This window comes from Chrysemys picta, chromosome 14, assembly GCF_011386835.1.
Source record: "Chrysemys picta bellii isolate R12L10 chromosome 14, ASM1138683v2, whole genome shotgun sequence".
In the NCBI taxonomy this organism is placed as follows: domain Eukaryota; kingdom Metazoa; phylum Chordata; order Testudines; family Emydidae; genus Chrysemys; species Chrysemys picta.
In genome coordinates this window covers 36,651,998-36,724,086 of record NC_088804.1, presented here as the reverse complement: position 1 = coordinate 36,724,086, position 72,089 = coordinate 36,651,998, and the positions used below count along the sequence as shown (strand labels likewise).

Genomic DNA, 72,089 nt, shown 5'->3' with positions numbered 1-72,089 from the left:
CAGGGGTTCCCTCTAAAAAGGATACCTCTTTCTTCCTTCTGTTATCCAGGAAAGATACAATGAGGCAGATGTTTTCAGACCTGGTGTGCAACTGACTTCACTGTAAGGGTCTAGGGTGAAGTCCTGGCTCAGTGGCAAAACTCTCATTGACTTCAGTGGGGCCAGGATTTCACTCCTGTGTATTGCTTTGCAAGCGTGTCCTATACCACTTGTCCTATAGACTGTTTGACAGAAAGGTACTATAACTGTTATACAGGATGCAAAATATGGGCCATAAAAGCATGATCCTTCTAAACAAGGAGACAAGAAATTTGGCCATCAGGGTAAAATAGATTGAGTTTATCTGGGTAGGAACTTTTTCTCCTAGTTACATAACAGTCCAGCAAACATTTTGCCCCGTAATGTTTCTAAACTACTTATTTGTCACACTGCCTGTCGGTCTGAGTCTTTTGTCTTATACTTTGATTGTAAGCTCATTGGAACATGGAGCATCTCTTTGTTACTCGTCTGCACAGTGCCAAGCACAAAGGGGTCTTGGTGAATGATCAAGGCTCCTAGGTACAACCTACATGTAATATATATTAATAACACTGCAAAGTGATGTGGGGCATGGGGAGAAAAGCACACTGAAGAACAGTCATTGTAAATAAGTGTCCACTATACTGGGGGAAAAAACCCAGCCATCATCAAACTCAGAGCAAGGATGTGGGTAGTGACACATTGGGCCCAATACAATGTCCTGAGCTTCACCCGTTCTCCCGAGAGTCAAAATGGTTGTACAGCAGCTGTTTAGTACCGGACAGGATCAGACCTATCGTTCCTTAAAGAAGCTAAATGAAAATGTTCCCCTCTGGCAACATTTGATATACATGCTCGAAAGCACTCTCCTCCCCAAACCCAGCTCACGTGCTGTTGCACAGTGGTGCAGTTTGGCTGCTCGCTTTCCACAATGAACCAGGATGGCCTTAGGCAGACTGAAGCCTTAAGCAAACTTCAGAATATGTCTCCCCTACTCCCTCCATTACAGTCAATCTAATTTTTAATGACCTTTTAATTGGGTTATTTTTCATAATGCTATAGCATTACGTTTTCTGCTAGGCAATAACCAATATCTGAACTGGTTTTGTCTCCCTTGCACTGGTCCTTCAGCCTCTTTGTCCTCTCCGATTTCTTACCCACTGCAAACACGATGCTGCAAAGCAGTGCCGGGGGTAGCCGTTTTGCCCAGTATATTCATATGGCAGATGTTTAATTTACCAGAAAAATGTGCCATCAAAGATCAAGGGAGAGCCGTGATAAGTGCGGATGCTGGTTGCTTGCGGTGCCTGTGTATGCTGCCTCAATAATATTTGTGTAGTGAAGCTGCAGACAACAGGGAAAGTGTTATTCATGTTTTAGTAAGAAAGACGCTATATAGAAATAGGGCAGGGCCGAATTTTGACACTCTGACATTAGGCTCACATGGATTGGCACCTTACACTGAGAGAAGTCTCACTAAAATACATAGGACCTACTCACAAAGCAAGGCACTCTTCACTGTGAGTAAACGGGGCAGGATGAGTGCCATACATTCTACTGTGCGCATTGGGTATGGTTCTGAATCCGCTTCCTTTTTCCTTCATGTAGACCTGTTTTCCTTCTCCCTCGCTACAAGAGGCTTCCATAGACTCACCACTGATGTATGTTATTATTATTTAATACATAACACCTCTCTATCGCTTCTCATCCTCAAGGCACTTTCCAAATATGAATTAATTAATCCTTGCAGCCCACTGGTGCTACGATTCTCATTGACCAGATGAAGAACCTGAGGAAAAGTGACAGTGAGTGAATGGCAGGGCCAGACTGAGACTTCTAGGTTCCATAGGCAGCCCACTAGATGATGCTGATTTCTCTACACCTGCACCATACTCTTGGCCCAGCGAGGGAGCTGCTTTGTGTTGCTCGTCTTATAGGCTTTCTCCCATTGATTTACCCCCAGTAAAATTGGGACATGTGAGAGGGGAATCAGGCCCATAGATTTGTGCATAGACAATGAGTTATTTGAACCGGGTTGCATTCTGTGCTTGGTTACACTGGTGTATATCCAGAGCAACTGCCTTGACTTTGATGGAGTAGCTATAGCTTTACACCAGTGTAAATAAGAGCAGAATTTGGCCCCCAGCTTTTACATTTTCTCTTGCTTGAAATATCAGAACCAGACTGCCTTGGGTGTAGGCTACACAACAAAACCCCTATCCTGGATTGATATTGCTTTGAACAGAAAGCTAACGTAATATTTATTACTCTATTAAAGGAGATGGAAGATTCCAGCGAATACTGTAGGACATGTACATCACACACCTGATATCAGCATTGTCTTTTTCCTCTTCGTTGACTCCATCTCATTTTTTATTGATGGCCACCCATTCCATATGTTACTGAAATTAGAGTGGCTGAATCTAATACCCCTTACCACAGGCATTGTGTATGTTGAGCAAATGGCTATTCCTATAGCCTTACATGCACATCTACCTTAAGTGCATGGTGGAAACTGCAATGGAGAGAAAGCTATTGGGATCTTTATCAGGTATCTGATATTTTGCTGGAAGAAGGTCAGGCTATTTCTGGCTGCCATGTGTGTTGCATTTCATCACCTGATATAGGGAGGAAATTGTGAAAAAGAAATTGAAACGGTCACGATCCAGCAGACCAGGGAAGGATGAAAGCCACCAGCTTCGATGGGTCAGGCGAAAGCTGCATGTTTTGACATATAATAGTTAAGGACATTTCTTTCAGACTTTGGCAGGGAGTAGACTGGGTACATTTTGTTCAGAGCTAGATTGTATAATTTGCTACGGCAAGAGGAGTTGATGTTATAAAATTTGCAACCAATTAGCAAACAGGAAAAAAATACAAGAAACTCCAAGCGCGTCTGATGAAATAACACATGCCAGACAAGGAATCCTTTGGCAGGGTTTTAGTGCATTGGTGCATATAGTCAAATGCAGGCTTAGAGCGAAATTCTGCCCTGACTTTCACTCCATGCCACCAACTGAAATAAAAAGAGAGAAAGACTAGAGGATCGATTCGGTCTTGACTTAGCTTGTCCCCTTCTGCATAGCCAACAGTTTTGAACTGGACAGTTTTGGGGTTTCTGCTCAGAGGCACCTTGCAACTAGGGTTAAATCAGTATATTCTATGACTTCTTAAGCGTCTCTCTATCTTCACAGGTAATGATACTGTACCTCTCCCATACTGCCCAGGACCATTGCTGGAAGCAAGGGCACTTTCACACACGAGACAGGGGTAATGTCCACACATGAGGCATTGCATTGCATATAGAGCTATAAGGACCAGCTAAGCTTGCTGCTGCATTGTTTGTGTCTTCTTGTGTATGCTGGGGGCGGGGAGGGGGTAGGAGATTGTAATCTGCACTGGTTCTGGGAGACCTGAGCTAATGACCCCACCCCAACTTTTAACCAATAACTTCAGGGTGTAGGAGAGTGGACATACATTCTTCTGACCTGTTTTCTCCTACCACCTGGCCTTTTTAGACTGAACTTACACCTATTATTATATAGCTCAATAATAGATTGAGTTTCTCCAGCAGATGGTTTTGTATTCTAAATGTTATCCTTTCATTAATATGTACCGTTGGAGGGACCTGATCATTCCAATGAGAGAATTATTTTCTTTACAATCCTCCACATACATGCTTTCATGGAGTCTATCTCATTTCTTGTTGTGTTGAGAGGTTTAATATAGTATAGTACTGTGACACAGTAATATTAGAAAGCAACAAAGAGTCCTGTGGCATCTTATAGACTAACAGATGTATTGGAACATAGGCTTTCATGGATGACTACCCACTTCGTCAGACATAATAATAGAGTGCAATAATATCATCATTTCTATCAGGTACATTGTCCAGAATCTTTTTAATTCACCCCAAAGAACTATAACATGTGTTCCTAAGTGCTTTGATGTACATCTGCACAAATTATTACTCATATTAAACCACAATTTATCATTCCTACAGGCTTCTACTGTCGTTAATTCATAATGACCTTAATTGTGTACATTTTGAACTAGAATCTTTAGCTACATTATAGTTAGAAGTTACAAATCATTGTATTTCACTTCCAAGCAGGTGGAATCTAAATCTTGCTCTGATGCTCATTTTAAATTATGTTGAATTTTAGTGTTTAAATCCAGAAATCAGCTTTAAATGATTCATGCCTTATGTTGTCTTCCATATAAAATATTTGGCATAAACTGTCAGTTGGTGTCTGTAAGGCATGGCAGATGAAACGCAAGTGTTGTTTTGTAAACATTTCCAGAAATATTTGTGGCATACATTCTCAATAGGACCTAAATCAGTAATTTTATAAAGAGCTGAGAATAATTAGCCATTGGAACAATTCACCAAGGGACCTGGTGGATTCTCCCTCACTGACAATTTTTAAATCAAGATTGGATGTTTTTCCAAAAGACCTGTTCTAGGAATTATTTTGGGGAAGTTCTATGACCTGTGCTATACCGGTGAGACTAGATGATCATGGTAGTCCCTTCTGGTCTTAGAATCGATGAATCATTCACAATCCAGCATATTGTTGTTTATCACTGTTTGTTACAGAGTTATTGTAGTTATGTCTAGCCTTAATAGCCTTAGACTATAATACAACCTAGTCCACATAGTACATGCTCAGCACATTATTGGGTTGTTAGAACTGTCATAAAGAAACAAAACAAAAAACAGATATAGTTCTCCCCTGGGCCTCAATACTGTTCCAAATCAGTGGCAAAACTTCCATTACTTCAGTCATGCAGAATCAGGCCCTAGTTGATTATTATTATTATTTGCATTATTGTAATGCTTAGAAGCCTCAGCCAAGCTTGTTGTGTTAGGTGCTGTACAAACACAGGATAAGAGACAGTTCCTGTGCCAAAGAGTTTACAATATGAGATGCCCTGGTAACCTTTAAAATAATAATAAAAAATGTAACTGCGGTGCTGTAAATAGTATTATTACGCACTACTATTGAATGCTTTCCATATTCCCTTTAGGCATAGAGGATTCTGGGAGTGAGCTTTCCCCTCTGGATAAAAAGCAACCCTATTCCCCTAAGCACAATCTTGTCAGACAGTGGGGGATATATAGGTTCTACTAAATTAGTCGTATCTGCACCAATGTAGAAATTGATTTAATATGCTGCATGACTTTTTTTTTATTTTATTTTTTTACATAGCGGTCGTCACTAGGGTAGATTGTTAGGAATCCAGAGGCCTTTGGGACATCCTATGAAAAACGCATAGTTATTAGACTTATTTGCTACTTATTCCTTTGTGCAACCCTTCCTGATATCAATAACCTAAGACCTAAAACTAGCAGGCTTTACTGCAATGAAAACCAACGTGTGCATGCACAGCTTGTGAATTGGATAAAAGGCTCCTGAACAGTAATCACATTTCCTCTTGTTCTGCGCTTTTGAGATATCCCGGTTATGGTATAGGAGGGATAGCTTTCATGCAGGTATTTTATTCTGCTCTATTACATCCCAGTTATTTTACCAAGAGAATCTAAGAAAGAGGAAAATAGAAAAGTAAAGAGCTAATATTTTAACATGGAAACATATCACAGTATAATACAGTGTACACTTAGCATCTGTCATCATTTTACAGTGATCTATCAGTTCTTTTTGGGGGTCTTGCAGAGTTTAACTATTTTTTCTGAATTTATTAAAAGAAAATACATGGATAAACATAATGAGAATGAATGGCAATTTTTTAACAGCAAGGTTAAGTAACCACTGGTTCCCACTATCAAGGGAAGTGGTGGATTCTCCATCACTTGAAGCCTTGAAATCAAGAGTAGATGCCTTTCTGGAAGATTTGCTGTAGCCAAGCACAAGTTATTGGGTTCAATACAAGAAAAACTGTCTGAAATTCTATGGCTTGTGTTATGCAGGAGTGTGCAGTGTTGTTGTAGCTGTGCTGGTCCCAGGTGAGAGACAAAGTAGGTGAGGTAATACCTTTATCAGACCAACTTCTGTTGGTGGAAGGTACAAACTTTTGAGCTGCACAGAGCTCTTCTTCAAGTCTGGGGAAGGAAATCACAGAGTCTGCAGACTAGATGGGCTAATGGCCTTATATGTGTGTACACACACACACACACACACACACACACACTTTACCATTGACTTCTATGGAAGCAAGATTAGATTTCAGATGTAATTCTTAAAAATATAAGGAGTTGTTTAAGAATCAAGCAGCACAAACATTCTCTACAGTATTTTGCCATGCTCAATGCTGGTAAATTTTCACATGCCATGTATTTACAAATATTTCAATTCTAGTAAGTCCAAGTATTTTGTAACAAGGAGATGTTAACAGGGCCGGCTCCAGGGTTTTTGCCGCCCCAAGTGGCGAAGAAAAAAAAAAGCCACTTTGGCGGCAGCTCCACCATCCCTGCTTTTTTCTTCGGCGGCAATTCGGCGGCTGGTCCTTCCCTCTGAGAGGGACCGAGGGACCCACTGCCGAATTGCCGCTGAAGAGCCCGACGTGCCGCCCCTTCCCCTTGGCCGCCCCAAGCACCTGCTTGCTGAGCTGGTGCCTGGAGCCGGGCCTGGATGTTAGCTGAACCATGCTCTACAGAAGCTTGTTAAGAGGCAATCAGGTGAATGGCATAATACTGTATCAAATTTAGATGTAATCAGTACCTAATCCATGTGATCTCTTCATCTCAGAAACTTTGGTAACAGTTTCCTGTAGCTATATTGAATTGCAAATGAATGCATGAGTATCCGTTGTTCTTTTTGGCCATTGTAAGAAATGCTCTTGTATTTAATTATGGCAGAGACCTGACAGCTGGATGTGTCAGACACAGAGCCAGTATTGGCTTCCTCTGCTTAATGAAAACACCATGTCCCTGGTGTCAGGTGTACAGAAAATGAATCAAGAAAGGGGCACCTCCAAAGTACAATAAGAGTTACCAGAAATTAACAAAAAGTAACCTGAAGACAGCTTGCTTTCAGGTAAAGATAGGCCTGAACCAAGTGCTTTTTAATATCTATTGGTCATCATAGACTGTGTGGAGCTCCCTTAAGTACCTAAAGACTGCCAGAAGTTCTGTATTCCTTTTCTCTTTTATTATTTTTTTTCTTTTAAAAAGCTAGGGTAACAAAATGCAAAAAACTGGCATTACAGCACCATTAAGGTTGAGAAATGAAGTACACAAAGTCAAGTCATTCAAAAGCCGAAGGCTTCTAATTATTATTTATTATTATCTGTACTGTCGTAATGCCTAGAGGCCCCAATTAGAAAGGATTCGCATTGTGCCCCACCTACAAAATATGGGTGATGGAGTTATCCATATGATAAAATGCAGAGAAATTTGATAAACTGCATTTATCAGTTAGCCTTGACCATTTCACCAACACTTTCCCCACTATTGGGTTGTTGCTGGAACAGCGTCTAACATTCTAAATCTCTGAGCACATCAGAGAGAAGGAATTTACTACTACCTTGTTTCTTTCTTCCCAGATCATGGAATCCCAGCTAAAGTAACTATAACCTTTGGTGTAGCATGGAGAATATTGAGGCCTGGAACAATGAGCTGTCTCAAGTCTCTCATATTTCAACCCTGCATGGCTAGAATTGAAGCTTTATACAATTTAGAAAGGGAGATTAGCAAGTTTTTCAGTGGCATGCACAACAGCAGATTTGCTTTTAGCACTGGAGGGTGCTGAGATATCGGATTATACAACTGAATTTTTAAACAGAGGCTATTTTAGGCAAGCATTTTTAGGTTTTAAAACTTTGTTTTATTTTTTCTTTCCTTCAATGGTTTGGATAGTTTGCTTTCTGTCTTTACAGATGGATGGATGCAACAAAAAATATTACTAATACATTTTTTAAAAACTTTCTAAGCATTTGCAAAATATTATTGTCTGTTAAAAAGTTGTATATGCAGTAGATGATGATGTCATACAGTACAGACGTGCTACTGGCACTCATTTGCGGGGACCTGCACAATTTCTTTTTGTTTTTACTTTATGCAAACTCACACCCATAAAATAACACAACTGTAGGGTGACCAGATGTCCTGATTTTATAGGGACAGTCCCGATTTTTGGGTCTTTTTCTTATATAGGCTCCTATTAACCCCCACCCCCATCCTGATTTTTCACATTTGCTGTCTGGTCACCCTACACGACTGCCATGTTCTTGATCCAAAACGCAGTGAAATCAATGGGAGTCTTTTTATTGATTTTTAATGGGCTTTTCATCAGGCCATAGATATTTTTTTTTTAAATTGTATTTGTTTATACATACCTATATCTATCTCCCCAATACATACTGTGCATAGCTGGATAGATAGATAGAGAGAGCTAGAGCTAGAGAGATACAGATATAGATATAGCTATTATAAAAATAGTTGCAGACATTAACTCAGACCTGGGTAATGGAGATCGCCCCAAATTAAACAGTGTCATCTCGTTATATAGTTATTAAAATTTTGTGGCCATCTTGCTAAACAAATCTGCAAATGCTGAAGCCAGTCTTCTACAGCCTAAGAAATATTTCTTAGAAAGAAATTTATTTTTGTCCGTCTCCGATTCAAACATAATCCTTAAGGACTTGTAGGTGTCCTACCCCTGTTGTTTTGGATTCTTCTGTGCTCTATAAGAAGGAAAGAATTACAACATGTGTGAAAAACTAAACAAGCAGATGCATGCTCAGTCTGTTTTACTGGAGCAGGTGAGATTGTAATGCTACTCAAATGGTTATTACACCTGTCACACTTCAGAGCAACCGTACCTGTATTCCCTCTCCGTGGTCTCTCAAGGGCACCCACTCTAGGCTCCTGGATCGTCACCCATCACCTCTTTTGGGCAAAGACCTGTCTCTCTTCCTTCTCACGGGTTTTTTTTCAGGCTGCACAGTTCCCCCCCCAACACTTGATATTCCCAGCAGGCTAAATTGACTCATGAGGTCAGCATCTGTGCTTTGCTTTCTCTCCAGAGGCTATGAACAGCGTAATTGCCAGCAGCTAGAAGTTACCACACAGCTGGGCAACAAAATGGCAGATGAAATTCAATGTTGATAAATGCAAAGTAATGCACATTGGAAAACATAATCCCAACTATATATACAAAATGATGGGGTCTACATGAGCTGTTACCACTCAAAAGGAGATCTTGGAGTCATTGTGGGTAGTTCTCTGACAGCATCTGTGAAATGTGCAGCGGCAGTCAAGGAAGCTAACTGAATGTTAGGAATCATTAGGGAAGGGATAGATAAGACGATAATAAATATCATAATGCCACTATATAAATCCATGGTACACTCACACCTTGAATACTGTGTGCAGTTCTGGTCATTCCATCTAAAAAAGAGATATTAGAATTGGAAAATGTACAGAGAAGCATAACAAAAATGATTAGGGGTCTGGTACAGCTTGCATATGAGGAGAGATGAAAAAGTCTGAGACTGTTCAGCTTGGAAAAGAGACGACTAAAGGGAGGATACGATAGAAGTCTATAAAATCAAGAATGGTGTGGAGAAAGTGAATAAGGAAGTGTTATTTACCTCTTCATATAACACAAGAATCAAGGGTCTCCCAATGAAATTAATAGTCAGCAGGTTTAAAACCAACAAAAGGAAGTATTTCTTCATACAACACATAGTCATTCTGTAGAATTCATTGCCAGGAGATGTTGTGAAGGCCAAAAGTATAACTGGATTAAAAAAAGACTTAGATAAATTCATGGAGGCTACATCAATGGCTATTAACCAAGATGGTCAAAGACACAACTCGATACTCTAGGTGTCTCTAAGTTCTAATGAATATTCAAGAGTTGTGAATTGTTAAATGCATGGCAGACGTTAGCACAATATGCATATGTAGGCAGGAGGTAGGTGATATTCAACTTGTACTAAAGGGCAGTCTTTCCAAAAGGGATAAAAGAGCAATTCCTTAATATGAGATACTATCAGATGACTTTCCCCTGTCCTTTAACATGTGTCCTATCCACGGGAAAGGGGGAGGGAAGAAGGGAATTTCATTCTAATATTTCACAGGGGAAAATTCAAATGTTAAAATTTCCCCTGTCAAGTAATTGAAAGTTCCAAAACAAGCCTGAGTTTTGGTGAATGAAACATATTCTTCCTTGTAGTTATCTTAAAATATTCCCCCTGGATGTAGGAATATGAGTGGAGGGATGGGGGAGGAATGAGAGGAATGTTTCTTCATCCCCCCCCCCCCAAATGCAAGTGTAATTGTGTATTTTAATGTCAGTTTAATATAGGAAGTACAGGGTCACATTATACAGTGACACATTTTCTTTACAAACCCAACCAAACATGTTTGTCTCCTTCCCATTCAAGTTTAAACTGTAAAAGAAAAAAAAAAGTTTCACTTCACTGTCTACTTGGGGATTTTGCTTATAATTTAATTCCTTCCCCTTTCTGTTTCTCATGCTATTTTTCTCTACCCCCACCTCATTTTACACTTTCATTCTGCAAAAAGTCAGCAGCATGAGAAAGAAACCCCCACTCATGACTTTGGGGATCAAATAAATAAATAAAGCAAAGGGTGTCAGATAGGCTCTAGTTTCTAAGCTCAGTCTAAATCCAGAAAAGGAAAAAGATGCTACAGCATTCGGGTCTCTTATATTTCCTCCTGATTAAGTCATTCACTCCAGCTGAGCTCAGCCTCCTTTCACCCCAGGGTTGTTTGCTTGGCCGTCTTTTCAAAGAAGGCCTACACCTGTGACAGACCGTTCTGTTCAGGGAGAGAGCATTAACCCTTTCTTTGACAGCCACTAGAGCCTACCACTAACCAATAATTTTTCCTCTTATCATCTATTTCCCTTTATTCTGTCCTTTTCATTCATTTTGTTTTATTTTCCTTTGCTTCTTTCCTTCTGATCTTTTTTTTATCCTCTTTCGCATTTGTCTCCCAACTGCTGCTTTCCCTTCATCCCCTCCCCACAATCATCTCTTCTCCTGTACCCGTTTCCAGCTCACTTATCTTTCAATCAAATTCAGTTTCCATTTTCTCTCTGCTTGGCTGCCTCATGCCTTTCCTTGCTGTGTCATCTTCTCCATCTCTCATCTACTTATCTCCCCTCACCACACATGCTGTCAGACACACATGGGGGCTGTCTCTGAAGCTTGATAATGACAAGCCTGTGAACGGCTTCTTTTCTGAGCATGAGAACTCAGAAACCTGTCATTTTCAAACTACTTTAGACTCTATGTTTTTTTTTTTCTTTTTCAGCTGTGGTACATAGTGGTACATGGACACAGACAGTCTGTCCTCCTGTCCTGGTTAAACCACTGTTGCCGCCACGGACAGAGGGGTTCTGTTGCATTCTGGCTCTTTGTCCTTGTCAAACCCAACTGCTCTAAACGTGATATTTCAGACATAAACACCCCAATTCTGGCCTTCACCTTGCTCCCCTATGCTCCCTTCACCTTGCTCTCCTGTAGTAACGGAGCCACAAAAACTTTGAAACCCTTGAATATCCCTGGCTTTAGGGGGGCTCCCAGCTGGTGTTGAACTAGCACTAGACTGCTCCCCAGCTTGCATTCTCTGGAAAAAGGGGTGTGACAAGAGTGCATTGGGGGCTGGAGCATGGATGGTTCCAGGTTTACAGTGGGGCAATCCAATGAATTATGAAATGTGTGTTCCAAGGAATGCCCACACACAGCTGGCAGTTGTGTAGATTCCAAAAGCTTCAGTGGAGCAATAAGATCACGAGTGATGGACACACACTGAATATACAGCCAGACCATCTTAAGGACCTAGCTACAGACTGATCCAAGTGGTGCTCAGTCTTCAAAGAGGCCTACGTCCCTTTGGGATTTGCCATGATGATGCACAAAATTAAACTGAGTTTAGCCGTTCACAGCTCAGAGTCAGGGCCAAAAAGTTTGTAACCTAACGTCAGGTGCTACAAATGATTTCTACAATATTCATAATTGATTACCGGTACCTTCATCCTTCAAGTACTTCAGTTTAGTTGGAAGTAGAACCAAAAGCAGTCTGTCACTCACCACTTTCACCCTGTTCTGCAAAGATGTCTTATCAATAGTTAACCACAGTATTTAACTATTTGAAGATCTTTCTTTGGAAGGCTTGATTTGTCCAGAAATAAAACTATGGAGTCAGATCCCCAGTAGATGTAGTCCATGAAGTCAATGGACTATGCTGATTTACAACAGTTGAGAGTCTGGCCCATGATATCTAAACTGACTTCTATTTGGTATTACCAAGTCACAAAAGAGCCACAAGAAACCATTCTGTTTAGGACACTGGCTCACATAGTGACTGATATATTTGATGGCTACCTGATTTTCTGAATTACATACTAAACCAAAATATCCCCACCACATCTCTTCAAAAATGGTTTACGATTCTGTAGCCAGAATAGACATGTTTGTGCTACAGTAAAACCTTCTAGAAAGCAGAAAACTCAGGTTCCATAATCTACAAGGATCTGGAGCCAATCAGCCATAACACGTATGCAAAAGGCTGGAGCTCATTAAATCAGTTCAAGGAAAGTCAGTATAATTTAATATTAAAAATGTTAAAGCGACTGCTTGGTTCATGTTTTATTTTACAAAGGGCAGTTTGGTTATTAGGATCTATTATGGTCTGCTCTTTGGATACTTATTTGTTATGCCATACAGATATGATCTAACATTTGCTTTCTGATAATCTCCATTTATGCTACATACTATCTGGAGATGTGAGTGTGAATAACCCTCAACTGCCTGAAAACAATTTAAAACAGCAACGCAATGAATACGAAAACCAAAACATAACCCCCGCCATCTAGATATATCACTGCTCTACAGCCAAAATGCTTCTGAAATAAATGTAGTCAAACTTTACTAATTCTGGGTCACTGAGAACGAAAATGATGCTTAAAATTGTTGATTTGTTCTAGTTTTCAAGATATGCTATTGGGTCAGTATATACGACCCTTGACTTGGGAATGGCGGAGGATAAGTGAGTTATAAAGGGAAGGGATCTCAATTTAAACCAGAAATGACTAAAATACCTCTTTGACTGGATCTATGAATAAATCTATGACTGGGTTTGGACAGTACTTGCTTTTTAGGCAAAACAATGAATGATGCAATCTGAAGCTGGTATTGCGTCATACATGACATGAATTATTCCTAGAAGTCATGGATGATGCAATCATAACGAAGCTTATATCACTCTGCTGAACAAATTGCCCTATATCAGCTCTAGAAATCATACAGTGTCGTGCTCTCTTATTTGTCAGTGTTTGATTTTGCAAAGGGACACATTTCTGTTTAGCCAAAGTGAGCAGAGATACCTCATACTTGTGTGAACAGTGCAGATAACTTCTGCTATGTTTGTGGTGAAGTGACTTTTGCATCACAAAAGCGCAGTATAACCACTATGGTTAAGAAAGCCTATCACCTTTATTTTGGCTGCAAAATTGGAGATCAGGACAAGAGGTGGGCCCCACACATATGCTGCAACACTTATGCAACAAATCTTTGCCAGTGGTTGAACAGGAAAAGGAAATCTATGCCTTTTGCAGTGCCAATGATTTGGAGAGAGCCAACAGATCATACCAGCAATTGTTACTTCTGCATGGTGCCTCCAGTTGGGAAAGGTGTGTCAAAGAAGAAAAAGTGGACTGTGCATTATCCAAACATTCCATCAGCTATACGCCCAGTACCACACGGAGAAGGACTGCCCATTCCTGATGCACCAGAATCATTCTCACTTAAGTCAGACGAGGAAGAGGAAGAGGATGAAACTTCTGGTCCTGAACCATCAATGTTACAGGACCCACATTTTCTCCCATCCTCCTCCTCTGAACCACACCTCATAACACAAGGTGAACTGAATGACCTTGTCAGGGATTTGGAACTACCCAAGAGTAAGGCAGAGCTGTAGGTCTCCAGACTACAGCAGTGGAATCTCCTGGCAGGTGATGTTAGGGTTTCCATGTTCCGTGACCGTCAAAAGGATCTTGTCCCATTCTTCTTCATGGAAGATGATCTTGTAGCCTGCAACAACATCGATGGTGTGATAGCAGCCCTCAACATCGTTCACAATCCAGATGAGTGGAGACTGTTCATTGATTCATCGAAGACGAGTCTTAAAGCAGTTTTACTGCATAATGGCAATGTTTTGCCATCAATTCCAGTTGGTCATGCAGTCCATATGAAGGAAACCTATGACAACATGAAACAACTTTTGAGGTGCATAAACTATGACCAACATCAGTGGCAGCTTTGTGGCGATTTGAAGGTTGTTGCTCTCTTGCTTGGTCTGCAGACTGGATACACAAAGTACTGCTGTTTTCTCTGCGAATGGGATAGTTGTGCAAGAGATTCCCACTACATCAAGAAAGATTGGCCATTCCGACAGTCATTGGAGCCTGGGAGGAAAAGTGTTCAGCATCCACCACTTGTTGAATCAAGGAAGATTTTCTTACCACCCTTACACATCGAGCTGGGTCTGATGAAGAACTTTGTCAAGGCCATTGACAAAACACAAGCAGCTTTCAAGTACCTCCGTGGAAAATTTCCAAGGTTAAGTGAAGCTAAGATAAAGGAAGGTGTCTTTGCTGGTCCTCAGATTCGTGAACTTCTTCAAAATGATGCATTTGATCATGCACTGCGTGGCAAGGAAAAGACGGCATGGAAAGCCTTCCAGTTAGTGGCAATAAATTTTCTCGGAAACAACAAGGCAGACAACTACAGGTTGTTGGTGGAAAACCTTCTCAAGGCATACAAAAGCCTTGGTTGCAACATGTCACTAAAGATACATTTTTTGCACGCTCATCTAGATTTTTTTCCACTGAACTGCGGAGCAGTGAGCGACGAGCACGGCGAGCGATTTCACCAGGACATTGCAACAATGGAGAAACGCTATCAGGGCAAATGGAGCCCATCAATGCTTGCAGACTATTGCTGGACAGTGACAAGAGATGCTCCATTTAATGAATACAAGAGACAAGCCAAGAAGTGCCGAGTAGAGACTGAATAGGACTAAACTATGTACATAATAGTTTTTTGCCTTTTGTTTCATAATAAATTTTATTTATATAACCCTTTTGCTGATTTTTAAAGTGTTACATAAACAGGACAGGTGAAATATTATCATGTAAAGCAACCATAAACACATGAAAAGACCTAGGTTTACAATTTATGATTAAAATCTACTATCTACACAATATACATAGACATAAAATGTAAAAACTTAAATATCGTAGAAACAGTAGCCAATCAGTTGTTTTAATTGTCATATTTGAATTCAGCACATCAAAATACATAATAAATAGCACATTTTATCTCTGAAGCAGACGACTTCTCAAAAATTGTAGACCAGTGTTATTAAAAGCAGAGCAACAAAAGTTTTCATAGTCAATCTGAAAGATATAGATACACAAGCCAACAAAATAAGGATGTAGTTTAACCTTGTTGGTATTACTTTCAAATACAAAATCTTTACAGTGAAAAAAGAATAGTTCATTCCTTCCATTTCCAGTCATGTGGACAATGCTGATTTAACATATAGGTCATACTTGAAAGGGCGTACTCTAACTTTGGGCCTTTGAAAATGGTTTTCTGTGCTTAATTTATTCCCTCGCTTCAGTTCGGTATAATCCTGGTATATATACTATACCTTTCATCTGATGTCTTTTTATGTCCCAAAACATTTGTAATCTCTACTCTGGCTCATCTTATTATAATAGCAATGTCTTCTATTGTTACTTGGTACACTACATGAATAACAACAATAATGCAGGGTTCATGATAAAGCATTAACACTAGGGTGAGATTTTCAAAAGTTCCTCTGTGGTTTAGGACTACAAATCCTGGGATTTGAACTCATTGGGGAAAAAAATTGAAAAATTTTGAAACTTCAAAGTTGTTTCCATTTTGCAGTGGTCAAAATTGACCCTATTTACAGTGTTTTGCATATTTGACAAAACTTTGTAATCCAGCTTTTTATCAATTGTTTTTATTGTCAGTGCTTTTGAAACCACTGTCAAATTAGTTATGGACATTTTTCATGTGTTGAAAAATGGGGTTTCAAGTAACGAAAAACTTAATCATTAAAAATGTTTCAATTTTTTTTTTTGCAAAAAGTGAAAGCTGTAGGAAAGTCACCAGTTTCACAACATTCTCCATAAAAGCTCTTTTTTTTTTTTAAATCCCTTTTCATTCTAAAACTTTCAATAAGCTGTATGGACCATAGAGATTTTTAAATAATGCACCATGCCCTGAAGTAGGCAAAACTCCATTAACTTCAATGAGAGTTCTACCTTTGTAAGGACTGAGTAAAAGACTTCAGGATTTGGGCTGTTGTGAGTGAAAAAAAATATGACAGAATGAAGCAGCATCAGTTCTTGATAACTGATTCTTGTGGCTGTCTACAGTCTTGGCCTGGGCAGCCTGCTATTTAATGCATCTCCTCCTGGGACCTCCCACAGCACCACTATTTGGTCCTGACCACATTTCCACACAGTCAAGGGGCTGTGAATATGTTTTGCATGGATGCCACTTTCCCTTACATAGCAACTTTCTCTCTCTGTGCAGCCCCACTATGGCATTTTTTTTTTAAATATGAAGGTATACCTATCTCATAGAGCTGGAAGACACCTTGAAAGGTCATTGAGTAAGTTGAGTCCAGTCCCCTACCTTCACAGCAGGACCAATTTTTGCCCCAGATCCCTAAATAGCCCCCCTCAAGGATTGAACTCACAACCCTGGGTTTAACAGGCTAATGCTCAAAGCTCTGAGCTATCCCTCCCCCATATGTAGGAGAGCACTGGAGAGTGCATCTGGGTCTGAGATCATTCACGTCCATGTGCAGTTTTTTGTTCTATTGCTTAAATTCTCCTGCCAGAAAGTTCTGTTTTGACTAATAAGAAATCGGCAGGAAATCAGCTTTTACAGATCTGCAGATTGAGATTTGAAAAAGCTGACAGGATAAGTATCTCGAAAACCAGCTCTCACCTTGGCAAGCTGCCACACTTTCAACTCTGAACCCAATTAAAACACTTTGGCATCAGTACTCTGAAAGCAAAGGACACAGCTTTGTTTCACAGCACCCCAAACTCTTACAAACAATTTGATTATCGATAATAATAGTAACAATAAAACCCCTCTATTTTCATCCTCTTTTTTCAGTTCTCTCTGAAACACGTTTACTCATTTGACCTTGGCAGCTGAACTCACATACCTCAGTAAAAAATAAAATACCAACCAAGATGGACGAAGTCATTTACAGACAGCTCTTGAACCAATTGGGTTAAAGTCATCTCTGGTGTGCGGTGTAGTTACACAAGGTTTGAATTTGCATCAGTCTCTTGTCCCAGAGTGTTGTACCAATTCATAAACCAGAACCTAGCTAAAAAGCTAATCAATTTTTTTCACTAAAATGTTTTTCAATGGAAAATGGCTTTTTGAAGAAACACATTTTTGTAAAAGAAAAAAATTCTGTTTTTGTGAAATATGTTTAGATTTTTGACAAAAAGAACCTGGAAACGTGAAAACCAAAAATGTATCACTTTTCAGCAACCCAAAACCAGAATTTTTTAATTTAAAGCCTCTTTTCTTTTTTTAACCAAGACCCAAACAAATTTCAGTTTTCATTGTTTTGATTTTTCAACAACACCCCCAAAATTATGAATTTTTTTTTTGCCCAAACCGTTTTCATTGAATTTTTCCACTGGAAAAAAAATCCTCATCCAATCTATCTAGATTCCATTCCCACATAAGAAGAAGTCTTCTCAAATCCCGCTCCCACTGGAAAATTTTGACATGTGGGCAGAAATATTTCTAGAGAGCTAAGCCGTGGGTCAACACTTCAGGCAGCTACCAGATTCTGGCGAGGTTCTATTTGCTGCATACCACGTACTTCATTCCATGGAGATAAATACACAGAAACATTGGCAAAACTTCATGTTATCCCCACAAGCAATAGAAGGTAGGGGACTTCTCCCCATTTTAGAAGGCCACTGTACTAGGGCAAGAAGAAGCATGGGAAGGGGGACTAGTCTAGGGGTCGGCAACCTTTCAGAAGTGGTGTGCCGAGTCTTCATTTATTCACTCTAATGTAAGGTTTCGCGTGCCAGTAATACATTTTAACATTTTTAGAAGGTCTCTTTCTATAAGTCTATAATATATAAATAAACTATTGTTGTATGTAAAGTAAATAAGGTTTTTAAAATATTTAAGAAGCTTCATTTAAAATTAAATTAAAATGCAGAGCTCCCTGGACCAGTGGTCAGGACCCGGGCAGTGTGAGTGCCACTGAAAATCAGCTTGCGTGTCGCCTTTGGCACACGTGTTATAGGTGGCCTACCCCTGGTCTAGTCATTAGGGTGCTAGTTTGGGCCTTAGAAGACCAGGGTTAAATTCCCTAATCTACCACAGACCTCTTACGTAAATTTGAGCAGGCTGTTTAGTCTCTCTATGCCTCAGTTCCCCATCTGTAAAATGGGGAAAAATAGCACTGACCTACCTCACGGAGGTGTTGTGAGGAAAATACATTAAAAAAATGAGAGGCTTTCAGATTCTATGGTAAAGAGGGACATATAAACAGCTTAGATAGAAGAAAACTGCTAGCCCATTCTTCCTTTCTGTCAAACATCAACTTACTCTTCCCTATACTCAGTTTCTTCTGTAAACTTCCAAAGACTTTTGGCAAGTACCTGAGGATGAAGGGAGAGGTGGTCAGATGTTATCATTTTACAGCGCTCCCCATTCCTAGATCCCTTCAGGGAAAGCTCTTTATATGAGCACAATCTGCCAGTGTCACCCAGCTCAGATACTCTACAGCTGTGTGCCCATATGATCACTTAATCTGCCTGTTTCATAAGATAATTACTGAATAAGAAATTAATATTAGCATTTAAAGCCATATCCTTAATAATTACAGTGACTGGCTGCCTAGCTAGGGTGATTAAGAAAATCCAGGCCAGACAGAGTTTTATAACAGAGTGGAGAACTGAGAACATTTCAGTGAAGGCAAATGTTGAAAGGATAGGATTGATGATGAATCTGGAACTTGCACTTGGTGAGTTACAATTAGCTCACATACCAGCTCATGGCCTGTGCACCCCTTTCAATTGTTCATGCCAGACAAATGGTTGCAAATCATCTATAGGCTATTGAAATGACCATCTGACCTGCCTGTGATTTAGAATCATATCATTGTGGGGCTGGAAGGGACTGCAAGAGGTCATCTAGTCCAGCCCCCTGCGCTGAGGCAGGACCAAGAAAACCTAGACCATCCCTGACAGGTGTTTGTCCAACCTGTCCTTAAAAACCCTCCAGTGATGGGGATTGATTTCTCTAGCTCATAAAATAATAACGTCCTCAAAATATTTAAATAGACTATTTCATCCTGAAGGCTCTTGAAGTTTTTTACAGCAAATTGTAAAACTGAACATCTTTCTGCATTTTTCCACTCAGTGCCCCAGAGAAGCTGTAGAGAGGCCAACCTATTCGCATCCTAATGACACTGAGGTCTCTCCCTCACCCATGGAGAGATGTAGAGGTAATTTTGCCTTGTGCATGTCTCAGAATCAGGCACCAGGTAGTCGCTGTGTGTGATACATGTATGCCAATAGTAAGGGCTGAGGAAACGAGATAATTGAGCATTACACAGTGAATACAAATGATAAACTTAACAACACAGGATCCCCCAGCTCAGAAATCAAAATGTTCCATGCAGGAATTGCTATCAGAAAGTGTTTTGTATAGTTATGCTTCTGCACACATGCTGTATGTAAGCATTTCACGATGCTATTTTTTTTCCAATTGCGTATCAGAATTTTGTCATATTCCTGCCATACTGAGTGTATTCTTTGGTTTTACTGAGGTGGGAAGGATACTTTTATACCTACCAGAAAGTTCCTTTATTTGCTGTCTTCATATGTCTGCTAACTGCAACCACTCACCAGCGCTGCTATTCTGCAAAAATGATGAACAAGATGTGCTGCCTAATGCTGGTGCAACACGGGAGACAGACAGACACGGTGTGAAGGAAGGCTCATCCTCAGGTTTCATGATTGTTACCTTGCACAAAGAAAGGCAGGAAGGATGTAAGGGCAAGACAGAACAACCGATCCTCTGCTGGGCAAACAACACCAAACAGACTGATTTCAAAACAAACATGATACTCTTGAGGAGATGAATTCTTTGATGAGGATCTCCTCCTCGAACAATTCTCTTAATAAGTTTCTTCCTACTTTTAATGCCACTTTCTTAGTGATTTGGGTTAAGGGGGTGACCTTTTTCAAACCATTGTTCTTTGGTCAAGTAAAGAATGAGATATTTGAATTGCAATAGAGTTGGACACTTCATAAATAAGGTGAAAACATCTGAGAATAGTGCTACTTCTTTTATTTTCTGTCACAGAGAACAGTTCCAAAACCTGAAGGAAGATCAAGTGTGCAGTCACCTGAAAGAAGTCAAGTATGTAGAGCAGTGGTTCCCAAACTTGTTCCGTCGCTTGTGCAGGGAAAGCCCCTGGCGGGCCAGGCCAGTTTGTTTACCTGCCACATCCGCAGGTTCAGCCAATCACGGCTCCCCGTGGCTGCAGTTCGCTGCTCCAGGCCAATGGGAGCTGCTGAAAGCGGTGCGGGCCAAGGGACATATTGGCCGCTGCTTCCAGCAGCTCCCATTGGCCTGGAGCAGTGAACCGCGGCCACTGGGAGCTGCAATTGGCCAAACCTGTGGAGGCGGCAGGTAAACAAACCGGCCCGACCCGGCCCGCCAGAGGCTTTCCCTGCACAAGTGACAGAACAAGTTTGGGAACCACTGATGTAGAGTATACTTTCACCTGAAGAAGAGCTCTGTGGAGCTCGAAAGCGTGTCTCTTTCACCAGCAGAAATTGGTCCAATAAAAGATATTACGTCACCCACTTTGTCACTCTAATTACTTTCTTATAACACTGAAGTCCAATCAAACCCATAGTCTGAGGCATAGTCTGCTGTGCCTGGGGCAGGGCAATCTTTTTATTCTGTGTTTCCACAGCACAATGGAATCTGGGTCCATAACTGGGCCCACCAGGCTCTACCGTAATACAAATAATAAATAGTAATTGTGTCTCAGATGTCAGAGTGCCTGCACTGATAAACAGTCAATATTAATGTATATGTCATGTAGGATTTAGGGTGAAATCCTAGAGCTATAATACAGCAGACCCATGGCATGGGGGAGAGAACATGGAAAGGTCATAGGCCACAACACTTCCCACACTTCTGGTATGAGCTCTGAGGCAGCACAAACTGCGGACCGACACAGGGAGATTGTTGATATACAAATTTAGACCAATAGAGATGCCACGCAGATCAACTTTGCTCACTTTTACAAGTAATACGATTTCCCCCCCTGCAACTTCAGCCAGGGATCTGAAAGCTAAGCTGGGGTCTTTCCAGAGCTGGTCAAATTTTGGGAGGCATTTTAAATTTCAATGAAATACTTCATCAAAAATTTGAATTTCATCCTAAAAGAAAGGAGAAGATATCTGCAAAACATTTCCTGATTTCTGTTCAATTTTCTCAGCCATTTCCAGTTCTTTCTTTCTCACACATCACCACCAGTAATAAAGATCTTTCAGGCCAAATTATGCCCTCAGTTTCACATGGATGGCCTCTTTTGCCTTCATTTGTCATGGAAGTGTAAGTGATTGGGACTTAGCAAACAATTCCATTGACAATTCCTCCCTCCCCCTGAAATAAAATAAAATAAGAGACTCCTGCTCTCTTTTACCAAGGCTGGTTCCACAGTGCTAAAGTGAGAAAGCACAGTAGAAAAGTAGCTTTCTCACTAACATCAGCAGGGATGACTCTGACTATACACAGGGATCAGATGTGCTGCGTAAGAAGGTGCTGTTTTTACTTAGTCACTGGGCCAGGTAGAACCCGCTTTAAGCAATGTCATCTGCTAAACCTCTAAGCTTGTGTTTATATCCCATCACCTCAAATACACTCCCTCTTTTATCTGTATATGTACTTACTGGAGACACAGAATGAGCAACAGGTCTGGACTCTATACTACACATACCCAAGTACTGTCTTATTGCCACATGAATAAAAAGCTGCATTGTATAACTTAGTTCCAACATAAGCCTAGTGAACTGATATACGCACCTGTGTGCATTTTGGGAAAACCAGATTGGTGTATATGTGTGCGTGTGTATAATTATATATATCTTTATAATTAAAGCCCATGAATACTTTTATACTGAGAAAGCATTGTGGCATCAACACAGAGCAGTAACCAAAGCATTAAAGAAAACGTGAGAGGGTGGACATATTAGGTATTTGGGGGAAAGTGGGAAAGCTGAAGGGGTCCATCAACACTGACAGTAGAGCAAGCTTAGTCACTTTACTGGTAGCCATGTCTATAATACTGACGGGGGATGGATTAAACCTCTTCTAAACTGTTGTGACCGCCACCCTCACTGAAGATAGCTGGGAGAGGCAGCTAAGTGGGGCCACCTGACACAAATGGGGTATGTGAGCCTGCCCAGTAATTTGGACTTTTGTGGGTGGAAGTGTAACACCGACTGACCCCGGTCGTCGGTGGGCGGGATCGAATCTGAGGCCTCTGGAGCTTAGTGCATTAGCCTCTACTGCATGAGCTAAAAGCCATGTGGCCATTAACTAAGGCTGTAGCAGACTCATTAATCTCTAAGTGGTCTAGGCGCCACTACATGGGACAGAACACCACACCCAGAAGGTGTGTGGGTTACATACTTCCCCTAGTTGAGGAAGCACTTCCTGAGTTTCAAGAACTTTCCAGTTGATATCCTGGATGAGCCCCCACTTGTAACATTGACAGACCCTGGTTGTTGATGGGCAGGATTGAACCTGGGACCTCTGAAGCTAACTGCATGAGCCTCTAGCCACGTGGTCTTTAATTAAGGCTGTAGTAGACTCACTAATCTCCAAGTGGTCTTGGTGCCACAGCACCACACTCGAGAGAGAGAGAGAGAGAGTGTGTGTGTGTGTGTGTGTGTAAAAGAGAGACACAGCTCAAGCTGAAGGACCACAGATAGAAAGCCAGACACGTAGCCTGAGCAAGCTGGCTGAAAGAGTTTGATGCTGTGAGCAAAGTAGCTGTCTCCTGTGTTTTTGATTCCTCCTGTGTTCAGGGAAACAGAACTTGGTACATTCTTTGTAAATGAATAGGTTTCAACAAAGGTACTTGGCTCCACTGTCTATTTCTTCTCCTAGCTGGAACAATCCACGGGGCCCCAAACTTTGACTAGCCACTCTGGCTGAAAAGGGAATCCATACTATCCCAATTCATGGCATCCTGTCTTGTTCCCCCCAGCCAGGGTCCTTTGCTATTTATAATCCTTACAGCAGATTAAATACATCCTGTTGGAAGACGCATGCCCCCACACAAAGTGCTGCTATTCATTTCTTCTTCTTTTTAGCCTTCCCAAAAGACACTTGAAGTCAGAGCAAATCCCCAATGTAGACAAAAGCTACAACTGAACAGCTTAAGTGAGAGGGATTGCAGCACTTCCCTTCCAAAGTCTAATCGAACTTTTTGGTAGGATATTTTTCTTGTTGTCCGGTCTAAACCTTCAAATTGTCAATTTCTGCCAAGTATTCCACCCTGAACCACTCTGAATAATTCTTCACTTTCCTTAACGTTGACACCGTTTAATATCTACAGACAGTTTTCATATAACCCATAAACAATCTTTTAGCTGTTATTCTTTTTGCCTCTTTTCATCAGTCAGTACTTCCAAGTCCTTAGTCAACTTTGCCAATCTTCCTTGGAACCCCCTCCACATTTGTAATATTTTTCTTGAGCTATGAAAATCCAAAGTGGGACATAGAAACTGAACAACCCCAACTCTACATAAAGAAAATGCATGACATTATGCGTACACCTACCAGTATATTCTGATTTGTTGGTTGTGTGTGTGTGTGTGTGGTAGTTTTTTTCTCTTTTGTTTTATGCTACTATATCACTTTACAAGCTTTTTCAGCATTACTGCTTTCTAGACACCTCTTTTCCATTATACATCTCTCCCGCCCTATCCTATAGCTGTGTTTCCTTCAGATTATTCCCCCCCGCGCGCACACACACACACACCAGACTGTAATAGCTTTCCAGGTTCAATCTAATTTTATTAATGCCTGCCATTTTCTTTAATCTTACTAGGTCCATTTATGGTTCTCTCTCTGTCCTCCTGGGTACTTCTCTTGGCTTTAGTATTCATTAAAATGCCTTTTTAGTATGTGAGACATTTGCTGTTATACAAGTGCTTGGGGTATTCTTCTACCCCACAAAAGTCAGACCATTTCAGAATTAATGTGATGACTGTTCTAAGATCAAAAATAAATGAAACAGTGTTTGAATGAGCACGTTTCCCCTTAGGTATTACATCACTGGTAGATGGTAATTCCTTCCGGCTTTACAGGGCAGGAGGTAAAGGTACAGGGTTGAGACTAGAGGGAACGGTCTGCAAGAATGGACCAGCTCTTCTGCTGTGGCTGAGGACTGCACAGTAGAGGGGCGTAGACTCGTAGAGATGGATCTTGCGCTACCCCAATATATCTTAGAGCAACCTGAAGGCTCCTGTATGTTATGCCAGTGTCAACAATCCCAAAGGGCTAATATGGCAGCCAGGGAGCAGTGGAATGCAGAGATGCACTGGTCGCATTCCTGGCCATACCCCGTTATGCTGGCAGTAAGGACAGAGGCCTGAACCACAACACTGGCTCTACACCACTGCGGCATCCCCCTCCACTGAGATCTTCCTCCTACCCCCGGGCTGAACATGCCAGCTTTAAATCCAGATGCTGCCATGAGTGGGGTGCAAAACAGTAACGTTGTGCTGGAGGCTCTGGGCCTGTCAGAGCAAGTTTATCTTTGTCACTCTTGTAAATACTTTTATTTGTCAATTTCCAAGTGATATGGTGGGAATAGCTTATAAAGGCAAAACGTTTTGAAATTTTGGAAAGTCAATGGGCCTAAGTCAGTTTTGAAAATAGGACTTTGGTTCCTAACTCACTTAGATGCTTCTGACTACCAAAGGGCCTTTGTTATTGTTAGATACATGTAGATTTAGCTTCCCCCCAATTTTTTTTTTAACCTAAGGGGTGGCCAAAGCACTCAGTGCTGGCCTAATTCTTCTTCCACTGGTGTCAATGGTAAAACTCCCATTGATTCCATGGAAGAGGATTTAATGCCAACAATGCGCATTTTTGAAGATCCCATTTTAAAAGAAGCACATAGGACCTCATCCAAAGCCTGATGATTAGGACTCATCCCATTGGGATCAATGGATTTTGGATGAAACCCACAGTCATTTGCTTTCAGATAGTTTTGTATGGGGCAGATCTCAAGTTCTTATCTCTGCACCTTACTTATGCTAAACTTTAATTGATTTCGATGGAAACAGGTCTGAGTTAGGACAGAGTAAAACCTCAGAATACTTTTAAACAACGGAGTGGTTAGAATATAGACAATAAAATCTTTTATGCATGTTGTTTATAATGAATCATCTGATGGCTTGGGAAGAATTATAATGACAATAATTCTTTTTTGAGATTTAATGCATAAATTCATAAATGCTGAACTGGAATTGTATGGTAATTCATTTCAATAGTACAGTATTAGGAGGAACAAGATGAGACCATTTATTTCCACCAGTAACAATAAACATATTATAAGGCCTTCTCTCAGCAGTTTAAAATGATTTCAGAAATAAATCCTTATTTGGGGGAGGAAAACAACATTGAACATTCAAGCCCAGTTCAGTAAAGATCTCTGTTTAGGGAATTACCTTTTAATTTGGTAGTTCATCCCTGATGCTAATATAATTGAATGGTATTTCTGCTTTGTACTTGAAAAGTAGGCACATTGCCTTATTATATTCCTCAGAAAGTCATGTAACGTTAAATTACTTGTCTAAGTGGCAATTTAAACATCTGTTAAAAAAGTCTCATCCAATGTAGTTATTCAAGATGGAAAGTAATTGCCTGCCATTCCACCTCTCTAAATAAGTGTCCGCCATGACTGTTGTATCTGAGCACTTCCCACTGGCTCTGATGAAGCACTCTGGATACTCAGAACTAACAATAATAAATAATGAGCAGAGTGTGCCATTTTGTGCCTCGTACAGCACCAAACATACTGTTGCCCTTTCATTATTTTACTTACTTTGATTTGAAATAATTTGAGAGGACTCCTTATGCAAGGCTCTAGGGCTCAGATCCTCAAATGTATTTAGGCGCCTAATTTCCATTAGAATCCCAAATCCCTTTCCATCCCTTCATCACCCTGGGACTTCACAATGAAGGGGCTTTGTAATCATTTTTCATGTTGTTTCCAATTTTTATCACACTATTTACATTTTGGAAACATTTTCTACACTGACAGGAAAAAGCGTGCAGTCCAAAATCTATATGCAAACACGAGAGCAAATGAATATTTGGGCTTCCAAGAAAACTTTTCTTTATTGCTAATCATCTCATTTTGCTTACTCCCGGGGACCGTTTTTCAGCTCTTTCGTAGGCTTGCTCTCAGTGTGACTTCATCGGTGTAATTGAGGGACAAAATGGAGGCCACACACTTGATTTTCATAATATCCAAGGTAATAATTAATATTAATGAATAATGTAGTCAACAAATTTTGCCCATGAATGGCCAGATTTTCCAGACTGAGGACCAGTAATTTCCATTGTTTTCAATGAGAGCTGTTGAGTCCTACTGAGAAACTGGTCCCAGGTGGATATTGAATATTTTTGCAAATCTAGCCTGAATTTTCTGCTGACAGATCTAGCCATTATTTAAAATTCTTCATCAGTTCTTAGCTCATAGCCTATTTAAATAGTTACGTTGTCCACTGTTCAAAACTAAAGCTGCTTCGGTGGGACATAAAGGTCACTTGGTATGTTCCACTTGAATGTTACTCTGAGAATTCCATTGTTAATACTCATGATTGGTCATTTGACATTTGCTTTCTTCGAATACAGTCACTTACTCACTTAAAATTCACTGTTTTGGAGAACAAACCTACCGGTTAACTCATTTTCTGGAAGATCCATGGAAAATGAGCACATAAAAGGTGCAAATAAAACTGAAGCAAATTCCCTTTTCTGTTCTAGTCTTCTTGCGCCACATATAGTGAAAACGTTGTGGAAAAGAGAGAAAGACTATATAGATTTGGTTCATACTGCATACCATTGACAGGTATTTGCATAAGTGAGTAACATTATGTGTGTGAATTATCCACTGACTTCAATGGAGCCATGGCTGCCAATAATTTGACCCGATCAGTTCATTCATCCAATTCAAAAAAGAAAATAAACAGATTTCACAAAAGACAGTGAGCAACAAGAATATAATACAACTGAGATGTGACTCAATATTTTAAAAGCTGTCTACTGGTTTAAATGGCATGCCTCGTCATACCGTGTAACATATCAGCAGTACACATTGCCTAATCTACCACTGGATAATGCTAGGTTTACACTGGCATAATTCTGCTGGACTCCATGGAGCGGCAATGGTGTCAAACTGGAGTAATGCAATAGTGAAGCTGGCCAAAGTGTATTCAATTTAATTATCCATACAAAATAGGCATTTATCAAGAAAAAATATTTCTGTTGTGTAGTAAAAACAAATCCTGGGAAGATGCATTGTAGCGTGAAGCTAATACTGCTGAATTGAATCAAATGTTGGTGTAAATCCTAAAAGTTTACTTGGAAATTTATTATGTCATAATTAAGCTTGGAAAGAAAACTAAGCTCTCCACCTATGTCCAAATATTAAGATGGGGATCTGAAAGCACACTGAATTTCCACGTAACAAGGCTATCTAAATTTAATTAATTCTGCAATTATTAACCAACTGGGAACACAATGGAAACATTTAAATTAATTCTCGATTGTTAAAATGTTCCTTTGGACTCTGCGTCTTCGTTATTCTGCAAATGGAATTGAGAATCATTTTATTTATCTCAGGAATTCATGTGGTCTGAGCAACAAGAACCGGAATAAGTTTATGGACAAGCTGAGCTAGGGAGAAGAATTCTTAGCAGACAAAGGACCGGATTTGCAGCTGATGTAAATGAACACAACTCCATTGTCTTCAGTGGAATTACACCTACGGGCCCAAGGTCTTTTCTAAGCCAATGCAGAAAGATTACAGGTGAATTATTTTAAAACTGAGTTTCTTTGGTGTGTGGTGGGTTTTTTCCCCAGGGTGGGGTTTGTGGGTTTTTTGTGGGTGCTTACATTTTTGCTCTGGCTGTGCATTCATATTTCTCTATATAATTAATTTCATTCACACTTTTATTTTCTCTCACTTTGGAAGCATGAAATGCCTCTGCTGGTTATAGATGCCAGGGAAAGCAATTATCTTCATATTATATTTAAGCATTACAAAAAGGCTGAGAGGGAAGGGAAGATTGACAATAGTGCCATTATGAATTTACATGGCTGCTTGTTGCAGAATGATTGGAAGCCCCAAAAGAATGTAAATTTTCAGAACATGAAATCTATGTTCCATGAGATTGTCTGTTACAAACAAGTAACATTAGCAATGAATGATAAATAACCTGACCCTGATTCCAGCAGCTTGGCGCTGCTGGCAATGCAACAAATCCAGAAACTGGAGTAAGGCCAACTAGCAGCGTCCAGAACACCTTTTGCCTATATCTTATGTAGAGACATGCCTGGAGAAGAGGGAATATTCCAAATGGATCAAACAAATTTTACAAGCTAGAATAGTAAATGCATACAGCAATGATACTCAGAAGATTTTGGTCACTGCTTGAACCTCGAAAATGGCCATGCACCGCCTGGAAAGTTGGATCCTTTGAGGAATGTGGGACTTTATTGTGTGCTCAGAAAACAAGATACACCGAGAAATACCAGAGCCCCTGTGCATACTATACTGGGAAGGCAGAAATTTTGAAGCAATATGAGATTATGGCATAACTGGTGGTGAAGATAAAGGAAAAGAGAATGATCATTAAATCTTCACAATGAAGAACACACAAATGGAGTCAGCCTCCACTATTTCTCCCCATAGTCTGCAGACTCTATATACCGATAAAAAAACTTAATGAGCAACGATGTTAATTGCTTCAATATTGAGCTATGTAAATCCAGAAAATCTGTGTCGCCACTGCAATTAGATATGGCCTATTGTTCCTTAAAAAGCCATTGCCAGACTCACGTATGTTCCGGTTTGCTTGGCCACTGAAAAAGACCCACACATAACCACACTCACCCACCATGTGGGTGGATTCATGTTGAATATGCATAGTTGAATTGCCATTTCTAAGGTTCTGCTCCTGCTCCTTTGGAAGTCAGTGGGAGTTTTGCCACTGATTTTCATGGGACCAGGATTGAAACTTTTACTTAGGTTTACGCATGGCTAGATTGAGCCTTTAGCCTTGGTTCTGAGTAAGGGGCAATATGCAACTGCTTTGCCCCAGAAGCACAGTCATAATTCCTTCCCTGATCCACTCTTGCTCAGGAAAGCGGGAATTTTGAGAATTACACCCCTCAAAAGGAGGCACCTAACATCCCAAGTCTGGCCAGCAAATAGATGGGGAAACCACCTCTCTCCAGCCATTTACTCCCAGGGGCTGTATCTGGAGAGCAAGGACTGTGCTTCGCCCCATTCTTAAGAAGCACATGGGCCAAACAAGAGTACCTGAGCCCTTACTCGCTCCTATTCCTCTGCTCGGCTGAGTAAGCAATGGGGACCGTCTAGCCCATTATGAGCGTTATTACTTACAGTCCAGTGCGACTCAGCCAGCTTGTGTCACATTAACAACTATTGCATGTGGCAGCATTTGGGCCTTTTAGAGTTTCCCTCTGCAGAAAACAGAAAGACACTTACAATTTCCCAGCGAGTTCTTCCTGCTTTCGTCCGCAGGTTGCCCTCACGCTTAACCACAGGATGGCTGAGTACAAAGGAGGCAGGGGCTGAATTTAAGGTAGCAGAAAGATAACAGGAGTTGATTTGACTGAGGGGGTGGGTAATAAAGGAAGGAGGGATGAGAGGAATTATAGAGACTGCAAGAGAACTCGAATGAGAGAGAGGAAAAGGGAGAGAGGGATAGCGAGTCTCAAACTGAGTGAGGCAATTGCAAAGAGTGAGGGAAATTTACAGTGAAAGAAAATTACCTGGGAACCATCTGGAGCGAGCTTGAAAAAGGAACGGTAACTAAGGGACAAGAAAAGGTAACAGAAGTGTTACTATAAAAAGAGAGAGATGAATTGGGTAGAGGGGACACAGTGACTTGTGCTTAAAGGCACAAAATAGGAGAAACAGAAAGCAAGAATTGGATACTGTGGAAGGATGGTCTGAGGGTTAAGAGTGGGACGCAGGAGACCTGGTTCAATTCCTGGCCCCATCACAGACTTCCATGTGTGACCTTGGGAAAGCTATTTAGGACTTGTCTAGATGAACAGTGAGTGCGTGGCAAGCTGGGGTCTAAATCTACAGTGCACTAGCGTGACATGCACTCTCTTATGTGGACTCTGCTACCGTGCACTAAAAATTCCCTAGTGTACTTTGAGCTACTCTGCTTTGAAATGGGAGTAGGTCAGTGTGCACGAGGGAACTTTCAGTGCATGGTACCAAGATCCACATGGACAGTTAGTGCACAGCATACTGGTGTGCTGTAGATTTATTCCCCAGCTTGTCCGTGCTGTCTAGACAAGCCCTGAGTCTCTTTGTGCCTCGGTCCCTATCTGCAAAATGGGGATAATGATATTTCCACCTTGTCTGCGTAGACTGTGAACTCTTCAGGACTGTCTAATACTAATACTGCTTAGCACAATGGGGCCCTGATTTCAGATGGGAGCACTACTGTAAAACAAATAAGATTCCTAATACCAGGGATGAGGCATTAAATAGTCATAAACATACACTTTTTGGTAAACACTGATAACATTTTATTATTCATTGTAGTGCAATTTTGCGCATTGCTGTTGGACACATTCTTGTCTCAATGCACTTCAGAAATGTTACCTTTAAATATACCTGACAAAGGGGGGAGGGGGGCTGAGGTAACGCGACGATGCTGATTGATTTGCCATTTTATGAAATAATTTATCCAAAGTTAATTAGAATAGAATTGTTTTTTCTTTGCACTGAAATCCATGGGAATGGCTGATATGAAGAGTGAACAGCTACATTTATTAACGTGATAGGATTTAAGTGATTTTGAGCTACATTCCCAGGACTCTGATGCCTAAAGGCATCTATCTTGTCTTCTCAGTAGACTGCATAATTAGTACCTGTGTGTAAACTCCAGTGCTAGAGCTTGATAAGAAGTTCATCATCTGGGCACCTCATGGGCCAAAGGAGATGTGCCAAAGTGTCCAATTAGAACTAGAAGCCTTCCTGTCCTAAACGATGCCAGAGCATAGCTATACATTGATCAACAGCTGCACCATTCTGCTTCAAAGGGGTTGCAATTTGGTGGTGGGTGATTCCTCCAAAAGTTAAGTGTGGAAGTGGGGCAAAATGAGCCAAGGGGACAAAGGCCCAGATGCTCAAAGATATTTAGGCTTGATTTCAATGGAAATTAGGAGCCACCATACCTTTGAGAATCTGGGCCGAAGTGCACAGTATATTGACTGTGCGAATGAGAGAGGCACTCAAACCAAAACCCAAGCGCCAATGAAATCCAAACTCTGAGGAACACTTTTGCAAGTAGCCCTTATCCATGCAATCGGCCAAACAAAACCTTTGGATCTGAACAGCCTGTGTTAAAATCCAGCTCTGGATCTGAGTTCTGTGACTTTGGACAACCCAGGTACGACACATCCTAAGGCTGTTGCCTCGGCAGAGTTAGCTCACCATTTGGGAGCATGAGCCTTTGGGGATCTGCTGATCAGCTCATTGATTCTACTGTGGCACGGTGAATGGAATATTGATCTAATCCATGCCTCCTTTCTAACACCCCCATCGTTCAGCCCAAAGACCAATAGCATTGCAGCCACCAGCTATACCCAATCCCCCTTGATCACATGTGGAAGAAAGGGAGAGAAGGAATATATGGAATAGCCTCCTTAACTGCCTGTGTAATGAAGCGATGAGAAAGCCCCCGCCCCCTACAAAAGGCAGGGAGGGTAGAGAGTTTTCTGGGCAGCTCTGTGGGAAATGGAAGGCTCAGACCCCACTCCCTGGTCTCGGGGGCAGGTGGGTGGGGAGACCCACTGCGCTGAGGAATGTCTTCTCCCAGCAACCAGGAGGGCGGTGGGATCCATCCTCCCAGCAAGCAAGCAAGCAACTTACCTTTTCCCATAAAATCCCATTAGTGAATCCCTATTTCAGAAGATGGCCAGCGGTGCTGTGAATGGAAGCTGCTCCCAAAGTACTCAGCTGGTATCTCCAAAGCAAACAACTCTCAGAAGATTCATATAGGTGGCAGGTGTTAATGGGGACAGGGGTTGTTTTATTAACTCTGTTTGCCAGAATTTATTTATTACTGCGCATGATTACAGGGGATGCCTCTTTCACTGCAGACTGTTACTGAGTTGCTGCTGCTGCCTGCTGGATGGATGGATGGATGCTGGAGAGATTATTTCTAAGCCCTTCCTCCTTCTCCCTCCCTGCTCTTTCAGGACCACACTGACAATCCCCAAGGGAAGCAGAGGACAGATGGGGAAGAGGGCAGGCTCCACCAGCTCTCCCTCAATTCATTTCACCATGACACCCCAGGAGTCGAGATAAGGAGCTGTCTCCTGAGTCTCTGATAGCCTATGAGGATGCCCTTTTGCAAAGGGACTGCTGGTCAATATATGGATATATTCCCTCCACAGGGGATAGAGTGAGAGAGAGAGGGAGAGAAGGGACTGAGATTTACTGGGTGCAATAGAGATTCTCCATGTAATCAGTATTCTTAAAATATGCCCAAGTCTCTCTGCTAACTGGTACCAGAGGAGAGTCTTCAGTTTGCAGCATGTGTGCAGGGGAGCAGGATGCCTGGAAGCAGCCTGTGTCAGGGTGGTAAGTAACTTTGGGGAAGTTGCTTTGGGATTGTTGTTGTGGTGGTGGGTTGGGGAGATTAGTTGCTAATGATTGTTACAGATTAAGAGCAAAAAGAGTGTTTTGATCTTTATTGAGGAGTCTATAAATCAGCCCATAAACTGGGAGAATATTTTGCTCTCTGGGACTGTGCATACTCCAAAGTTTTCTCTGGCTGGGCAAATTTTACTTATGTTCTCTCAGTAATTTGCAATGAACAGCGGTGATTAAATAAAGCTGCTCATCATTTATATAGCACTTCCCATCTTCAAAGCACTTTACAAACACGCAGGAGAGGTTGGTAAGGAGGGAGCATAGTGAAAAGGAGAAGGAGGAATTTCAATCTGTGTACGTTTCAAGTTAAAACAATTAAGAAGAACTATGTATCCCTCTGATGATGGGTAATTGACCAGTCTAACTTTAATAACTATTAAGCAGCTTCATTTAGCTGGGACATATTTAAGTGTTTGTATTTGTTAGCACTTGCCTCTGCTATTTCTACAAAGACATGCTTGTGACAAAAATGAGCTCCAAACGGAAGAGCCTGATCTGTTCACTTTATGACTTGCAGTCATCCAGTGCTCTGCAATAATTATGAATGAGGCTTCATTTTTCTGTCTGTGTGTGTTACCAGAAAATTAATGACAGGGGATTCGCAGGCTGCAGATTTCAAAAAGAGGTGCAGTATGACTTATATATATATACACACACACACACACACTTTGTGAATGTCTTAGGGAAGTAGCCTGTGATGCCTTTTAACTCATAATAACCTTTATTATGTTTCTTTCCTCTATCCCCATCTTTTGGGTGAAGAGTTAACCCTGCTCTGATGCCATTTCGGATGTCCCAGTGAGAACTCTCAGAAATGCCTATTGTCTCGGGAGGCAGCAACCAGGACTATAGTAACATTAGCTACGGTTCTTGTAGTTCCTTAAACCATCTGTTCCCTATCTCTGTTGACACCCCTTCTGTCAAAGGGGTCCACTATCAAAGGGCCAGGAGAATTTACCACCCTGATCAGCTCTGTACAGTTGATGTGAAGAGGGAGATCATCATAAATGTTGGAGGAATCAAATACCTGCTGCCTTGGAGCACTTTAGACGAATTCCCACTGACCCGGCTAAGCAAGCTAAAGTTTTGCAGCAGCTACGATGAAATTATTCAGCTGTGTGATGATTATGATGAAGACACCCATGAGTTCTTCTTCGACCGGAATCCCAACGCTTTTGGGATGATCGTCAGCTTTCTAGCAGCAGGGAAGCTGATGCTCTTCCGAGACATGTGTGCCTTGTCATTCCAGGAGGAGCTGAGATACTGGGGAATTGAGGAATCCAACTTGGAGAAATGCTGCTTCCGAAAACTGTTTCAAAAACTGCAGGAGCTGGCAGAGATGCACAAGGAGGAAGAGATGCAAATGAGCAAGGAGACCACATGTGTCTTGGTTGAGGAAACACAATTTGAACAATTTATGAATAAACTCAGGGATATGGTCGAAAATCCCCAGTCAGGACTCCCAGGAAAAGTCTTTGCTTGTCTCTCCATCCTCTTTGTGGCCACCACAGCTATAAGCCTTTGTGTTAGCACCATGCCGGACTTAAGAGCCGAAGAAGACAGGGTAAGTAAGTCCCCTTTTAACTAGTGTTTCAACCCTCTATAAGCCTACTATAGTGTTACAAGAAGCAAACCTGTCATTGTTAAACATGCATCACAAAAAGATACAAAATAATCCTCGGAGAAAATCCTCAGGAAATAATATCAAAATTTGCCAGTGTATATTGTTATTATTATAAATAGAAATAACTCCTGAAACTGACTTTGTATCAGTTTCAAAGCCATATTCAGTCACAAAGAATTAAGTAAAGTTTTGTATTGCTTGCCAGCCAGAGATATAGAAAAGGCTTTCTGAATGGAATCAAAGAATTAAGATTCTACAACTGCTCCTGCATTTAGCAAATACCGAGCACGCAGCATTGTAACACAGCATCTCCGCCCCACACACACACCTCACCCACAGCTTAGGAAAGAGTTGTTAGCAAAAGTTATTTTATTTGCTGTTAGCAGTGAGTCTCATACACTCATTCATAGCAGAGTTTCATCTACCACATGCTTTATCCTACCATAGGATCACTCTAGTTATCAGCAATATTTCAAACAGACTTAGTGAAAGAAATATTTTTCCCTGGCATCTTTATTTTTAAAAATAGCAAGTTGTCTTCTGTTGTGATAACTAGAGCAACTCTGATTAGTTATTATTTTAGGAGACTTGAAATCATTTTTCCAGAATAATATTGTGTTACATTTTGTACAATGATAACACATTATGATATACAAACAAACAAACACCACCACCGAAGTGGAGTTTCAAAGTTTGCCTTCAAAATGGATGCACAAGTTTTGTGTCTGTAGTACCCTGCATTTGGACACACAAACAAATTGCAGAAACACTCTTAAAGGGTGGCTGAAATTTTAACCCATTAAGTACATATAAACCCTCTCCAAACACATCTCCTGAAATAATTCAGGGCAAATAAATCAAACTTATATCATATGTGGGAGAAACTTTCAATGTTATAAAGATCTGTCATTCTAATAAGAAAAGAGATGGAGTTAAAAATGTAATGTGATTTTAGGTATAATAACATCCAAACTACTAGTGGATTCTTCCCCATGCTGTATTCTACAAACTGATTTGGAAAATAACATGACACTTTTCAAAATACCGACACCAAGATTAAATAAAAAAAAGCCACATTCACCTTTTCCCGTTGATGCCATAGATGATAAGTTTCTCATCAGTTTATTGTGCATGGCTTAATGAAACCATTTCCACATTTATTGCACAATATGCTGTGTGCATTTTATTGTCCAAGTAGTAATTCAGGAGGGCACAGAATGCAGTCACATCAAAGATATGTCATGATATTTGATGTCTTTCAATAAAGCTAAGGATGGCACAGAAGTTTGGGTTTTAAAGAGATCATTTCCTGTTCGATATAACCTTGAATTTCTACTTACATTTTTATAAAAAGTTTGAATCCCTTCAGTAATATCTCTGAGTATCTACTAGCCTCCCAAAGCTATTGCATTTTGAAGTAAAAATTGTTAAGATGTTTCAGTGCCTTTTCCAAGATGCAGCTTTAAATACAGAGCATGTTTTTATGGTTATAAGCAAATGAACATGAAGACTTCTATGGGAAATATTGCATCCTATTAACTTTGTTCCTAAAAGAGAGCATGATGCATATTTTATCTCAAATTTAAAACATAAACAAGAGAACTCTTGTCTAAATATTTTTAAAGAAAAACAAGAAACACATAATCACTGTATCAGATCTCAACGAGGTCTAATTTGCTGCATTTTTTTTAAAATTAACCCTATCTTCAGAAGGCAAGAATTTTGAGCTTAGGGGTACAAATGTAGCTGGTAGTAAGATGTAGTAGTCTCATTGCAGCCAGAGTGTTCTATAAAATAGAGCTGTGTTAATTAGCATAGGTTTTTTTTTATATATATAGTCAGGTTTTTAATGTGTAGACACTTTAAAAAGTTGGGATTAAGACATTAATAATATAGAATCATAGAATTCTATCATTCATAGATGCTGCAGTATTTGAGAAAGAGTCTGCATGGAAGTGGGAGTAATGGGGTGAAGTTGAGCAAAGGATAAAGTTAGGGCTGCTCTACGCTGGGAACTTACATTGGTAGAACTATGTCTCGTAGGGGTTTGAAAAATCCACACCCTGAAAGATTTAGCTATACCAACATAATCCTCAATGTAAACAGCGCTAGGTCTTCTCATCAACCTCGCTACAGCCTCTCGGAGAGGTGGATTACCTACTCTGATGGGAGAACGCCTCCTGTCAGTGTAAATAGTGCCTACATTCAAGCACTACAGCATTTCACGTGTAGACAAGCCCTCTGTCTCAATAGCAGAATCTATTAGACTGTGAAATAGCGTGGACCATGGACAAAGTTATAAAAATCCAATTGTTTGATTCAATTTAAACCAAGATTGGCAAAGCACCTGTGAATATATAGTGGTGAATTGGCCTGGCTTGTGGAGGGATAGACTACATGACCTAATAAGTATTTTCCCTCTGTCATTTCTATGAGGCTGTGAACTGACCCTATTATGCCTAAAGTGCTGCAACACCGAAGGTCTCCTTTCTGAGGGACAGTGTCTTAGCTAGAGCTTGGCAAGTAACCCATAGCAAGTAATGTATTCAAAAAATGTAGCTTCTTGGTTGTCACTGTGACTCATCCACCCACAAACGACAATTTTCTTGAATGTATTTGTTATGCAAAAATATTCCCCGTGTGACTTCGGTAAAGGATGCCTAGCCTGGGACATGTTCACCAGCAGCTTCAGATGAGCATTCAGAATGTGAAATTCTTGCTGCTTGGACTAGACACAAAGGTCATGTGATTTGCTTCTATCCACTGACTACATGAGTGCAGCTCTTTGAATCAGGTTTCCGGTGTTAACCAGTAGCAACATTCAGATCCAGATCTGAATTCAGAACAGTCCAAAGTTGAGGGCTGTTCAGTTCTGGGGTTTGGGCTTGGATCCACCTCAGACTGGAGCTTCGCTGAAAGATATTGTAAGGGTCAATTCCCCCACATCACTAACCCAGGAAGGAGGGTGTATTGCTTCCAAGATATCAGTAAGAAAGATTTTACCTCTGTTGCCACATGTACCTCTCCGGGCTCCTTTCAGCATCCCAGCCACACTCCATAGTGTCAGAATTGGCTGCTCTCCAGTGCCTGAGGAAGGAAGGAAGCAAAAAGACAAGGGAGAATAATACAAGGTGAGCTCGACTTCAGTCGGCGGGTTTGGCTGTCTCGACACTGCATGCTCTGTGGTAACATTCCCTTCTCGCTCTAGCTAAGTATCCCAGGAAAGGGCTGCCTGGACAAGCAGAAGAAGAGCAAACAGAACAACTTGCCACCAAAGGGAAAGCGAAAACTCGGGCTCTGCTGAGAGATGTGGCACTCGGCCAAGTAACAAGCATCTGCATCAGGGAAGCCCAGTTGCCATAGTAACAGGAGAGAGGGAAGGAAGGAAGGTGGCCATTTCTCCAGAAATGGTAGCAACGGGGTGGGGGGTGAGGGGGAGGACTGTCGTAAAGGCACAGATCCCACTTAAAGGCAAATGAGGAAGAGAAAATTATGAGTCTGTGTTTCCTGTAACCCGCTTCTGAGGCATGGCCAAAATGAAGACCCCGATTCATTCTGTGTTAGGGCTTGCCCACAAGAACAAGGAATGACATGTAAATTCCCATGGGTATTTCAAGCAATACTTAGACACCCAGTTATAGGCACCTTGGAAATATGAAGACACCGAGAGAAGGACATATAATTTGTATATACTTTATGTAACCCACTGGTTAGTAAAAAGCAACAGAGGGTCCTGTGGCATCTTTAAGACTAACAGAAGTATTGGGAGCATAAGCTTTCATGGGTAAGAATCTCACTTCTTGCATCTGAAGAAGTGAGGTTCTTACCCACGAAAGCTTATGCTCCCAGTACTTCTGTTAGTCTTAAAGGTGCCACAGGACCCTCTGTTGCTTTTTACAGATTCAGACTAACACGGCTACCCCTCTGATACTTGCCACTGGTTAGTGTTATGAGTCCCCCAGTGTACCCAGACCACAAAGGATATGAGTCTGTTACAGCCCCCAACTACAGAGAACTGGACCTTTAGCTCAAGAAGTAGAGACACAAGCTTATTGATCTAGAGTCTAGACACAAGGTTCCTGGCTTAATCCATGGTTTATTGGGCAAGATGGCAGCTGTCACAATTGGTCTTAATTTATAACCAGAAAAAAGAGTATAAAATGGGCCAATGAAAAATTGGATTGTTTGTGCAAACAGTTAATACAAGTGCACATGCAGTTATGGAAAAGGCTCTCCCAGGCATGCAAATATGTGCATGTTTATATGCATTTTGATCATGAAGGCTTCTGGAAAATTGTCCCATAATGTCATCTATTAGCGTATAAAATGAAATAATCCCAACAACAGAGGTGCACAGGTGTAGATGTGGCACTTCCTTACGAGAGTTGGGAAGAGAGAGAATCGTGCTGCAGATAAGTAGAAGATGTAGAGCAGGCAGACATAAACCATACAATCCAGATTCAGAATTTCTCAAGTTAGCAGTGGGTGTTCAGATAAAGGAGGTTAGCTCAATCCATTACAGACAGGTAATGGGTTCCGCTCCAGGGTTACAATTCAGACCCAAAGACCTGAGAACCAGCAAAGTCACCAAAATGGTCATTGCACAGCTTTCAGCAGGCTGCAGAGATAAAGAGTGTAGATAATCCAAAGATAAAGGAGGTGACCGGAATGGAATCCAACCACCATAGAAGTGCTTGATTAGGGAAAGGATCTGCTTTGAACTGGACACCAGTGGAAGTTTCTTTTGAAGAGTTGGGGGAGATTTTTTACTGAACCCTTAAAATGGGTGTCATCTTGTGGGATGACTAAGCAGAAAAGATGCAGCAAAGCCTTTTCCTCAGAAAAGATAACGAAAGTTAACAAAAGCAGGCAATACAGCCCCCAGGCATGGGCTCCCTCCTAGTCCTATGGCCCTTGATGTGGAGTCCAAGCTTACTCCAAGGTAATCTGCTTTTTCCCAAGTTGTGCAGCATAAAGGCCCCCAAGCCAAAGGGCAAATAAAAAGAGCCTCCAAACCATTATTTGGTAAAATCTAATGATTTCGAAACCTACCATGTATTTTGGGGGCCTGGCTCGTGATATTTGAATGCTGTATGAATCATACTGAAAATGTCCTAGTTGCCCTGGACTCTAGAGGAAACTACAGAGAAAAAAACATCTTGAGCAGTTGAAGGATTTTTACCACACAGGTGAAAAGACAATTTATTGACCTTATTGGGAAGGGAAACAAGAAAATCGAAGACGACCTATTTGTACTGCCAGGGTTAATAACTCCACTACTCAGTCTCCTGCCTATAAAAGCACTGCACCTTCTTACCCTGAAATAGTCCAGGCTCCTCAGGCCAGTTATACAGGTCCCATATTCAGGAGGAACAATCATTAGTTTGCCTTACACTAGTCCAGTCTTTGCTATTTCCCAACAGCTTTAGAACAGTCCCTTGGCTTCTCACTTGACTCTGGGGGGATCACACAGCTGCTGTTAGCACCCAATCAGTTCAAATTCTGTATGCTATCACATGCATTCGATTTGGATAGACATGCTTTCTAGGGGACCCTTTTTGTGTTTTTGAAGTTTGCAGCTACCTACAGTAGGACCAAATCCAGTTCACTTTACTCGCACAAGTTGTCTGAGTGATTTCAACAGGAATAACTGTGTAATGGCTACCTCCTTTGGGTGACAGGCATCTCCTCTTGGGTGCTAGACCTTTCCAAAAACAGAGACGGTCAATAGTAGCCAGCAGAAACTCTAATTTTATGACGATAATGCCTCTGTGTAACAAGCCCCCTTAATCTTACACCTGTGAAATTCCTTCTCCAGTATGATATATTGTTTTGGTAAGTTCTCAGTCCATTGATTTCAATGAAGTTAACTCCAGATTTAGCCTGGTGTACCTGAGATCAGAATCTGGCCGTTCATCATTAAAGAGATTTTACAGTTCTATCTCAGGCACGCTAAAGATATTGCTTAGACTATGGATGGATTATGAAATTGTGCATGGAATGTTAATGGCCTCTTTAAGCAGTATTATTTTAAATTACAGTATTATCTGGAAGTCTCGACCATGTTTAGTGGTCCCATTGTTCTGTGCGCTGCACAAACATATAATAAGAGACAACCACTGCCCTCAAGAACTGACAATCTAAGTAGACAAGAGGTAGGAGGAGAAATGGTGGGGAGAAAGTGTCTTGTCCAAGGTCAAACACAAATCACCTGAGTCCCCTCCAGGCCTCGATCCACTTGACCATGCTGCTTCTCACGTTTAAAAAGTGAGTTCCACTAAGCTTGCTCCTTGAAATACAATAATTCCTGCATAGCTACCGCCCCTCCTTCATGTTCTGGGCCCAGAAACAGAAGGGCCAACCTTCAGCTGGTGTAAATCAGCATCACTCCTTCAAGTCATGATCTTTCTTAGGTACTTATATGCCCCCCACCATAGTGTCTGAGCACTGCAAACTTTTTACATATTTATCCTTCTACTCTGCAAGCTATGGGCAGTGCTATCATAGGTCCATTGAACAGCTGGGGGCACTCAGTGTGTCTAGGCATAAGTGACTTGCCCAAAGTTACGCAGGAAGTCTGTAGCAAAGAAGGGGATTGGATGAGAGTCTCTCAAGACCTATGCTTGTGTCCTAACCACTGAACCATCCTTCTTCTGTTACTGAGTGAGTCCTACATTAGTGAGCACTATGCCTGAAAGTAACACTCAGGACTCAAGATTATAAATTAGTTAATGTAACATAATAAAGATCTTGAATACAATAATATAGAAACAAAATAATATAATAAAGATTATAAATTAATTAATATAAACTAATAAAGTATTCCTTTCCAATTTTAATGTTTTGTTCCCAATAAAAGGCACAGCATACTGTGTACAGATGTAAACATAATATCTCAATTCATTTGCTAATGCCCATGTTACTACAAACCCAATATTAACACTATTATTATTTATTATCTATATTACCTTAGTGCTTTGGAGCCCTGCTAAAGGACCTGAAACCTGTACTAGTTTTAACAGTAGTTTTCAGATGTCCATTTTTTTTTTTCAAGCTGAGTTGGGTGGGAGATCGCTGTGTGATTAGAGTACACAATGTTTTTAACAGCTAGTGGTCCTGCAAATCAGATTAGAGTCTTTCTTTCCACAGGCAGTCAACCTTTTCCTTTCACCGCATCAGCTCTGTAACCATAAATTCAAGTGCCTGAGTGATCCATAACAGGGAGTTTTCAAGTTCTCCCAGTGTCTCGTTTGATTTAACGGAGCGTAGTTAAATTATTCAAATAACAGCAGCAATGCAGGCATGGTGACTCAGCAGTACCTGCGGCAGTGCAGTCAGATTCCTGCTGCTCCAGATCGGGAACAGAATCAGAATGGTACACATGCTGAATTTCCAAATTCTGATTTTCCAGTCTAAAGGTCTCAGTTCTCCCCTGTATCTGAGCTCTGCTTAGTGCATGGAGAAGGGTGGGGGGAATGGCCTGGTTATGGCTCTCTGATTCTGCAATGGCCCAATCCTGGCATGAACTAGAGCAATTTAGGGGCTGCTATAATATATGCCATTACTGTATGTTCCCACTGAAGGATTGGCAGAGCAGACCACAGTCCTGGTCCATCTCTTCCCACACACAACACACCTCCTTCCTCTGACATGTCCCCTACACGCAGGTTGCTGGAACACCTGGTGCAGGAGCTGATTTTTCCAGCTTTACCCTATTGGAGAAGTTCCACTCCACCTGGGGAATACTCTGCTGTCAAGTTATGGCCAGAATCCAGCCCTTTGTGCTGTCTGAGAGGGCACAGGAGTTGGATGGTGATGCTGAATCTGGCCCAAGAAGCAAGTTGCCTGGGGAAATGAGGTGGCAAGTTCCTGTTGTTGCTTACGAGAGTTATATTTCTAAATCCTCTAAATACAGGCCTGAATAATTTCCATCTGAGTGGACCACAGTGCTGTGCAAATGAAAACAAGAGCAACCCTGCTAGGATAATGATCTATCTGTGCAAGGAGGCGGAAGGCTGGTTCTATTCTACTATAACTCTAATAGCCTATAGCAACAATGCCGTCTGCTCCCATCTGTCGGTGTGTTAGTGGACACTGACCTCAATCCATGTAATTGCGTGTAAGGCTGATGGAAGGAAATGGGCAGTAATAGGCCACATTTGAATCTGCCAAACAAAATCTGCATGTGCCAAGATAAGTTTAGCAGATGTTTGAGTTGTGACCTTGTTTCACCACACTGCAGTGCTGTGTTGATCAGTTGCTGGGGACCATATTCTAGCAACCCATGTTAAGAGCACATGCTGCAAAGCAAAGCCAACCATTTCCTAATACACTCATCCAGGCAGACCCCCCTATGCTTCAGTACAAGTTTGAATTTGGGCTACTATAAACAGTCAAACACAAACTCTTCTGGGTTCACCCACCACTGATTTTGTGCTATTTCAAAGCACATGTGGTTGGATTATGGTATCCTGCAGGATACTAATGAATCTTGTCCCTACAGCATTTCACAAAATGCGAGGCCCTATAACTCTGTGGAATACTAATAACCGTATTAACCGAGGAGGGACCGGTCTGATACCTACATCATCTGTGTGGGTGGTGAGAGTTATGGAGATGTCCTATCTCCTAGAACTGGAAGGTCATCAAGTCCAGCCCCCTGCCTTCACTAGCAGGACCAAGTACTGATTTTGCCCCAAATCCCTAAGTGGCCCCCTCAAGGATTGAACTCACAACCCTGGGTTTAGCAGGCTAAAGCTCAAACCACTGAGCTATCCCTCCCAAGTCCTGGCTCTGCCACTGACTGTATCCCTGTCTGTAAAACTGGAATAACAATATCTACCTCACTGGGTGTTCCGATTAATTCATTCTTTGTGCACTTGAGGCTCCTTGGATTCTAAAATGATAATATTGTAAATCTTCTTTGTAGGTACAATACAGGTCACAGTTTCAAAACCTTGATTAAGCTATTTGTATACATTCTGTAATGCAGGATTTGAATCTCCAATATATGGCTTGGAAAAAGGGTCACCGAGGACCGTATTCTAGCAGCTCATGTTAAGAGCACATGCTCTTTCCACCAGAATGTCCGGTTGAAAAGGGAACCTGGCAGTGTCAGGTCAGCACAATAAAAATGCGGTTATCTGCAGTAACTGGCCTCTGCTACCAGGGGACGGGAAGAGCAGCAGTTGCTGCTGGAGCCTGAAGGAGCACTTAGCAACGGCTCTAGTGGAGAGAGATACTGGTGACTCCCCCGTCCTGCCCCGAGCACGACTTTCCCTCCCCCGCCCTGCTCCACTCACCCCTCCTCCACACCTGGAACGCACCTCTCCCTGTCCCTTCCTGCCCCACTCACCTAGAACCCTGCTCAGCTGGCAGGGGGAGGGTGGTGGAGAGAGCAACAAGCGACTGTGGGAGAGGGGAGAGGCAAGCGGACCGGGGGCAGGGCCTCAGGGAAAGAGGTGGAGCAGGGGGCAGGGGAGGTTCTGGTGCTCTGTGTCCGTTTTTCACAAATGAGAAAGTTGGCCACCCTCCTTGGAAAATTCTGTAATGGGTGGATGGGCTATTGAAATAACCCACACACCAGCATATGCTACCATAATAGTCTACAAGTAATAGTATATCTTGGCCCATGTGATATCTGAAAATATACGCCTGGTCAGGTGTTCATTGCTTAAACCACCTAAAAACACTGTCCTCAACATGATCTAGGCTGATGGGATAACAAAAGAAGGAGGGAGGGAGGAAAATAATAGAGATTTGCTCTTCTTGTACTTCAGAAAATCAGAAATTAGTCTTATTTATTTTGTCTTGCAAGTGGCTCATTTCACCCCACTTCATGAAGCATAAAAACGATTAGTGATTACCAGGATCTCTTCTGTAAATCTGCCTCTGGTTTGAGGCCCTTCACTCAGCTGAAGTTCATTATCAATATTCATTTTCTATCCTTGCCTGGTATAGTCTTCTTAGGTTTGCTGACTTGGTGGTGCACTCTATGTCCCTTTGAACAGACAAGGTGAATTGTAACTACAGTTGCAGTAAAACCACTCACTAGAGTAGCAAAGTTTTCCTATAGCAATTAAATTCTAAACACTATTCCCTCACAGAAAAACCTGACTGCACCGATTAAGTTTTCATATGGCGTGAACATCATTAAAAGGCAGAATATCACACCACTGATGCAACACAAACTGCTCCAAGCTCGTTACTAAAAAGAAGAGCGGTGTTCAAAATTATATCAGTGTATGTCACACTAAAGAGGTCGTGTGTCCGAAGGCCAGACCAGCATGGAATAGTAAGAGAAGAGAACTTGTGCAAGTGAATATAAAAATACTGTCAGCAACCCTTCTAACTAATTAAAGCCTCAATAAAGAATCAAAGAAACATAGACAAAGAGATCATCATAGGACTTTTAGAGACCAGCAGGAGTTCTTAGCGCTTCTCCTCCAACTTAAAATATCCAAGACTAAGGGAGAAAAGTAATATAGTAATAGATTGTCATACACCTTGCCAGTCCTTCTCTTGTATAACATCATGCAGCTCTTTCCCTATGGTGGAAGGTCATAATAAAATTGAAGAAGTATCCAATCAAGCTTTATAGACATGGGAAAAATTCAGCCACTTATGTAATGTACTTGGACATTCAGAAAGGCTTTGACCAGGTCCCTCACCAAAGGCTTTTAAGAAAACTAAGCTGCCATGGGAAAGAGGGAAGTTCCTCTCATGGATTTGTAACTGGCGAGAGGTGAATAGCAGGGTCTCTCCAGGCTCTGTACTGGGACCCGTGCTGTACAACATATTCATAAATGATCTGGAAAAGGGGATGAACAGTGAGGTGGCAAAATTTGCAGATGAAACAAAATTACTCAGCGGAGTTGAGTCCAAAGCTGACTGCAAAGCGCTACAAAGGAATCTCACTAAACCGGATAACAAAATGGCAGATGGAATTTGATGTTCCTAAGTGCAAAGTTGTGCACACTGGAAAAATAATCCCAACTATACATACATAATTATGGGGTCTAAATTAGTTGTTATTACTCAAGAAAGAGATTTTATAGTCATCATGGTTTGTTCTCTGAAAATATCTGCTCAATGTGCAGTAGCAGTTAAAAAAGTTAACAAAATGTTAGGAACCATGGGGAAAAGAATAGATAATAAAACAGAAAATATCATAATGCCACTGTATACATTCATGGTACACCCACACCATGAATACTGCATGCAGTTCTGGCTGCCCCATCTCAAAAAAGATATATTAAAAAAGGTGCAGATAAGGGCAACAAAATGATTAGGGGTATAGAAATGCTTCCATACAAACAGAGATTAAAAAGACTGGAAATGGTTAGCTTAGAAAAGAGACAACTAAGGGGGATACAATAAAAGTCTATAAAACCATGAATGGTGTGGAGAAAGTGAATAAGGAAGTATTACCCCTTCACATAACAAAAGAACCAAGGGTCACCCAATGAAATTAATAGGCAGCAAGTTTAAAACAAACAAAAGGGAGTACTTCTTCACACAATACACAGTCAACCTGTAGAACTCATTGCCAGGGGATGTTGTGAACGACAAAAGTATAACTTGGTTCAAAAAAAGAATGAGATAAGTTCATGGAAGATAGGTCCATCAATGATTATTAGCCAAGATGGCCAGGGATGCAACCATACTCAGAGTGTCTCTAAACCTCCATCTGCCAGAATATGGGACTCCGACAACAGCGGATGGATCACCTGTTTTGTTCATTCCCTCTCAAGAATCTGGCACTGGTGACTGTCGGACGATGGAATACTGGGCTAGATGGACCATTGGGTTGACCCAATATGGCCGTTCTTGTGTTCTTAAGAAAAGTTCTGAATAAAAATGTAAGCCGATGGATAAAACCACCAGCCAGGAAAGAAAAATACTGCTCTCACCAGCAGCAGAATTTCAGTCTCTTTTCTCAGGCCACTCAACTACTCAGAACAGGGGGCCCCAATTGCTAAAGACCTTTCCAGTTTCTCAACTCTTTTGCCATCACCACTTTCTCCTCATCTTCCTCGCCCCACCCCGAACACCCATGTGACAGGCAAGGGTCTGAGTTAACTCTTTAGGTACTGGGCTTGTGAAACATCTTTCTACCTTGTCACAAAACAAAGAAATTGGTGGCCATGATAAATAATGTAACAAGTGAAATCCTCTATTCTTTAACATAAAGAAACTCTGCAAGGAATGACTATTTCATGTGGAATTAGGAAGCTGCTCCTCCACACATTATACACACACACTCTGCTGGACAGATTCCTGTAATCTGGTCAAACCAGTGGCTGATTTAGTCCAGTAGCCCATCGCCAACCAGGCCAGTACCTGATGCTTCAGAGAAATGTGTAAGAAGGCCTGCAGTGGGCAGTTATGGAATAACCTGCCCATAGAAAAAAATTCTTCTTAGTCCCCATTAGTTAGAGTTTGGTTTGTGCTCTGAAGCAGGAGAGTTTATAACACTTCCAAAACTCCTGTTTATTATTTTAGTATTTTCTATTAGAACTCTGTCTCTCCTTATTTATGGGAATGTTCATTAACTGTACATCTTGGAAGTATATTTTTTAACTTTCTTTCAACAGTGCCCTACAAAGCACTGGGGAAACTAGGAATTTATCATTTCCCTTGTCCCGTGCTACCAGACAACTGACATTTTACTTAATCTACACTACAGGAGACTCATATCTGTGCACATTTTATCATTTCATAGTGCAGGACCATTGGGATGTGCCATTTTCCATGCAGTCTGGGTAACACTCATAAGCAGAATATGAGATGCTTTGAGAAATTGGCTTTGATACTTAATTCCTACTTTTTTCCTCTGACATTTGCTACTTTAGAGTTTGGATGTTAGTCTTGTTCTAATGAGAAGCTCAGGAATAGGACTGTCACCTACTGAACACTAGAAAGATTGATGGTAGGGAGGAATATTATATGAAAAACATAATATATATATTGGCTAATATATAAAAAAATCCTAATATATAAAACACACATATGGAGTCCCTGGGTGAAATTATTTTCCCATTGAAGTCAATGGGAGTGTTTTTATTGACTTCAATAGGTCCAGGGTTTCATCCCGTGTTTCTAGATAGCCAACTAGACAGATTTTATTTTCAGGAAGCATATAATGTGTATGTATTTTAATATTTTTGAGCATTTGCTTAGAGCAGGGGTCAGCAACGTTTGGCACGCGGCTCGCCAGGGTAAGAACCCTGGCGGGCTGGGCCAGTTTTATTTACCTGCTGACATGGCAGGTTCGGCCGATCGCGGCCCCCACTGGCCGCGGTTCGCCATCCCGGGCCAATGGGGGCGGTGAGAAGCCGCGGCCAGCACATCCCTCGCCCGCGCCGCTTCCCGCCACCCCCATTGGCCTGGGATGGCGAACCGCAGCCAGTGGGGACCGCGATCGGCCGAACCTGCCGCGTCAGCAGGTAAATAAACTGGCCCGGCCCGCCAGGGTGCTTACCCTGGCGAGCCGCGTGCCAAACATTGCCGACCCCTGGCTTAGAGGTTGTTTTTTTTTGCAGCTATACTATATAAATTGGCTGAATAAGTAAACAATAAATCTTTTATTTCAATAGACTGTTTGAAGCAGGGAAAGGAGTGCTTCTATCACAGTGATGGGGACTGTGGAATTATTATTATTTTATATATTATTTGTCTATTTTTTTTGTTCTGCTCAAGAGAAAGTTTTATGTCAGATAAGTCTCAGATAAGTAGTGGCAGAAATAAAAAAAAAAAGCAGAGTAAGATTTCCTAGTATGTCCAAGTAGAAGGTTATTTCCCACTGGAATTGGTAACAGTGCATTTGGGAAGATGATCATTCAGCTTTCAAAGGAAGGAAGCAGATGTAAGTTATCTACCTCTGGTGGGCTGGAGTGGTGGGGGGGAGAGGTGTGAGTGAAATAAACTAATCAGTTCTGAAGAAATGGTACCTGAAAATTTCACGTCTCAATTCTGGAGGCAGCTTAGACCATTTTGTTTTATGGCTAAAATTCTTGGCAAAAAGACTCCTTTTCCTGTGGTTTCTTGGTAGAGGAGACTCATGAAGGCTGGGGGGCCTGAGATGTGGGATCTCAAAACAAGCACCCTGCTTGAAGGCATTATTGTATCTTAGGTAATATTCCTCCATTTGGCACATAAGCCCAAATGTACAAAGCTAAATGAAGTAGCTGATGTACTTGTAATTCAGCCCAGTTAGCAAAAATTTTAAATCACGCCTGAAAATAATGAATAATTCACAAGTCATTGGAGTGACCACAGGCAGACAAAGTACAGGCTGTGCTGAAAGAATAATTTCCATCTTGGAAAAAGAGAACTCTGCACACTGTGACTGCTGATTATAAGCAATTACTTCAAGCTAAGTCAGCAAACTCTCCAAACATAATGCGCAGCCCATTGAAGTCCATGGCACTGACTTCAATGAGGCTAAAATCTGATCCTCTATGAATAAAACAAAGAGTGCAGATTCCTCATTATCTTCTGAGGTGCTTGCTTTCAAGACTAAATCTTGAAGCTAGAGATAAAACCCAAACTGCTTATTCTAGAGCCAAGCATTAGGACACCTCCTTCAAGGGCAATCTCAGAGCAGGCAGCTCAGGGGAGGAAAGTTCTGTGATCTTATTCTCACTAAGTTTCCTCCAAACTCATACCACATGGTGAGCTCCTAAGCTTGGAATCACTGTCCCACTCTGGCCAGACTGTGTCCCTAAAGCACAGTCTCACATGCTACACCTCCCCTGAGAGTGCTCTGGGATTGGGCTCAGTGCCTCTTCTTTCTCACTGGCCCACAGAAGAAGCATGCCCACCGTGCTCGCATTAGACAGGTACAGCTCATGATCCCCTCTGCAGATAGTCCTCCTACCTCTCCCTGAACTTTTAGAGGTGTTACCAGGGAGCTATGTTTGAGCACAGAGCATGCAATTGTGGCTGGCCCTTGTGCAGCAGGTGCAAAGGAAAATAAGACTCTTTGGACTTTCTCCAGGCCTTTCTGCACCCACAAAAGGGCAGCCACAATCTAGCCCCGAGCAGCAGATATTTCAGTCTCATTTTCAAGCCTCTTAACAACATTAGCTGAAATTATTGCTCCCCAGCATTCCCTCGCTGCTCCCCTGGGTCTGTAATTACAGCCTCCCTGGCAATCTAATTAGTGTAATCCCAGCATGAAATTTCAACTGATGGTGACAACAGTATTTTACTAACCCATTACTCCTGTTCTCATATAGGAAACCATCCTGGATTTATGGGGAAAGAATAGAATTCTTATGCCCCCAAGGACTGCACAGCTAATGCATTTGAGATGCCTTCATTTTGAATATCTATTCGGCAGGGGAAAATGTATGGGCCCTGCTTCAAAAACCATTGCTGACTTCAGTGGGCTTTGGATCAGGCCTATAATGCATCAAAGCATGTGTTCCTTAACAGTTACAGCATCCTGGTGTGGAAATATTATGCAATTGCCTACGTCTTTTGAGTCTTTGTCACAATAGTGGTTTTCCAGAGGTTTATTCACAATATTTAAATGAACATTTCAGTTTTAGTCAAACATCAAGAGCAGCTATCATATTAATTTACTATCCCAAGGTGTAGGATTTTAATGTGTTAATCTATGGGCCAAGTGGGCCATATTTTAAGGCAAGAGCAAATGAGGGGTACTATGGAGCATTCAAGAGAGAGAGAAAGAGAGAGAGAGAATAATATGGACCCAGATCCTCAAATATATTTAGGCACCTAACTCCCATGGAAATATCTTTGAGGGTCTGAGTAACGCTGATTATTATCCAGTTTAGTGTCAATTTGCTATGGTCCAGTGAATTCTTTCTAAATACCTTTGAGGCACTGATGCACACGGCTGTTACTCTGAAAACTGTATCTAATGTGAGCACTGGATGGTTTTCTGATCATCTGGACATTGTCAGCAGACCCAGTGTTTGGCTCTCTTATCACTTAGGTGAAGTGCCCAATGTAGTTTCTCATGTATGTGATGTTTTCTAAAGTTTATCCAATTCCTAAGTGACTGAAGGGACTGGGGAGGCAAGTTGTGTTTGACTCTTGCCTTCAGGTTGAACAAGTCATGGAAGGTAACATTTTTAGGCTCATCCTGGGACAAGGGAAATAGTGAATCCATCACTGCTCAGGGCAGCTGACGTTTGTATAACTGTCTTGATGTAGTGGCTCAGAAGGTAGCACTGGTATCATGTGACATCAACCCTAGAACAGAAATCTCCATTGGTATGTTGCACCTGCTGGATGAGTGTTTTTTTATTTAATCTTCCTTTTGATTTTAATGTTCATAGCATACTTGCATAGCCTGAAAGAAAATATGTGGTTTATATTAGGGCACAACTAGGGACAAGGTCTAAAAAATGATGTAGTAGGTCTTCTCCATCTCTGAGCTATTTCCCTTCATCACATCAAACTACCTAGTATCTGTGCAGTCACCACACTTTGAATAGTACTTTACACACAGAGCAGAAAGAGAATCAGAACATCCATAAAATAATCCCTCACTTAGGGTTAAATTTACTTCTGTGCAGACTTATGCACCATTTAAGTCTCAATTAATTTCTATTTTCAGGGCTTAAATGGGACTTAAATAGTCCATATGCCTTGTGCTGGGCCTTTGCACAAAGATGAATTTCATCCATTCAGACTCATAAGAGTAATAAAATTAAAATAACAACAGTTCACTCGAATAGCTTTTTAACAGGATGTAACATGGCTGCTATAGAAGTAGCTATTTGCTGGGTTTGTTTTCCCGCAATACCAGTACACCCACGAAGATGCACATTTCTGCTCCTTTAATGATTTCTGATATCAGTTCAGAGATTGCTCATTTATTTGACCTTCTGTTTGTTTTGCGCCAGGGTGAATGTTCTCAGAAGTGCTATTACATCTTTATCATCGAGACCATCTGCGTGGCTTGGTTCTCGCTGGAGCTCTGCCTCCGATTTATTCAGGCGAAGAGCAAGTGTCACTTCTTCAGAGGCCCCCTAAATATCATTGATTTCTTGGCTATTTCACCCTATTATGTTTCCCTCATAGTGGTAGATGACGAGCCAAGTGAAGAAGACGAGAGGCCGAGCAGCAACTCATATTTGGAGAAGATCGGACTGGTGCTACGAGTTTTACGTGCCTTGAGGATCTTGTATGTAATGCGCCTTGCCAGGCACTCATTAGGCCTGCAGACTTTAGGGCTCACGGTTCGAAGGTGCACCCGAGAATTTGGGCTGCTTTTGCTCTTCTTGTGTGTAGCTGTCACCCTGTTTTCTCCCCTGGTCTACCTGGCTGAAAATGAATCTGGGAAGGTCCTTGAATTTACAAGCATTCCTGCCTCATACTGGTGGGCTATCATCTCAATGACCACTGTGGGATATGGAGATATGGTACCAAGAAGTGTCTCGGGCCAGATGGTGGCGCTGAGTAGCATCCTCAGTGGGATTCTAATTATGGCTTTCCCAGCAACCTCGATATTCCACACTTTCTCTCATTCCTATTCAGAGTTGAGAAAACAACATGAAAGATTACAGTCCCGGCTAAACAGGATAAAAAACACCAATCACTCCGGTGAAATGGATACCTTCAATGAGACAGACAGCTTGATATCAGAGGCGCCAATGTCACCGATTAAGTACATTTACACAGGAAACTAAGGCTTGCTGCAAAATATGTCTGAGTACTTGAATAAAGCAAAGCAACAACCTGGGTGACTTACCATGTGCAATGCAATTGCTGAAATGGGTGTAATAAATTGACCAAGCCAAATGGAGTCTTACAATACAGCACTACGGACTTAGTCTTTCATCACTTTGACTAAGGAAGTCAAAGATCAGGGGTTATTCAACAACAGATATTTATTATATTAAGCACTAATTTTCTCTTCTTATTGATAAAACTAGTGATAAAGTCCTACTTTGTCTATATCGTATGGATATCCTGCTGAATCCCTAACACTGAATGAGTAGCAAGCAGAATTTTGCTGGCCTAAATAACAATTGTTCTTTTGTTTGCCTTTGAATTTCCAATGTTCTTTGCAATTAACACCTGGAGCTAAGCATTAGAATGGATTCTTCTAGGGCTACACATTATTGCCCTTTTTACAATGCTCATCAACTGGCATGTAGAAGAGTCCTTGATATCAATACATATCTATATCCAAAGGCACCAACAAGCTTAAATAAAAGTTTTTAAAACTTGTTCTGCAGTTACATGATCTATGTATAAGTAAAGAATTGCACTGCTACTGTAAATGACTTACATAATCCCATAAAAGACTTTGCTTAAAATGAAATTTCAATCTGCCATCTTTAAACATTTCACACTAGATACAAAGAGTTTTCAGACTTTTTTCTTACATATACTCGACTCAGATAATGACGAAAGAATAAAAAAAGCTTAGTGATGAAAAGAGAGGAATCAATGTAATCCTGTTTATTGGAGTGTGATGGTGTGTCACCATGTAAGAAAAGTTACAAATAAATCCAGCCGATGTGATAGCACTCTCTAAATATTCAAAGGGCATAAATATCGAACAGTGGAATGAAATATTTAGGGTGGGACAATGGGTGTAGTTAGGAATGAGGGGATTAAACAGGAAAGGGTTTGGTTGAATATCAGGAAACATTTCCAGAAAGGTATTTGGTTTAGTTTCCTACAGAAAATCGTGGACACGTCACTTGGGACATTTAGATCCAGACAGGGCCAGAGCAAGGATGTTTCGCGCCCTAGGCAAAACTTCCACCTTGCACCCTCCCCCCGCCCCAAGTCCTGCGGCAGCTCCCCACCCCTGCCCTGAGGTGCCCGCCCCCGCGGCAGCTCTCTCCCCCCCTTCGCCCTGAGGCGCCCCCTCTGCGGCAGCTCCCCACCTCTCCCTCCGCCCTGAGGCGCCTCCCCTGCGGCAGCTCTCCAACCCCCTCCTCTCCGCCCTGAGGCGCCTCTCCCGTGGCAGCTCTCTGCCCGGGGAGCCGTGCGGCAGCTCCCCACCCCAGCTCACCTCTGCTCCGCCTCTTCCCCGAGCACACCGTCGCTGCTCCACTTCTCCCGCCTCCCAGGCTTGAAGTGCCAATCAGCTGTTTGGCGCCACAAACCTGGGAGGGAGAGAAGCAGAGCAGGGCGGCGTACTCAGGGGAGGAGGCAGAGCAGAGGTGAGCTGGGGCGGGGAGTTCCCCTGCATGCCGCCCCCCACCCTTACTTGCTGCAGGAGGCCCTCCCCGCGCCCCCCTACCCCAGGTCCCTCCGCCTAAATGCCAGCGGCGACTGCCGAAGAAAATGCGGCCCCCCAAATCCTAGCACCCTAGGTGACCACCTAGGTCGCCTAATAGGTTGCACCGGCCCTGGATCCGGACAGGTCTAGACAATGTAATAAGCTGCAATGTTATCTCATGGGATAATCTAGATGGCCTAGATATTTTTTTGCAATTCTAACTTCTTAGATGCTGTGAATTAAATTAATTAATAAATAAATTAAACTAATTTAAAGTATGGGGCCTAACTTTATGAACTAACACCTGAGTTCAGCATGGTACTTACATTTAGGGCTTGTCTACACAATGAGTCAGTACTCGGCAAACTGGGGCATAAATTTACAGCACACTAGCGTGCCTAACTCTAACTGTCCACGTAGGCCCTAAAAGTTCCCTTGTGTGTTTGACCTTTTGCTGTTTGAAACTATAGTGCACAAAACACATGAGGGAACTTTTAGTGCAGTGTCCACATGGCCAGTACACCGTAGCTTGCCATGCATTAACTTGTCCTATAGACATTCCCATGGACTTCAATGGGACCAGTCTTTTACTTAAAGTTAAATATATATTTAAGTACTTTGCTGAATCAAAGCCTAAATTAATAAAGTTTCAGACCTGATTGGCAGTCTAAATTAATGTGTCTTTTAAAATCTTACTAAAGTACCATGAAAGTGAATATTATGGTCCAAATTTTCAAAAGGGCTTTGTTATATATGCACCACTGCAAAGCTCCAATCTTACACTGTACTTTGCAGGACAAAGCCCCAAATGCATTCACATTCATTGTAAACATATAAATGTTCAGGAAATTGCACATGCAATCACCTTATTTGCACACACAAATACGTGCAAATACAGCATGATGTGACTGCAATGGGTGTTTACACATTTTGTGTGGCTCATCCTTCACATGGATATTTGAGAACTTCGGCCTGTATTTATCCTAACTACCTCACAGTTTATAAATAGTAAACCACAACCAGGCTTATTTATCATTGCAATTGGCTGAGAGAGGGTTACAATGCATGACTTGGAATTAAGTATTCCTGTATTGTCCGGCTTTTGACCCCGTGACCTAAAACAAAGAAAACTCAGCAGCTCAGAGATCTGATGCTCCAACATAATCAGGGCATGAAGATACTGTATTTGAGGCATTTAAACTTATTTCACAGACTGAACCAAATTCTGCCCTATTTTATACCTGTATCCACCTGATTTCTATCTGAAACTAAGCTCTAACCCATATTGTCCTACCTGCCAGCAAGTCTTTAGAGCACTGGTCCCCAAACTGGGGGGGGGCATGCAGCAGGGCCTGGGCCAGCACCCTCTGCTCCAGCCTCAGCCCCAGCTCTGCTCTGCCCCTGCCCAACTCTGCCCTCATTCCCTCTCCACCCCCAGGCCAGCTCTGCATCTATCTCCAGCTGTTTCCCCATCCCCAGTTCAGCCTCCAGCTCTGCCTTCAGCCCAAGCTCTTCTGCTGAGCCAACCGTGCAATAAAGAAGGGGGGATGCAGACAGATTCCATTATTGGTAAGGGGGGCCTGACAGGAAAAGTTTGGGTACCATTGCTTGAGAGCAGTGTTTTCCAAACTTGGGATGCCACTTGTGTAGGGAAAGCCCCTGGCAGGCCGGACTGGTTTGTTTACCTGCCCTGTCCTCAGGTCCGGCCAATTGCAGCTCCCACTGGCTGCGGTTCGCCCCTCCAGGCCAATGGGGGCGGTGGCCAGCACGTCCCTTGGCCCACGCCGCTTCCAGCAGCTCCCATTGGCCTGGAGTGGCGAACCGCGGCCAGTGGGAGCCGTGATCGGCCGAACCTGCGGACGTGGCAGGTAAACAAAATGGCCCAGCCCGCCAGGGGCTTTCCCTGCACGAGTGGCTCCCAAATTTGGGAAACACTGCTTTAGAGTATGTACCTCTGTGAAATACACATTTACATTAAAGCATTGGTAGTCTCTGGAAACATATATAATTAGGCAATGCCACTGATTTTCTTTCTTAAATTAGTAGTTTTTATCATTTGAAGAATTATTTCAAAATGATTAAATGCATAACGAGCCCAGCAAAATTATTCTAAGAAAATTAAATAACCGGAGAAGTGCATGGCCTTTTTGTTGATGGCAAGTGTCGTATCAGTTTAATTTCTGATGTGTCCTTTGTCAAGGGGCTATATCATGCTCAGTCAAAGGTCCCAGTGAGCTAAGCCTCGATCCATCACTTAAGCACATGTTTAAGTCCTACTGAAGTCAATGAAGTTGAATAGAAGTGGGGATTACCCGCATGATTCTGCTGAAGCATGTGTTTCCATGCTTGCTGACTTCGGGCCTTAAGATACATTTCTATTTCTAAAAAGCAACAGAGGGTCCTGTGGCACCTTTGAGACTAACAGGAGTACTGGGAGCATAAGCTTTCGTGGGTAAGAACCTCACTTCTTGCATCTGAAGAAGTGAGGTTCTTACCCACGAAAGCTTATGCTCCCAGTACTCCTGTTAGTCTCAAAGGTGCCACAGGACCCTCTGTTGCTTTTTACAGATTCAGACTAACACGGCTACCCCTCTGATTTCTATTTCTAATTGCTCTCATCCTATAGCTTGGTCTGCGCTGCACTGGCTTCCATTGAAATTGTCCGTCATGATTCACTATGTTATTAGAAAGAAAAAAAATGTGTTGAAAGGAACATTTAGTGCCTGTGTAATTCAATCTAGTAATGAATTCAGAACAAGCAGTTACAATTAACGGATGTTGTTGCTGCCAAGTACATATCATTTCATAACCAGACTTAATTAAAAGAATAGTTGAGGTGCCGGACGTTCAGCTGCTCTTAGTTTCAGGTCTGTTTTTTCCCCCCTCATCTAAACCTCAGAAACAGCAATCAGCAGCATTGAGAAATACAGTCTATTATCAAGGTAGGGACCATGATTTTAGCTCTTACTGATAGCAACACATTCCTTTTAAAGCACAGGCCCTATCTCTGTCCCTGGGGTCAACCTGGGAAGCGGCGTGGGCCGAGGGATGTGCTGGCCACCCTTCCTGCAGCCCCCATTGGCCTGGAGCTGCGAACTGCGGCCACTGGGAGCCGCGATCGGCCGAACCTGCGGACCCGGCAAGTAAACAAACCAGCCTGGCCCACCAGGGGCTCTCCCTGAACAAACAGCGGACTGGTTTTGAGAAGCACTGGCCTAGTGGATAGAGTGCATCACCTCTGTACCTCAGTTTCTCCATCTATAAAATGGGGCTAATGAGACTGATCTCTGTAAATCACTTTGCAAGCTATTGATGAAAAGTTCTATATAGCTAAGAGCTAGGCATTATTATTTTTATATTTTATTTTATTGTATGTATTGTTATTAGCATATAACATCCTTGGCAAAACTCCCACAGACTTCACTGGTGGAGGATTTTGTTAGCTTAGTCTTTTGGGTGTCATGGAATCTGCTACAGCTTACCAGCTGTCTTCATTGTACAGCCTGAGGTTTGTGTCCTACACACTAGCATTCATATATAATTAAGGATACAGGGTTTAATATTTAACTTAGATAAATTCATCAGTGGGATTAGTGTGATAGTCTGATGAATTCTGTTACAATTTACTCCTGAATATACTGCATATTTTAATCATGAATCAGACAGCAAAGCGAAGCAATTTAGGTGCACTCAGTATTGTTATTTCAAACTTTATTAATGAAGGGAGAATTATACATTTCTGCTGAATAAAATTGACTAAGCACCCTCAACTAAATCTTATTCATAATGAATTGTGCATAATGAATTGTGATTATTATGCAGTAAATTATTTTAAAGCTTGAGACGAACCTTTAAATACAGATGAAGACATAGCAATATTCATGGAAATGAAAATGAAAACAAGTTCTCCAATAGACTGACAGAAAGTTTTAGTCTCCTAACACTGGTGATTTTTCTTAATCACTCATTAAAATAAAACAAAATGTGAAGATTTACTGTGTAATATTCATTTTCTAATCAGTCATAGAAGGTGAAAGGCCAGATAATTCAGCCCAGCTCCCTGCCAATGCATGATTGTTCTTTATTGTATGTAAGCTACTGTTCTGTCCAATCTCGTTTAAAATATCTCAAATGATAGGCCTTCCACTATTTCCCTTGGAAGATTATTGCACAAGCCTAATACCAGAATCACAGAAGTTACAGATGGAAAAGACCTATTAAGTCAAATAATATATGAATAACATTGAACATTTTTAACATACACACTGATATCTTTTCTGGCCTCTCTTTTGGGAGATTCGAGTAGGTTTTCCCTGTAAGCAAAGCACAAAAACTAAACTAGGTAAAAACTAGTACTCTTTGTTTCTGGGCAGGTAACATTTATCTATCTTGATTTCTACTATGTCATTGTATGTAAGAGTTCACCACATAGCAGACAAATTTTTCAGCTTATGGGTGCTGTTCATTTGTTCTATTTATTTTTTGCAGTATTAGGATTGGTCTCCTAAATTACATAGCATTTATTTTCTGGGTGGCTGAAACTTTTTAATCAGCAGAAAAAGAATGAAGAACAAATAATAATTTGTGAACGGACTTGTTTGTCCATAGGCACCTGTGTAGGTAAGCAGAGAGGAGTATTGGTAGGAAGAACAATGCTTCCCTAACTGTTCTCGCAAACAAACGTATTTTTCACAAATAGTGATTTTTAAGATGTACAAACATTATCCAACAAAAATATTCACTCAAATTTTGAATGGTTGTTTGCAACACTTGACCAAGCCCCACTCATAAGACATTATCCAGGGATTCTGAAAATGCATATACATTTAGGAAGGTGTCTATGAGGAAACAGATTTCTCTAGATTCTGTCACTCTGGTGTTGTATGAAAAGATTTCTTTAGGTCTCTTCGTTAATGCAGAGTCGCTATGACAATACAACCTTCTTCTAGCTGGCCATTGTACAAGATCCTTTATATACGTACTGCTGATATCTCCCATGGCCACTTTAGTGTGACCTGGTGAAAAATGAATGAGATCTAGTGGCCTTTTGGAGGAGGAATTGTGGCTGAGAGAATAACTAGCAAAAATTCATACTCAACATCTAAGTGAACAGAGATTCTAGGTAGCTAACGTAAGCCTGGAAATGTTGGGATGACTCCCCAAAAGTATCTGAACCTTTGTGGTTCCTTTTTCTGTGATCACTTCCCCCCCCCCCCCCCCCCGTTTTTTACAACTGTTAACATTCTACTCCCAATTGATCAGAACTCCCAGCAACTTGTTCTAACCTTTGGTTCTCAAGGTGAGTTATGTGCCCAGCAGCTGTTGTAGTCTCTCTGCTCAGTTCCAATGCCTGGTCTACATGACAAATCTCTGACATGCAGTGCATTCTGGGGCTTCCTCTTTTATGAATGAGATTTCCATTCGGACTGACACCAGGGACCAAGAGATTAGCGCAGTAACTGGGACCTGGAACATTAGCACCATGGGAGGGAAGCCTATGAAGCATCTTAGCCAAACTTTAAAGTAGAGTTGGGGGTCAGGTTGGAGACAGGCTGAATTGTCAGGCTGGATTTTATTTTTTCTTGATTTGGTCACCTATGACCAAAGCAAATGGCCTGCAATAAGGAAATGCATGTGTCCAATAGGAAATGGTTGGGACAGACCCTTTGGATAATTTTTTAGAAAGTTATAATCTGATCTATCACCATTAATCAGTTCCAGAGCTACGTAATGAATGTAACCAAGCAGACGGCACCTATTGGTACTTGACATTTTAAATCTTTAATACGAGGGCCACTGCTTTATACATGGCAATTTTACCTTAAAAAAAATAGACATTAGTGCAGTGAGACTCAGACTGAGGCTTCGGAGCCGCAAGTGGCTCTTTAATGTGTCCCCTGAAGCTCTTTGTAGCACATGATATTAAAATACAGTGATTTAATTATTAACCAATTTAAGTTATTAACCAATTAGGATACTTTTACTATGTAATTAACCAATTGTAGAATACTTGGTCAGTCATTTTGCTGGGAGAATTATATATATACAAATAGTAAATGAAACAATGAATTCATACTAATGTGGCTCTTTTGGGTAATGTTGATCAGTAGTTTGGCTCCTGAATTACAGAGGTCTGAGTATCACTGCTTTAGTACTTAATGTAGTTGTCCAGAGTTCTGTATATATAGGCAATAAAGTCATATCTTCCAAATATTCTTGCTCAGTAGTTTTAGTGTTCAGCTATGTACCAGCTCCTGTTAGGCACAAATCAGTGGTTATTATCTCGAGTGTTTCCATGACCATTTACTATCACCAACTGTCACCAGACTGTGACTTTTATCAATAAGAACAAATTAGGTCTAAAGTATTTTTCTTCTCCTTAAAGTTAAAGTGACTCATTTACACCGGAAAGGTTGCAATAGCTATCTCTTTCTAGTCCGTAAGTGGGTCCTGATTCTCCATTGCCTCGTGCCACTTACATCAGTGCAAAGTGGAAGTAAAGTGTTTCCAAAGTAGAGTAGTTGCATTTTATACCCACCTTGCACAGCTGAAAAGGATGACACAAGCTGTAAGACAGTCCTAATGGTATCTCCATGCCAGTACAATCACTTCTCAGATCATACTAATTACCGGCATCATATTATCACAAACCACATGAACTTTTATCAGAGGGGTAGCCGTGTTAGTCTGAATGAACTTTTATTATAACAAAAACTTTGCTGAGCTTTTCATAGCTTGTTTTTTAATCAGCCTAATGTTTCTGTCCCTTTCAACCACAAAGATGAACAAGGATTAGACCAGATAAATTCTAAATTCTGTGTCTCCTGAGTTCATTTTTCTGCTTGCTTGCAAATGGAACCACATGAGGAAATGCAGTTTGCCAGAAGACGTGCTATCTCAATAAAGGATATTTTTCCCCAATCCCAAACTTATGGATATAGTGCAATAAACACTGAAGATTACTTGACTCCATTAATGAAAGGAAAAAGCCGATAAAACATATGGTGAGCCTTTTATTTCCGTTAATCATCAGGCAGGAGGACTGACTGATAAGCAAATGTGTTAAGATTTTCTAATTACAAATTTCACTTGCAAATTACTTCTTTCTTGACGTATCTTCGTTACAGGAACATAGCAGATAAACAATATGGTGCAAAGAACTATATTTTTCAATGGGCTAGATTCTAAGCTGCTGTAAAGAGACCTAGTTCCACTGAAGCAATGTTGTAGAAGGAACAGATAGGTCCTTACTGAAGGGGAGAAACTACTTTTCAAATACGAGTCTCTTCAATAATCAGTAAAAATGAAATGAGAAACAGAATTCTACTCTGTTTTAGAAGGAAAACACTGGTCCTAGACGGGACTGTTTTAAGGTAGATAGTTTCATGCTGCCTGCGGGATGCCAAAAGATGGAGCATCAGAGTCAGATCCTCAGCTGGTGGAAACCAGCACAGCTTTATTGAAATCAACGCACCATTCCCAGTTTACACCAGTTGAGGAGAAGGCTTTAAGGCCCAGATCCTCAAAGGTATTAATGGGAGTTAGGCACCTAAATACCTCTAGGGGTCTGGGCCTAAATGTTCTTCTTTCTGCTGCAGCAATCTCTCTTCCGTCCCTGTCATTCGGCACGCTGCATTAAGCCTATTGTGTTATTCAGAGGTGTAAAACAGAGTATTATAAAGAGAGACAGAAAAAGATTATTCATCCTTTTTACCACCAGCACATAAGAATGGTGGGAAGAGCAATCCACCAGATTGGCTTGACCGTGGCATCTTACCTTTCAACATTTTTGCTGTCATGAACTGCAGGCCCCAGAAATGCACGGAAGTCAAATATAGACCCCTGTATATTTCCATCCTTAACTGCACTCTGCCATTGCAAGCACCTTTCCCCCACAACCTTCTGAAGCTTATATTACCCATTCTCTGAACCGGCAATAACTTAAAGGCCATCTGCTAGTAGGGACCGTGGTCCTAGTTTTTGAAAGGCAGGGATCTTAATAGGACATTCAAATCCCATATTAGCTCTATATTGTGGCTGGCCCCGTGTGGGATGCAAGGATGGGCAATGGTGTCCTATGGTGGTAGAAAAACATACAAGAAATCTCCCCTTATCCTTGTACACAAGCCAATTACAACTGAACCATTGTTCTATGCTAGTTCTGATGTTACTCTCTCCAGAGAGAGAGGGGAGAGGCTAGATTAAGGGGGATATATATGGATAGGTAGAAGCGAGAGGTGGGAATGTCAGTACCTGCAGCTGTCCATTAGAAACTGGCTGTGTGCTTGCTATATTCTAATTTGCCTGGGTCAGGAGAGGATATATTTTAATTAGAGCTCCAAGGAGCTGTTGAACAAGCTCCTCTAGGGCCGATCATTTGGAAAAGCTGGCATAATCACAGCTGTTTACTTGCTGGGCGCTGGATAAAAAAGCAGCTCTGAGGGTTGCCAATATTTATTTATGTGATTCCCTCATTTTATTCAGAGAGTGAGAGCAATCAGCAAAGAAAGTCTCCGGAAACAAAACGAGCCCACAGAAGCATTCATTTTTCCTAAGTGATTTCTCTGTTGAATAATCAAGCTTCTACTAGGTTTGGGAGCTTTTTTTTTTTCAAGAGAGCTTCTTAGCCAAGTGGCTCCTTCCAGGCTCTCACTGGAACACAGATCACCAAGACTGTCTAAGAGTTTAACAGGAGTTTCCAATTGTACCCACTGCCTGGTCTTTGTAATCAGAGACCTCACGATATTCATTTAGTTAATGAAAACACAAGACTGTATTTAATTTCAGCAACATTCAAGCATGGATTCTTTTGTGGATGTGTTTTAATTAGTGGTAGGGGATACTGTTCCTAATATATTAAAGGAACTGAATTCGTATATCAAGGGAAAAGCAGAGAGAAGAGCTAACCCAGGGCCTGAACCTGCAAACACATGTTTGTGGGATGTCCCACTGAACTGTGTTTGCCTGACTAGAGCCTTCGATGGAATGGGGAGGCAATGTTGCCTAGTGGAGAGAGCACTAGACAACTCAAGAGACTTAGGTTCTATTCCCAGCTGTGCCACTGGTCTTCTGGGTGAGTCAATTCCCCCCCCCCTCACTGTGCCTCAGTTTCCCCATCTTTTAAAATGGGGATAACGGTACCTCCTTTGTAAAGCACTCAGAGATACAATGCCTAGCACAACAGTACCCTCAGCTCAGTTGGGGTCTCAAGGTTCTACTGCAATGCAAATAATAATACTAAGTGGGAATATCGTGAAGGAAAATACTCTTATGTTATAGCACTGTTTCCTTACAGGGGATTGCAAGGGGAGTTCTTATTCTCGGTAGCATATGAATTACCAGACTGGATCTGACCAAGGTCCATCTGTCTCTGACAGATGCTTCAGGTGTAAGAAATCCTATAGCAGGCAGTGATGCAATATTCTGTCCATGGAATATTTTATTCCAGCCCCATATGAAAGGCACAATTATAATTGACATCTAGGGCTCCTGTTAGGCAAATACAGGTCAATGGGACTAATCCTCTCCTTTTTCTTCCCTTCTCTCTGTATTTCAGTGACACCGAAGCATCTCCGCTACCCCGATAGTGGAGACTCTCCATCAAAATCTCAGGTGGGGAAGCACTTTTGAAACCAGCTTCCCTTAAGCCCCCACTGTATTTCCTGGGCTGCTTAAAAAAGCCTGGTTGCCCTCTTGTAGGTCTTGCTACTGCTGCTTTAGGGCCACCTAGTGCCATGTGTGCCACACAGGGAGGGATTATAGAACAGATAACCCCTTCCCTAGAAGAGGGATGTTACTGGCATTAACTGCTGTCTAGGAAAAATGGAATTTAGAGGTTTGATTGGTTCATATTGAATCAAGATAAAATGTAAAGTAAAATAAATGTATTTTCTTTCATTTTTCTGAATAGAATGACCATTACATGGACAACTTGCATGAGGGAGGGTGAGACATGACAACGCTGAATGCTGTGGTGATATAAGGAAATCTGGGGATCCTTCTATGTCTATTTCCATTCTTTGGCTTACGGCAGCCAGTTGTATCCTACAATCATTTAACCTCCAAGCTGTTGCCTTATGACTGAAGTAAGCTAGCAGTCAGGAGGTCTAAATCGGATTCTTTCTTCAAATAAGAGCAAGAGAACTCCCACCATCCGGATATTCTCGTCCGCTCGTATATGAATTGCATTTACATACTTCTGTGCTACTCAGTTAATATTAGATACCAGCTAAGGACTTGTCGAGCCCCTTTTCAAGGCTGGCTACACTTGCTAGTCCTGTACTTGGAAGTGTATTCCCCATACTCACTACTCTTTGCATAAAGACAGCTCCTTTGTGTTCCTCTGATTCCTTCCTCAGCTTCTCTTTGCCCCTTTTGTATTAGAAACATAACACCTTTATACCATCTGTCCTCTGCATCACCTACAGATCTTTTTGTATACTTGTCTCCATAAGTTACCCTTCTAAGCTCCTTTTCTCTGAGCAATCCAGAACACGCTGCTCACTGTAGTCCAACAATAGCCAGAAGAATGAACCCTCAAAACAGTCACATGCCAAACTAACAGGTACTCGTGTAATGTAGAACTTGTATCTAGGATGGATACACTGTTGCTTTCATTCCTAACTACAGGCGCCAATCGCCATGTTCTAGATTTAGGCTGCCCCTTCCTTTCAGCTGCTCTGAAGCATGGAGAACCACAAACACATGAAAAGCTGCATTGGGTCGTTTGGCCTGACAGTGGAGACTTTAAAAAGCTGAGAGTACATTTCAGTCTGGTTAATCGTAGGGGCAGGAATATAAACAAGTTTAACAGTCCCAGAAGAACCTTAAGGGGTCAGTGTGGGCTCTTCAGCCATAGGGCTGCAATGAAGAGGCAGTTGTACTTCTCCAGCAGAAATTCTCAGGCAAATTTGCCTCCTGGGGCTCTATGGCGCACAGTCACTTTGTCGCAGATGAGGTAGGGCTGTCATTCCCACTCCCTTTGTGCTGTGGTAGGCAGTAGCTTTCCAGAGCCCTCACACTCTCACATTCAAGGACACGGCTTTTCCAAGTCCCCTAAGCCATGCGCGTGTTGGGGAGCACTCTATGTGCCTGCCCCTCATTCCAGACACAACCAAGCCCTAACTATCCATTATGAAAGTAAAGGTCCTATGGCAGCCCATTACATCACAGCAGCAATTTGATGCTTTTTAAAGATCCTGGGCCCAGTATGTTTCTCCAACATACAGTAAGAATCAATGAAATCCTTATACTAATAAACACTCTAGGAGCAGCTGGTTAGAACCCTTTGGATTAACAGGGAACACCATCTCTAATTTCCCTGTAGCTCGAGCTCAGTATGGATAGAAACCTTCTCCTCTTTCCGATCTATCATCACTGAGAGCTAAATTTCTTGTGACCCAACCCTCATCCTCATCCTCACCCCCAGAGCTCTGTGCTTTACAGAAGGCCACAGCCTCTAGAAATTTATAATGATCTCCAGCTGGCCCTCATCCCCAATTAACAGAGGGATGTTTTCCCCCTAGCCCTTGCCCTGAGTCATTAACCCTTTGTGTGCCCCAGGACACCACTAAAAGAAGGGGGGAGTGAGAGGAAAAAGGCTTAGCTGGAGCCCCCTCCAAATACTCAGACTGGAACTCAGTGACATGGTTAAATCCCTTGTCGGAGAAAAACTCTCTCTGCTTCCACACCCTCATGTCACAATGTACCAGGAGGGATCTCCTAACCAGTGTGTTGTAAAATAAGATAAACAGTTCGGAATCACTGTGTTACAGAAATACTGTTCTTGTTTTAGTTTAAAACCCTTTTCACCCAAACTAAAAGGACGATGCAGGATTCGATCTATAACTTAAACACAGGTCAGCTCCTTTCATAATCCAGAAGCACTGAACACAGGCACGTCTCATTATGGGATCTAGCCTTATTCCATCATGCTGAAAAGAGCTAGTATACATATATTCATGGAAAGGAAGATCCAAGCTAATAGATCAAGACTCAGTTGGAGAAAAGGGAAAATACATTACAACTCATTCTTTGTCTTGGAGCAAGTGTTCCAATTAACAATTTTAAAAAACATAATTGTATGTATTTCAGCATATATAATCCAAATATAATGCATAGAAAGGTATGCAAATAAGATCCCTGTTAGCATGAAACTTACAAGGGGGTCTGTAGCCTGGCCAAGTAAATTGATGCTTTGTCCCAAGTAGCAGGAGACAGTTGACCATATCCTCAGTCTTCTTCCAGCAAATAAATCTCTCACAGACCCGGGGGAAAAAATCGTATATAGCAAATGTCCTAGAAACTAGGTCAGGAGAGAATTCAGACATGCCCTTATATGTAAGATAAAGAGGGCAACAGGAAATGTCAAATATTAATCCACATCATTTTACCTGTGAAGATTTAATTCCTGTATTTTAAAGATTTTTGAAATTCTCAGTGATCTAATTGATTAGTCATTGATTTATAATTAGAAGTTGGTTTTTGATAAGCAGTTTGTCTTTGCATGGAATGTTCAGAACCAAGGGTTACTTCAGAAAAAATTAAATCATAGCACGTGATCTTGAAACTATATATTCCTGAGGATAATGTTTACTACTGTGTGTAGTCCCATTGGTAAGTGTTTGCAAAATTGGGCCCATAAATAGAACCTGGGGGGGCGGGGGGGGGGGGGAGAGAAATCACTCGGATCATGCATTCCCAATAACTTTGTAGAAACTTTCTCTACATAAGACCCAGTCCTGCTCTCTTCTCCCATATAAATCTCCCACTGAAATCAATGTAATTTCAGCCTGAGTCGGGAGCATAAGATTTGGCCATTAATTGTTTATACGTACAGCAGCAGCCGTTTACTAGGTGCAACACATACATCAGAAGTTAAAGTCCTTGCCCCCAAAAGCTTACATTTTAAATGGAAAGATGGGGGGAAATAGAGTGATTTGGTGTGATCTTGTTGTTGTGTCTTATTTGTTTCACAATGTTTGTTTGGATTTTATTTTTTCAAGCCATCCATTTTAACCCTTCTCTGTAGACGGATTTATAGGACTTCAGGAAGAAGTACATTTAAAAGAGAGAAATGAGACATAGTGGACCAGGCTACAGAGGATAGTTAAAGGTATAAGGGGCTGCATGGAAGGAAGTCCTAGGTACAAGAGCAAGTTCATTCCCATAAATGTTTTCCTGTGAGGTGGGTGAGGGAGAGGTGGGACATTGAGCATGCTCATCTCCTGGACTGATCCCACTACTGCAGTGCTGGTGTCCGGATCCCTTTCACTGTTAACTTATTCCACTGCTTCAGGCAGCAAAAGGATAAGAGACAGGGTAATCCATCAGTGTTTATTTGGAGAGGCAAGAGCATGTCAGGGGTGCAGCTCAGAGCTGGGCTCTCTGCTCTGTCTGGGGAGTGCCCGGCCATGCAGAGGTGGCCCGGCTCGGGGAACAGGGCAGGGAGGGCTGCCGGGTAGCCAGTCAGCGTCCCAGCTCCAGTGCTTATATTTGTGCCAGCGCTGTTTGTGGCAGTTCATACCCCTGGCATCCCTGCGCTTGCTGCATCAGTTATGAAAGTAAAAAAAAAATTGTTTGAGCCTCGGCACCTAATTGCTTGAGCCTTGGCACCTCTTTCATTACAGATTAAGCACTGCCCAGCTCCCACAGCGTGGAGAGCCAGGGGCCAAGTGAGCCAGGCGGCTCCTGCCAGCTTCCGATCTGCCGGGTCCTGGCAAGAGGCGGATCCTGGCAAAAGCATGCCCCACAGTTTGAAAACCTCTGTGCTAAATGGAAGACAGAAGTCTGGGGGGGCACAGGACCCTGCACGACCCCCCCGGTGTCTCTTCTGGGGCTGCAAATATGCTTGCTTGCCCCGGGTACAGCTCTGAATGAGGGCTACATGAATTAGTGCTATTTAATGAGTTGAGCACACCTGTGTAAAGGCTGTAGTTCATTGGGCAAATGAGCCATTGCTGGCACTATTTGGCGGTTCAAATCTTGCAAGGACAGCCCAAAGAACTTTGGCACAATCAAGTTGAAATCAAAACCTTACATTTGGTTTAGGGTCAGATCCGAATGGCAATGGTGGCCTTAAACCTCCTGTAGTACTACATCTTTGCCTCTCAGATATTATGTATTAAGGAAGCACATAGGTCTCTTGGCATACTTAAATATTACATATTAAATGTGAAGCAGAATATTGACTCCATATAAAGGCACTGAAGCCCGCATGTCAGTGCTGATCATATATTCTTTTGCATTGCCCTCTTAGTTCTTGATTCTGTGGTTGCCACTTTAATGCTGGATTCTGTGATTGTTGCTGTTGAAATGGTAGACCCAGATCCACAAAGAAATCAGTGGGAGTAAGGCATCTAAACTCCTTTGAAGATCAGGGCCTAACTCTATAAAGAACATGAGCACAAAGTGACAGTTTAGGAACGCGCAAACTGAGCATGTAGCATTTTGAACTAATAAGACAGAGCGAGTTGAAATTTTTGAATGAAAAGGGATGGGGTTTTGTTGTTGTTGTTTTTAATCCAAACCCAGCCATTTTTTGAAAATCATTTTTCCCTTCCACAAAAGATTGTTGACATTGTCAAAATGTTTCATCATTTGTGAAAATTTGGGCCTTTACTCTATCAAGATGTTTTGTTTATCAAGAACCTGGTTGTTCAAAACAATGAAAAATGGGTCCATTTCAAAGACTTTAAAAGGAAAACAAGTTCAAAATTTCCACATAGGTTTTCATTTTTCAACCAGCTTTAAATAAGAACTCAGAATTCAATCTGTACGGCCCGTTCTTTTATCTAATATTCATCTATTTGCTTCTTCTTCTCCTCTTTTATTTTTGAGTGACAATATTTCAGTGATGCAACTGGGGAACAATTCAGTGTAATTCTCACACATATCACATTTTTTTCACTTTGAGATATTTTACTACCTCATACAGCATTAAAGAGAAGTTTATTATCAGCTTGCAGACTGGCTTAAACATACACATTCACAGAATTATGTGAAGCTGAATCGGATCTTCATAATTAATAGCTCTTTTTCCCTTTGTTTCCTATTGTGTGGGAGGATTTTACGCTTCCTAACATCCATCTGCACAAAGAGAATTTAGAATGCATTTCATAATGAAACCCATCTAAAAATCACCTTGTATGATTGAGGATGCCTGAAATAACCAGGTGTGCTCTTGTCAGAAGATTAATTTCAGAAAAAAAATCAGGAGAGAAAACACCCACATTTCTTTTACTCTAGAACAGCAAGAAAGTTTAACATCAGCTTTTCTCCGGTAGCCATTAAACCTTGAATTGTTTTCTAGGCGGAATTTCGCAACATGTTCCATAAGGATTAACTAATATATTGCTATTAGAATAGTCACTGACTCAGTATATCCAAAGATTGGATGATTAAACAAGAGCCTGATTGTCATAAAAGCAGGACAAAATGCTTTGTTTCTTATTCAGGTCCGAAAAGTTAGAATTTTCAGCATTTCAGAGGCTGGTTTCCCATTTGCCATCTTGACAAGAAGGTTTTGGTTTTTTTCCAAACAGCAAAACTGGCTGGTCACATCTCTCAGCAGAATGCTGCATTTCAAAAAGCCGTGCATTACAGATAATCATGAAGCATGAAGCATTAGAGACTCATGCTGATTTCCTTTGTTCAGTTTCTGACAGCCTAGCAAGTAATTAATGTTTTCTATAATCAGGCAACTCTCTCTTGCATAGGGTGCGAGTGTCCAACACAACTGGATGTGCCTAAGACATCAGGTTGTTACAAAGTTTGAAGAGGTGTTCAACAATATCGCTGATAAGAAACAGGATGCTCGGAAGGGTGTTTATTTTAAAAGGAAAACTATTCATATTTGCACAGATTCCACTTTCATTTCCAAACTGAATACAAAATATAAAAGCTCTTGTCACTGCCTTAGCTTTAGGTTTCATTTCCTAAGAGAACATTTAGATCAGTTAGACACATTTTGCTCTGCTAAACAGTTTTCCCTGTAAAGGAAATTGTTGCTTTGCTGCCAACCTTTACTTATTTAGGCCCAGATTTTCAGAAGTGAACAGCGATTCAATTTTTGGGTACCCAACTTGAGATCAGAAAGATGCAGGTTATAAACAAATGTCTGTCATATGTAATATCTTTTATTGTGCTTTGATGACAATCTGTAAATATTATCCAAATCAGACACATTTCCCATCTAAACTTTTGACACGCCATCTCTAAACAGGGAAGAAGTATATAAAGTTTCATTTACTATACATACCTTATAACAGGGGTCAGCAATGTTTGGCACGCGGCTCACCAGGGTAAGCACCCTGGCAGGCCGGACCAGTTTATTTACCTGATGACATGGCAGGTTCGGCCGATTGCAGCCCCCATGGGCCGCAGTTCGCCGTCCCGGGCCAATGGGGGCGGCAGGAAGCCACGGCCAGCACATCCCTCGCCCGCGCCGCTTCCCGCCGCCCCCATTGGCCCAGGACGGCGAACCGCGGTGAGTGGGGGCCGCGATCGGCTGAACCTGCCGCGTCAGCAGGTAAATAAACTGGCCCGGCCCGCCAGGGTGCTTACCCTGGCTAGCCGCGTGCCAAACATTGCCGACCCCTGCCTTATAATATAAACAAAGACAAACATTGATGGAACAGGCTATATTGAATTCTCAGTTGAGCAGCAATGTCCTGCTATTAAAGAAAGCAATTAATTAGATTAATGGACATTTACTGGAATAATTAGGAAATGTTGATTTTTATATGAGAAAGATGATTAATTCAGAGCCAACCACTGGATGTAAATCCAAATCAGATTGGTCTTTTGCATTTAAATTTTACTTTTTAATCTATGCCTCTCTCCAAGTTTTGTATTAGAAATGCCAGTTAAAGTCAGCGAGGTAGTAAAGAGAGGAAAGATAACATGACAGAAAAGAATATCCAGTACTGCCAACCCCGAACGTTCAAAAATCTTGAGTCAGACCCCCAAACCCATGAGGTTTTTTCAAAATAAAGATTATACTGTGTTTTGGGGTCTGTCTTTTTGAACACCCCCCTGCCCACCCGCATTGTGTATGTGTGTGACAATCAGTGTCGCCCACTCTCCCAAATGTATTGAGTACGGTGACTTCAGCCCCCATGCAGAAGTTCTCACCCCCACATATGCCCATCCCCTGCCCAGCAATTAATTCTGCTCCCAGATCAGTCATCTCCCTCACAGTCCCCACATCAATTCTACCGCCACAGCTGCCTGTCACATCAATTCTACCCATCCCTCAGCAGCCCTCACATCAGTTCTGCCCCCACATCTGCCCAGCCCCCACATCAGTTCTGTTCCCCAAACCTCAATGCTATTTCTCCTGGGATTCTTCATCCCCTTTCTTCCAGTTCTAAGGGGGGAGACTGCACCGCTTGTCCCTTTCCCTGCTGGGTGTTTGCAGGGAGGGAGGGGGAGGAGTAGAGGAGCTATCCCATTGTTTTGAGGGTGAAAGGGAGAGGGTAGCCACCCTGAGCTGCTGGGCTCTTTCTCTCTCTCCTGCCTCCCACAGCGAGCATGGTACCAACTCCTGAGGGAGCGGGAGAGAGCTCTGTCTGCTTCCTGCCACAGCCCTTCCCAGGAGGTGGGCCATCCAACTGAAATCCCATGACTCATGAAAAACATCACAAGACTTGGCTTGTCATAAGAGATTCACACAGGAAATGGCATGTATGCATAAATACATGGTTGAGATTTTCAAAGCTAGGGGGCTTAGGCAGCCAGGGTGGGATTTTCAGAAGCTCCTAAGGGAACTTTTCAGGCACCCAGCTCCCATCGACTGACAATGAGAGCCGGGCACTTAACTCATTTGGACACTTTTGAATTGTCTTTTGAAAATTGGGTGCCCAGATTGTTTGGGTATCTTTGAAAATCTTAGCCGACGTATATAAAGTCATGATGCACTGCATAGACTATGCCAAATATTCAGTAACCCTGTATGCATTTCCATTTGGTAATTATTCACCAAACTCCCTAGTCTCAGGCCCCTGGCTATATTCAGTTGCACTGGTGGAAACCTCAGCCCCCAACAGTGGAATGTCTGCCTAGAGTGGCAGTGGCACAAATCATTTGCAACTCCTGGGAGGACTTGTCCAAGTGAGACAAGTTCTGACACACTTGGCGTTCATAGCTGAGTGATTTCCCAC

General features: G+C 41.7%; 1 protein-coding gene across 1 annotated transcript; it reads left to right on the top strand.

Annotated features, from left to right (window-relative positions):
• The first annotated feature begins 32,614 nt into the window (after window positions 1–32,614).
• KCNG4 (potassium voltage-gated channel modifier subfamily G member 4) lies at window positions 32,615–53,076 on the top strand. Its single transcript, XM_024105535.3, has 3 exons — window positions 32,615–33,013; window positions 33,848–34,649; window positions 51,593–53,076. The coding sequence occupies exons 2-3, from the start codon at window positions 33,900–33,902 to the stop codon at window positions 52,376–52,378; spliced, it is 1,536 nt and encodes a 511-aa protein (XP_023961303.1). The 5' UTR covers window positions 32,615–33,013; window positions 33,848–33,899; the 3' UTR covers window positions 52,379–53,076.
• The last annotated feature ends 19,013 nt before the right edge of the window (window positions 53,077–72,089 follow it).

What these genes read in the sequence shown, in the direction of transcription:
- KCNG4 (XM_024105535.3), top strand. Translation starts at nt 33,900, where the DNA reads ATGCCTATTGTCTCGGGAGGCAGCAACCAGGACTATAGTAACATTAGC. An exon ending in TAAGAGCCGAAGAAGACAGG is followed by an intron (nt 34,650 to 51,592) that starts GTAAGTAAGTCC and finishes GTTTTGCGCCAG; the next exon opens with GGTGAATGTTCTCAGAAGTG.